Consider the following 72,089-nt stretch of genomic DNA (forward strand, 5'->3'; position numbering starts at 1 on the left):
AGCCGAGGGCAGGCGCCCAACCGCTTAGCCAGCCAGGTGTCCCAAGATGTATCCTCTCTCATCCCTTCATGCCTTCATCCTTTTATCACCTCCAATCTTCTCTTCAGCTCCCTTAGATCTTTTGATATGTCACCCTTCATACCACTAACTCCTGCATCCCTCTGCTCACAGACCTTCCCTTCCCATTCTAGCCCCTCAACTCCTTGTAATCCCTCAAACTCTATGCTCCCCCATCAGGGGTCTCAAAGACCCAGGGATCCCAAAAGCAATCACTTATTGCTGAAAAGGAAAAAAACTAATTGAAGGTAGACTGTCTATTTTACCCACTCATATGGGATTTGGATACACCCAAATGTCTAGTGTCTCCTCAGTCCCTTAGCCCAGATTAGTTCCACAGCTTCTGTAAGATTACATATTGGGGCAATGACAATCTTAAAAATCTCCTCCCACAAATACAGTGAAGAGTTTTAGCCCCCATATTGAGCCTGTAACTGTCACTTCTTCCATCTATCAGAAACACAATTTAGATAAAAATATAAAGAAGGGCAGGGGCAAGGACAAACACTTATACACAGTAAGGAGTTTTGTATTCTGTATTTATGCCTGACTCCTGGTTAAAATTTTAGAATGAAAACCACAGAATCTCTACTTATGTCTATCTGTATGTATATGTGATATTTTCCCACCTCCAGATGGTGTTACCAAATTAATTTATAAAATTCCTTAAAGAAACTCTATCTTCATTGGTTTAGATAAAAGTAAGTGCTTATATAAATTAAATATTCCTAAAATTCCTGGGAATATAGAACTATTTTTCAAATTCACTTGATTTGAGTAAATCTTTGATAAAGATTATTTTGATATTGTAGGTTTCATTAGAAAACAACCATGTCTTCCTAATTGTTAGCATTACATAAAATACAGGCATACATTCTTATTTTACTTGGACTTACTAAGCAGATAAGCAAATATTATATCTGTTAAGTGTATAAGACTATAAAATTATAAATTTGACTTTAATTAAAGTCATTCTATCAAACCTTATTTCAACAAAAACTTATGTCTACTTAAAAGTAGTTTCCAAAATCATTTTGTATCATTATTGAGATATAATTGACATACGGTGTTATATTAGTTTCAGGTGTACAATATAGTGACTTGACAATTCTATACACTGAATTTAGTGTAATAACTTCTAGGTCTATCCATGTTGTCACAAGTGGCAAGACTGCATTTTTTATGGCTGAGTAATATTCCTGTATGTGTGTATATGCCCACATGTGTGTGTTACACCTTCTTTATTCATTCATCTATTGATGGACATTTAGGTTGCCTCCATATCTTGGCTACTGTAAATAATGCTGTGATGAACATAGGGGTGCATAAATATTTTTGATTTAGTGTTTTCATTTTCTTTAGGTAAATACCCAGTAGTAAAAGTATTGGATCATATGTAGTTCTATTTTTAATTTGGGGGGGGAACTTCTATACTCTTCTCCACAGTGACTGTGCCAATTTACATTCCCATAAATGCATGAGTGTTTCCTTTTCTCCACATCCTCACCAACACTTGCTATTTCTTGTCTTTTTGATACTAATCATTCTGACTTGTGTAAGGTAATATTTCATTGTGATTATGATTTGTGTTTCCCCAGTGATGAGTGATATTGAGTGTTTTCATGTGTCTGTTCACCATCTGTACTTCCTCTTTGGAAAGATATCTATTCAGGTCCTCTGCCCATTTTAAAATCAGGTTATTATTTATTTTTTGGTGTGGAGTTGTATAAGTTCTTTATATATTTGGGGTATTACCTCTCATCAGATATATGATTTGCAAATATTTTCTCCCATTCAAGAGGTTACTTTTTTGTTTTGCCAATGGTTTCCTTCACTGTACAAAAGCTTTTTATTTTGGTGTAGTCCAATAGTCTGTTTTTGCTTTTGTTTTGTTGCTTGAAGAAACATATCTAGAAAAGTATTGCTAAGGTTTATGTCCAAGAAATTATGTCTTGTTTTAGGAGTTTTATGGCTTCAGGTCTCATATTTAGGTCTTTAATCCATTTTTAGTTTATTTTTGTGTATCATGTAAGAAAGTGACCCAGTTTTTAAAAAAAGAAAAGTGGCCTAGTTTTATCCTTTTCTATGTAGCTGTCCAGTTTTAGCAACACCATTTATTGAAGAGACTGTTGTATATTCTTGCGTCCTTTGTTATAGATTAACAAAGGAACAAAAATTCTTGCCTCCTTGGTTATAGATTAGTTGGCCATATAAGCATAGGTTTACTTTTGGGATCTCAATTCTGTTCTATGATCTATGTTCTATTTTATGCCAGTACCATAATGTTTTGACTACTATAGCTTTGTAGTATATCTTGAAATCTGGGATTGTGGTAATCTCTAGTCTTGTTCTTCTTTCTCAAGATTTCTTAGGCTATGTCTCAATAAGCATGTAGGCACTGAAATTTAAAATACAGTACCACTTACAACTGCTCAAGAAAAGAGAAATACCGTGCTATAAATCTCCCAAAATATGTACAGGACTTATCTTCTATATACAATGCACATAACTGAATTGTTTTTGTATTCTTGGAATATCAATACTATAGTGATGCATAACATTTTGGTGTTTGCAAGTTGTCAGGAATGTGGGGGTCAGGGAGGGAGGTGGTCACTTTTTTTATCATTAGTTTGGACACCATTAGTTTATTATAAAAGAGAGACATGAAAATTATTTACATGATGCAAGATTTCACAACTTCACCGGAATGGGCAGCTTCACTTCATGCCATTTTAAGAATGATTTCAGTCCACATACTTTCCGAGAATGTCACCATCTCTAAATAAGAAATAATCTTTGTCATCTAGGACTACTTTGGTGCCTCCATATTCTGGGAGAAGAACTTTATCTCCAACTTTCACACTAACTGGTTGAATCTCTCCACCCTTTCCTTTGGAACCCGATCCAACAGCCACTACTGTTGCTTGCAACACTTTCCCTTGAGATTTTTCTGGTAGCATGATACCTCCTTTGGTTACAGTTTCAGCTGCACTCCTTTCGACTACAACCCAGTCAAAGAGGGGAAGAAACTTCCTAAATGCCTGCCCTGCCATGCCTCTGGCCACCGCAGTCCCACCCGCTCTGGAGCCGCTGCCGCCAGGAGACCCGCAGTCCCTTTTTTTTTGGTTTTCAGTTCAGACACCTCACAGCCCCAGGCAGGGATAGAATAGGGTAGCCTGCATTTTCCTTCCAGCCTCTGATGCTCAGGTGTCAGCCAAGTCTAGCAGAACCAGAAGGGAAGGGGAAAGGGGATTGGGCCTGTGACAGCAGGAGCAGCGAGGCTTAGCTCTTCAGCTTCAAGTGCAGGGGAGAGATGACCCAGAAATGCCCAGCATAGATGCTAGCACAAGGTCATTGGCCATCCTGCACGATGGAGACCCCTCTGCTTCTCTCATTGTTGTCAGAGTGCTGAACCAGGGGATTCAGGACAGCTTAAACCTGTGAACTTTGAACACAATAAGTTTATTTAAACCTAGCTGTAGAATCTGAGACCATAACCATTAGGCTCATCTAGAAGTTGGCAATTATAATAGTCCCTGCCTCAGAGTTAATGTGAGGATTAAGTAACAAATACAGCTGGTCTTGAATATTTCCACATATTATAATCCTTTGTCTGCTACCCTGGGGAACTACCGATGTTTGTATGCACATAATGGCATCATCTGTACCCTGAGAAAATGACTTATTCCCAGAAACTAACCCACAGCTTATCATGCCATAGCTCTCAGGATATTCCTAAAAGTTCCTTAATGCCTACAGCTTCAGCTGTACTATACAGCTTCTCAGACTTTGCTGTTCATGCAAATCATGTGGGTATTTTGTTAAAATGCCCTCACTATTCACAGTATGGTCCATGGACCAGGAGTACTGGCATCACATGGGAATTTGTTAGAAATGTAGAATCTCAGGATCCAGCTTGACCTGTTGAAGCAGAATCCATCTCTACCTAGCTCCACAGGTGATTTGAATGCATGTTAAAGCCTGAGAAGCCCTGGCTCAGAGAGGACTGCTAGGAAACATGCTCCGGTCAGGGTTTTAGAGGCTACAGCTATGTAAGGGCAACAAGAAGAATCCTTATTAATGATATAACTGTTCTGTGTTTTGTCTGTATCAATATTAACAATCTAGTTATGATATTGTACTATAGATTTGCAAGATGTTACCATTGGGTTAAGCACATAAAGTGTATATGAGATATTGCTGTATTATTTTTATAACTACACATGAATCCACAATTACCTCAAAATAAAAAGATTGTTTAATACAAATTTTAAAAATACATACATGTGTAAACCTCATGTTCCCACCTTTAGTTCTAGCATGACCTTGAATGTCTTCAGAATGCCTGGGGATTACAGAAACATGCTGTTTCAGAAACTGGTATCAGTGCACTTCACAGAAATGGAATGGGAGCTTTTACCTAGGCTGCAAGTTTATTCTCACACTTTTTATAGGATGTTTTGATGGATTGTGCTTGGGGTATGAGAGAAAGAAAGCAGTTCATATTTGGTACCTGAGCAACTGGTTCAACAGTAGGGCTGTTTCCTGAATACTAGGGAAAAGCAAAAAGACAAATATCTAATATGATGTCAGGTGTTGATATGTGTTAAGGAGAAACTAAAGGAGAGTCCCAAGCTGGATTGTGGCAGAGTGGGATTGGGGAGGTGAATTCAGATAAGATGCCCATAGGGGTAAAGAGGTATTAATGGGTGCTCTATGTAAAAGAGGTTTCTATGAGAAAAAAATTGGAAAACACTCAAATATACATTCATCTTTCGATGGACACAATTTTTTTATAAATTTATTTTTTATTGGTGTTCAATTTGCCAACATAGAATAACACCCAGTGCTCATCCCATCAAGGGCCCCCCTCAGTGCCCGTCACCCAGTCACCCCCACCCCCGCCCTCCTCCCCTTCCACCACCCCTAGTTCGTTTCCCAGAGTTAGGAGTCTCTCATGTTCTATCTCCCTTTCTGATATTTCCCACTCATTTTTTTCTCCTTTCCCCTTTATTCCCTTTCTCTATTTTTTATATTCCCCAAATGAATGAGACCATAAAATGTTTGTCCTTCTCCGATTGACTTATTTCACTCAGCATAATACCCTCTAGTTCCATCCACGTTGAAGCAAATGGTGGGTATTTGTCACTTCTAATGGCTGAGTAATATTCCATTGTATATATAGACCACATCTTCTTAATCGATCTTTCGATGGACAGCGAGGCTCCTTCCAGTTTGGCTATTGTGGACATTGCTGCTATATACATTGGGGTACAGGTGTCCTGCCATTTCACTGCATTTGTATCTTTGGGGTAAATCCCCAGCAGTGCAATTGCTGGGTGTAGGGAAGATCTATTTTTAACTCTTTGAGGAACCTCCACACAGTTTTCCAGAGTGGCTGCACCAGTTCACAGTCCCACCAACAGTGCAAGAGGGTTCCCCTTTCTCCGCATCCTCTCCAACATTTGTTGTTTCCTGTCATATTTTTCACCATTCTCGCTAGTGTGAGGTTGTATCTCACTGTGGTTTTGATTTGTATTTCCCTGATGGCAAGTGATGCAGAGCATTTTCTCATGTGCTTGTTAGCAATAGCCAAACTGTGGAAGGGGCCTCAGTGTCCATCAAAAGATGAATGTATAAAGAAGATTCCATACACAATGGAATATTACTCAGCCATTAGAAATGACGAATACCCACCATTTGCTTCAATGTGGATGGAACTGGAGGGTATTATGCTGAGTGAAGTAAGTCAATTGGAGAAGGACAAACATTATATGGTTTCATTCATATGGAGAATATAAAAAATAGAAGGGATTAAAGGGGAAAGGAGAGAAAATGAGTGGGAAATACCAGAGAGGGTGATGGAACATGAGAGACTCCTAACTCTGAGAACAAAAGGTAATGGAGGGGGAGGTGGGCAGGGGGATGGGGTGACTGGGTGACAGGCACTGAGGAGGGCACTTGAAGAGATGAGCACTGGGTATTATATGTTGGCAAATTGAACTCCAACAAAAAAATATATACAAAAAAAAAGAGGAAAACAGTCAAATAAAATTAGTTACTGCAGGATTTTCAGATCCATGACTAGACTAATGGCATCATGAATCCAAGAGGGGGCACATAATCTGAATGAAAAGGCCATGCTCCTGTGGTTGTGTGTCCCTTCTGGGAACAGGAAGGCTGCCATAGATTGAAGAATGCTGTTGCTGTGTGGTAGGGAAACTGAAGGAACTCCATTTTTAGAAAGGCTCTCTCTCTGTCGTTTCTATGCTAGGCCCCCCTCATGTTCTATATTTCACCTTGCATCTGAATAAACCAAAGAAACTATGTTCCTACTCCAAAAGCAAAGCAAGAAAGCTAAATCATTTTCTAAGTTTCATGGAGGACCCCAAACACCTGGTAACATCTAAAAACTAGATCCCAAACATGTTCCAGGGCATTCAAAGAAATTTCAGCTGGAAAAAAAAAAAAAGAAATTTCAGCTGGAAATGTCATCAATACCCACTTCCTTCAATGATTTATAAAATAACACCTGTTGTTTACCTGTCACTTGCTCTTGATCAGAACCTACCCTTGGGCAGCCCCAGTGGCGCAGCGGTTTAGCGCCGCCTGCACCCCAGGGTGTGATTCTGGGGGCCTGGGATCGAGGCCCACATCGGGCTCCTTGCATGGAGCCTGCTTCTCCCTCTGCCTGTGTCTCTGCCTCTCTCTCTCTCTCTGTGTCTCTCATGAATAAATAAATAAAATCTTTAAAAAAAAAAAAAAGAACCTACCCTGGATTCCTGAATGAACATGTACCCCGGACCCCTTTCCAATATAAACTCCTAGCCCTAAGCAACAAAGGCTACAATTTATACTCCCTTCCTTTCCAAGTCTCCCAGACAATCACCTGCTATACTGTATCACTTACACGATTTAATAAACCCTACTTTCACTTCTTCCTGGCTCAAGTTTGATTTCTATCCTGAGTGAAGTCAAGGACCCTCTTTGCTGGTCCTGTGTGTCCCCTTTGGGTCCTTGGATCAGATCTGCCTATGTCACTTGTTCTAAGGTCTCTGAACCAGGGCACAGGAACCCCTGTATGATCCTTCATGGCCTTCACCATCTCTTTGGTCTTTTCCTTTCCTGCACAGATGTGGCACCATCTGCCAGTTGGAATCCTGAAATAAAGGAAATTATCAAGTTTTAATGTTTGTGGGCCCTGCCCCTGGGCTCCCAGGGAAGCTATACTTTTACTAAGGTCAGGATGTCTTCACCAAACTTCAAAGTATGAGCTCTTTTCTGCTCTGAGCACACATCCTACATCTCATACGTCTCTTCATTAGCCAATAACCTAAAAGAAATGTTCCAAGCTAAAGATAAGAGTAAAACTCTCCCTAAATTCTGTTCCCACACTTCCAAAGCTTGCAACCTTGCACATACTAAAAACAAAAGATAAAGTTTGTAATTGTCTGAAAGGTCCTTCATCATGATGATTTGTAACTCTTGATGTAACAACAACAAAAACAACAAAAAAACCCCACCCCCATTAATAAACGGGATTAAACATCCTTTCTCTGGAGCACTCTCTGTGAAATTTGTGTATTTCTGGCCACTGTCCTCACTTGAGCTTGTGATCTTATAAAACTCTCTTCCTTTATTTTTAGAAATCTAAATGGAGTGTTCATTTTGCATGGACAAGAGCACTCCTTGCCGTGGATTTGAAGGGGGCTGTGAGAGCAGAGGCCCAGAGGCCCACCTTGGAGGGTGAAGCTGCAGAGCCTAGGTATCCACCAAATACATACATTTCTGTTTTCCTCTTTCCAAAATGTGATTGAGAACATTCTCATTTAACACACCCTCTGATGCTCTTGAACTTAGGAAAAGCCTTCACTTTCATCATCCCCTGCTGAGAATGACCTGAACTGTGTGCTTCCCTTGACTGCTGACAGTGAGGGCAAAGGCTAGTGCCTTCCCCTAACCACACCTTCCCTCTGCTGCTTTTTAACTTTTAATTTTGAAATGTTTGAACATACAAAGTAAAATACAATGAACCCTAGAATTCCTATCCACCACTGGCTTCAAAAATCACCAATTCCTGGTCATCTGCTGTCACCTAAATTCCCATCTATTCCCCTCAACTTCCCACATAATTTTGAAGCCAATTGCAGACATCATTTCACCCACAAATATTTAAGTTTTTTTTTCTTTTAATTTTTATTTATTTATGATAGTCACGCACAGAGAGAGGGAGGCAGAGACACAGGCAGAGGGAGAAGCAGGCTCCATGCACCGGGAGCCCGACGTGGGATTTGATCCCGGGTCTCCAGGATCATGTCCTGGGCCAAAGGCAGGTGCTAAACCGCTGTGCCACCCAGGGATCCCCTATTTAAGTTTTTATCTCTAAAAGTATTATCTCTAAAGATATGATATAATGTGATAGTAACCATAAATGTCTCTTTAAAAAAATTAGTAATACCTACTTTCTAGCTTCAGATATCCAGTTATTATTCTGATTTCTACAACGGTCTTTGGTCTGTGTGCATAATCAGCATGCAAATAATTTCCAAATTTATAGTAAATTGTAATTAGTTGATTTATCTCTTAAGTATCTCTTACTCTGTTAGTTTTCTCTCCTTTTATTTTTCCTTGGCAATTTTTTTGTGAAAGAAAATGACATTTTTTCTGGCGGTTTCTCAGGCTGTATGTTGCTGGCTAAATCACTTTCAACATGTTTCTCTGTCCCTATACTTCCTGAAAATTGGTAACTTGGTCTAGAGCCTTGAAAAGATTCAGGGTTTTTTTTTTTTGTTGTTGTTGTTGTTTGTTTGGTTGTTTTTTTGTTGGTTTATTTTGTGTTTTGTTTTTGTTTGGCCTACATCCGTCCATTTATTAGCAATGGCAAAGACATCCTATTAGCTAGGAAGCAATGGAGGGTTATTCAGATCAGAAGGCTATCTGCAGAAGGGAGGAGGGAGAAGGGACAAAAGCAGGGAAAGAATGTATCTGTTTTGCAGAATAAGAAGCTCTCATCAAGGAGACATATAACCAGGTGTTCCAACTGATACACCCTTACTTGAGCCAGTTTGGAGCTGAGGACCTGGGCAGAAGGCTCCTTTAGGAACCTATCATACTAAGATCTCCTTCTATGGATAGGGTTTTCTGCTATTTTTTGAACATACAGTGTATATATTAGCATGCTGACATGCTAAGTTTGCACAGTGAATCAAAGTGCCTAAGTAACAAAATACTTAATGTATCAAGCACCATGCCCCCTCCCCAGCACATTGAATAAAAGCTCCCTGCACTAACCCCAAAGGGAAACAGTGCTTTCCGAACCATCTCCCTGTTTCCTTACTTGTGGCACGCAATAAAAGTTTTTGCTCAAACTATGATCTGTGGGCTGGTCTACTGGCTGAAGCACCCCAAGCAGCAGACACTGTTCAGTGACAATCCTAACCTCATCCTTACCCCACTGATCATTAGGAAAACATTTCTAAAAGAAACTTCTGGTTAAGTATTTGGTTATACTAATGTACAGGATAAATGCTTGATTTTTTTCTCCCTTTACTTACTGGTTTTCTAAAGAATGACGTGGCACCAAAATGAGGTGTCAGGTATTTTTTTTAGTGCCATTATAAATTGGTGGATTTAAACATATTAGATGTGTTTTAGTCCACTGCACTTATAATTCTTGCTAAAGCACAAATCAGTTGGCCCAAAGGGAGCCGCTTCCGGCAGATCCTCATTCCTCTCGCCTGTACCAGGCACTCATGTTTCTGGGAGACCCCTGGTTTCTTTGTGCACAGAATGGAATTTATATAGTCATTCTTATGTACAACCCTTTCATTTCTCCATTCCTGTTTATGATTCCCTTTTTTTACTTTTTAAAAACTTTTGAAAAGATTTAATTTATTTATTCATGAGAGACAGACAGAGAGAGAGAGAGAGAGAAGCAGAGACACAGGCAGAGGGAGAAGCAGGCTCCATGCAGGGAGCCCAATGTGGGACTCGATCCTGGGTCTCCAGGATCAGGCCCTGGGCTAAAGGTGGCAGCAGTAAACTGCTGAGCCACCCAGGCTGCCCCTCTTTTTTTATTTTTTAAAGATTTTATTTATTTGAGGGAGAGAGAGAGCATGAGTGGGGTTGGGTGGGGTGGGGGAGAAGGAAAAGCAGACTTACCACTGATCAGGGAGCCCAACTTGCCCCTGGGATCAAGACCAAGCAGAAGGCAGCCGCTGTTTAACCAAATGAGTCATTCAGGTGCCTCTAAAGAACATTTTAAACATTACTGGAATAAGTACAGGACCTTACAAGTTATCTACTTTGAAAGGAAATGTACATTTGGATAGAGGAGTTGGGTAACTTTTTTTAAAGACGATAAAAACATAACTACTATAAACCAACCATAATCAAAAGCCACAGTAAAAAGCAAAAATGACTTACAGGTATTTCATTACCCTCACACCTTGCATTATTTGCCTATGTTAAAGGACATCTAACATTATTTTAATGCCATGATCTAACATCTTAATCTCTTGGCTTAATTTCACTTTTCTAGCCGACATAGAAAAATGTACAACTCATATCAATGCCAGAAGGCATCCTATTTTCCTGGTAGCCTAAATTATTAATAAATATGTCAAGGAAAGAAAACTAGCATCAACCCTTTTCTGTAGCTTGACTACTTCTTAAGTCAATGCATGCATACTATTGACCCTAAAGTCAGTTTCCTACAGGGTGTAGTGTTTTGAAAACTAATTTGCCCCTATCTGTAGGGAAGCAGATGGTGCAGTGACTAAAAACATTGTCTGGGAGACAAGGGACAGGGTTTTCAGTCCTAATACTGCCACAAAGGCACCTTTCTTTATCTCTCCCTGACTTTGCAAGCAAAGGAATGGCTATAGTTAGGACTTGCAATATCCCTTCCATTTCAGGATTCAGTGCTAAAGTGCTCCTTTCAATGTGAGAGGCAGGGGTCCATAATTAGAAATCTAGACAAACATTTTCCACCAGGGTTTGCAGACTCTGGAGCAATCTCCTTTTCATCTGTCTTGATGGCTACACTGGACAAGTTGCTAGGAGAACACCCAGTATGAGGCCAGAGCTTCCACTGTCTCCTCAGATTCATTGTTAAACCCTCCCTGGATCATTCTTTGAGAAAGATGAAAAGAAGATACTGAGTAATGAGAGAGTCCTTGCTCAATTCAGGTGTAAGAGAACCAATCCAAAGATCAAACAGAATTTCCTTGGCATGTCCTCTGACGTCGTGATGATAAAATCCCATTTAAGGTAAGCATTGTCACTGCCCTTGCAACGGATGAGGCAAACCAGGCTTTCAAATGTTAGGGAACTTGAGTAGGGCCCTGGCGTCTCTTCAAGCATGGTGCCGTTTCTGATGTTGTGCAACTGTCTCCCATAGGTGGGGTCTTTCTTGTGGAAACATACCTCCTGCAGTCAGTTTCTTCCCAAGGTCAAGATTCTCAGAGCCTTCAGTGTCACCACAGATAGGGAGCTACTCCATTATACCAAAGAGTCAATGTCTTTTGAGTGTGTTCAAGTGTATCTAGGTCCTTATCCACATGACAGATTCCTATCCCACAGGTGTGCCCCAGCCTGCAGGACATAATCTGGTCACCATCTTCTTCATTCCAAACACTGTTCTGTGAGAATGAAGCCTGAAATCTTATGCAACTCTCTTTGTCGTCAATTCATATCTTCAATTTATTAAATGATAAGATACTTGATACTTTTTTTATCCTGTGCCGCAGATCCACAGCCTGTTTTCTTCGAAAGTTCTATCTGAGCCACCTGAAGGAAGGCTGGGCTATTCACACCATCAGCTTTCATCTCTGAAAAGTAGACTCAGTTCTGGTCTGTTGGTATCTTTTGCAGGAGTTGGTATCTTTCTGATGAGTTGATGGTAGACGAGTTCGGAAATGTTCAAGCACAGCTTTTATCAGACAGCTAAGAGTAAACATGAAATTCTCGGCAGGAAGAGAGTCCACTAAGACGTCACAGACTGATGGGTCTCCTGATGGGTCTTCCTGCAGGTGTTCAAGTGTTGGTCATCCACTGAGTCATGCAAAAAGGCTCCACAGCTCCCAGGTACTTAGTACTGTTCTAGATACTTGCTCTGTGCTTCTGACCAAAGGGTCCCACGCCAGCTTCCATGGTTTCTATTACTCTGCTTGAGCGCTCACCGACCTCCGAGACACACGTTCTTTGCTAGATCTCCGCCTTACTACTAAAGGATAGAACTCAGGAACAGCCAGCTGGACAAGACCCGCAGGACCAAGTGTGGGGGAAAGGGCAGGAGCTTCCACGGTCTCTCCAGGTGCTCCTCTCTCCCCACGTGGTCACCATCTACGTCACCATTCCTAACAGTATTACCGCCGCCCTCCGTTTTAGGTTTAGCTGTAAGACATCTTCAGCTAGAGCTCGCCCAGGAACCTAAGCTCTCGGGGTCAAAGGGCAGCGGGGCGGCCAGAACCAGTGAGACAGGGTCCGCCTGGCCTCCTAGAGCGGGATGGAACGGCGCTGGGGGCCCTCACGAGCGCTGCTCCGCCGCAGCCCCTCTGCCTCAGTTCCGCGTGCGCCAAACCCGGGCCGGGGACCACCGGGAACATGCCTCTGGGTTGGGCGAGCCAGACTCGGGGCGGTGGAGGGCCGCGGGGGCGTGGCCGGAAGCGTGCTCCGCCCCGCCCTCTCCGCGCCTCTGCTCAGACTCCTGAAGGTCACAGCGGTGGTGCCCGCTCCTCGGCGCCCCAGTCGGAGGAAACTTCACACGTGGCGCGGTGGAATGTTGGTTTATTTTACCCTCTGGAAAGTGGAAGAGTCGTTTAAAGGGGGGCTGGGGAGGGGGCTCCTGGGTGGCTTAGTGGTTGAGCGTCTGCCTTCCCTCAGGTCCCTATCCAGGGATCCTGGGATCCTGGGATCAAGTCCCCCATCGGGCTCCCCACAGGAGGATCAAGTCCCCCTCTGCCTCTCTTTGTGTGTCTATCATGAATAAATAAAATCCTTAAAAATAGACAAATAAGGGAGGGAGGTACAAGGTAGGGTGGCCCTTGCAGCCCCCGACCCCCTACATTTGCGGTGCAGAGTGTTCAAGCTGCTGTCTGCTGAGATCACCTCCACTGTGCACCTCAGACTAGGGCATAAATCTCCTCCCCTGAAGGTGTGCTTCTATATGACGGAAGCTGACTTAGTCTCCCTCATACGAAGTTCCGGAGTCTAATTTGATGCGATTTCGCTTTTCTGTGTATTCCATTGTGTGTATGATTTGAATATAATTTCATCCCGTTTTCTCCTATGAGTCTGTCTTTTCTGAGTTAACTTCACATGCTCCCAGGCGCTGAATCTTAAGAGCACAAAGGGAAAGGTTTTTCCTCCTTGTCACGTGCGGTTCATAGTTACCAAGTCAAAGTGAGTCCTAAATTCCTTTTAAGCTCACAGGCCAAATCCATATCCCATCAGAATGCTAGAGCGCTCCCTAGTCTCTGCAAAGTCTGGGGTTGTGTTTCCATGGAAAACTTTGGTCTGTTCTCCCAAACTTATTTCTGTGGCTTTCACATTTCCACCTATATTTTTATATTTGCGTCAATGGGGAATCAGGCTTACCTGATCTATTAGACTTCTCCAGAGAAACAGAACCAATAGGGGGAGGAAGAGTTAAGAAACTGGCTCATGCTTTCCCCTAAGATCAGGAACAAGACAGGGATGTCCACTCTCACCACTGCTATTCAACATAGTATTGGAAGTCCCAGCCTCAGCAATCAGACAACAAAAAGACATTAAAGGCATTCAAATTGGCAAAGAAGAAGTCAAACTCGCCCTCTTCGCCAATGACATGATACTCTACATAGAAAACCCAAAAGCCTCCACCCCAAGATTGCTAGAACTCATACAGCAATTTGGCAGCGTGGCAGGATACAAAATCAATGCCCAGAAATCAGTGGCATTCCTATACACTAACAATGAGACTGAAGAAAGAGAAATGAAGGAGTCAATCCCATTTACAATTGCACCCAAAAGCATAAGATACCTAGGAATAAACCTAACCAAAGAGGTAAAGGATCTATACCCTAAAAACTATAGAACACTTCTGAAAGAAATTGAGGAAGACACAAAGAGATGGAAAAATATTCCATGCTCATGGATTGGCAGAATTAATATTGTGAAAATGTCAATGTTACCCAGGGCAATTTACACGTTTAATGCAATCCCTATCAAAATACCATGGACTTTCTTCAGAGACTTAGAACAAATTATTTTAAGATTTGTGTGGAATCAGAAAAGACCCCGAATAGCGAGGGGAATTTTTAAAAAGAAAACCATATCTGGAGGCATCACAATGCCAGATTTCAGGTTGTACTACAAAGCTGTGGTCATCAAGACAGTGTGGTACTGGCACAAAAACAGACACATAGATCAATGGAACAGAATAGAGAACCCAGAAGTGGACCCTGAACTTTATGGTCAACTAATATTCAATAAAGGAGGAAAGACTATCCACTGGAAGAAAGACAGTCTGTTCAATAGATGGTGCTGGGAAAATTGGACATCCACATGCAGAAGAATGAAACTAGACCACTCTCTTGCACCAGACACAAAGATAAACTCAAAATGGATGAAAGATCTAAATGTGAGACGAGATTCCATCAAAATCCTAGAGAAGAACACAGGCAACACCCTTTTTGAACTCAGCCACAGTAACTTCTTGCAAGATACATCCACGAAGGCAAAAGAAACAAAAGCAAAAATGAACTATTGGGACTTCATCAAGATAAGAAGCTTTTGCACAGCAAAGGATACAGTCCACAAAACTCAAAGACAACCTACAGAATGGGAGAAGATATTTGCAAATAACATATCAGATAAAGGGCTAGTTTCCAAGATCTATAAAGAACTTATTAAACTCAACAACAAAGAAACAAACAATCCAAGCATGAAATGGGCAAAAGACATGAAGAGAAATCTCACAGAGGAAGACATAGACATGGCCAACATGCACATGAGAAAATTCTCTGCATCACTTGCCACCAGGGAAATACAAATCAAAACCACAGTGAGATACCACCTCACACCAGTGAGAATGGGGAACATTAACAAGGCGGGAAACCACAAATGTTGGAGAGGATGCGGAGAAAAGGGAACCCTCTTGCACTGTTGGTGGGAATGTGAACTGGTGCAGCCACTCTGGAAAACTGTGTGGAGGTTCCTCAAAGAGTTAAAAATAGACCTGCCCTATGACCCAGCAATTGCACTGTTGGGGATTTACCCCAAAGATTCAGATGCAATGAATCACCGGGACACCTGCACCCCGATGTTTATAGCAGCTATGTCCACAATAGCCAAACTGTGGAAGGAGCCTCGGTGTCCATCAAAAGATGAATGGATAAAGAAGATGTGGTTTATGTATACAATGGAATATTCCTCAGCCATTAGAAACGACAAATACCCACCATTTGCTTCGACGTGGATGGAACTGGAGGGTATTATGCTGAGTGAAGTGAGTCAATTGGAGAAGGACAAACAGTGTATGTTCTCATTCATTTGGGGAATATAAATAATAGTGAAAGGGAATATAAGGGAAGGGAGAAGAAATGTGTGGGAAATATCAGAAAGGGAGACAGAACATAGAGACTCCTAACTCTGGGAAACGAACTAGGGGTGGTGGAAGGGGAGGAGGGCGAGGGTTGCGGGTGAATGGGTGACGGGCACTGAGGGGGGCACTTGATGGGATGAGCACTGGGTGTTATTCTGTATGTTGGCAAATTGAACACCAATAAAAAATAAATTTACTATTATTAAAAAAAAAAAAGAAAGAAACTGACTCATGCAACTATGGAAGCCAGGAAGTCCAAGACCTGTAGCACAAATCACCCGTGAGACCCAGAAAAAGCTACACTTTCCGTTCAATCCAAAATAGGGGAAAAGGCTAATTTATTAATTTGAAGGCCATCAGGCATGAAGAATTCTCTTATTTACAGAAGGGTCCACCTTTTTGTTCGATTCAGACCTCAACTAATTGGATGAGTCCCACCCAAATCAGGAAGGGTACGATACTCTGCTTTACTCAGTCTACTAATTCAAATGTGAATCTCATCAATAAACACACGTTCATGTGATTAATGTTTGACCAAATATCTGGGCACACTGTGGCCTAGACAAATTTGATACAAAATTAACCATTACACCACACCCATCACCAGCAAGTTGTCTTTAGATCCTCCTGTTCAATGCTTTATGGTACAGGAAGACAGGAGGAGCTTTAGGCATCAAATGGATCTTGAGACAGGAAAAAGAGACAACAGGCAATATTAGCCAGCTCTCTTCTGTGCTGGTTTTCTTTTTTTCTTTTTTTTTAAATTTAAGAAAAACCATTCCTCACTACATCTGAAACGAATGATGGACTATAGGTTGGCTAATTCAATTAAAAAAGCAAGCAAGCAAGAAGGAAAAACCATTCCTGAAGTCCACAGAAGACTTCCTCACACACCTCAATGGCCCAAAATAGTCACCTGGCCTTTGGCTGCAAGAAGGGGCAGGGGGGAGTTGGGAAATTGGATATCAGGAAAAGGCAAGTAAGAACCATTATGTTTGGCCATCTTATAGTAATCGTCATTGGATTGGGTGTATTGCTACCCCTTATAATCTGGGGGCTCTATTAGCCAAGAAAGGAGATGGAATGACTAAGGGAGGGAGTGGGGCATACAACAGTATCAGACATAGTTCACAAATAGGAATCCCAATGTAGCCCTGCCTCTCTGAGACTGTATTCTTGGCATCTTTAGGGTTTGGGACGTCTATAAATTCAATCACATTTTATAGATAATTTCTTGGCCTATTTCTAAAACTTGATTCTCTTTATAATGCTTGAACTTTAATATTTTAATTCCCAGATAGCAGCCTTCTTTCTCCTGTTTCTGTGTCTCTTGGGGTTGGGTGAGGGTGTCTTGCTGTGGACCCTTTGCATGGTTGAATCAAAACTTCTCAAAGTGGAATATGGGGGTCCTGGCACTGACCATCTGTCTTGGTGGCTCTGTGGATCCTCCCAGATCCCAGGGGAAATCACTCATTTCCAGAGCAGGTCCCTGCTTTGTTGCAGTCAGAAGACTCTGACCTCACCTCCCATCTGGTTCTGGCAAATGGCCTGGATGTGCTTGCAGGTGATGACTTTGCCACCTCTCTCCCCCTACCAGCCCATCTTTGGACCCAGTGCCCTGTCTTAGACTGGACCAGGGGCCATTTCTGTGGGATACAGATGAGACATTGCTGCTTTCATGATTCGGATATTTTATGGTGCTCCACACCTGCAGAATGAAATCCCAGGACCTGAAGTTTAGGACTTCTAACGAAAGATGGAGTCCAGCTGCAGTTCTTCCCACCACCTTCCGCACAGTCTGTCTGACCTATCAGCAAGGACTGTATGTGGAGCTCTTCCTTCAAAACACAGACACACACAAACACACACATACACACGTCTAGTTCACCCCACCCTAGGCATGATCACTGCGTGGGCTGCTTTAGTTGTTGCTCCATCAAGGATAGTTGGTGTTAACTTTCTCCCTTGGGGAGGCTTTACTATTCACTTCTCTCAATTCCCCATGCTACCACTTCATTGTTGCACTTAGTAGTGTATATTGCAATCACTTATATGTCTAAAGCCTAGAATACTTGGAATTTTTGGTCTGGGTTAGTTTTAGGACTGCTGCAATAATTAATACTACTTAAACATGAAAATGGCAGACAGGTCAATGTCCATAACAGAATCTTTTCTAAATAATAATTTTTTAAAAGATTTATTTATTTATTATAGGAGGGGAGGGGCAGAGGAAGAGACAGAATCTCTAGCAGACTCTTCACTGAGTATGAGGCCTAATACAGGGCTCAATCTCATGACCCTGAGATCATGACTGAGCTGAAACCAAGAGTCAGATGCTTAACCAACTAGACCACCCAGGTGCCCCTCATAATAATAATTTATATGATAAAGAAAAGTATTTCAAATCAATAGGAGATATAAACAATATGGCAATCAGCTCTTTGAAAGGGAGAGAAATTCATATTGTAAAATGAATTCTATGAAGACTATTGGTTTTGAAATATGCTCATTAATTCTTTTATATTCTTCCTTTCAAGAGATTGAGCTTAAATTCCCTTTTCTTCAGGGTGGGCTGGACTTAGTGATTTGGTTCTAACAAATAACATAGTGCAACTTCCACGACTAGAGCATAAAAAGCACCATGGCATCTGCCTGTTCTCTCTCTGATCACTTGCTGCCATGCCAGGAGGACACTGAAGAAGGTCCGTGGTGAGGAACTGAGGCTGCCTGCAAACAGCCATGTGAGGAGCCATCTTGGTAGCAGATTCTCCATCCACAGCAGATCTCCATCCACACCTTCAAATGGATGCAGCCCCAGCCAACATCTTGACTGCAGTCTCATGAGAGAACTTGAGTCAGAACCACTCAGTTAAGACGCTTTCAAATCCTGACTCAAAGAAACTGTGAGATAATAAATGTTTGTGGTTTTAAGCCATCAAGTTTTGAGAAGTAGTATGTTAGACACCAACACAACTAATACAAAGATTAAACAGCAAAGTATTAAAAAAAATAAAATACAACATAAGTGGGCCTTGGGGGGGGAAAGAACCCTCTAAAGACTAATGAAAGATTCCTGAGTACCTGAATGTAAGTGTCACCAGCCTGCGTAATAGATGGCGCCTCACTGACCACCTTGTTAGATGATGCCAGCTCAGGGTGCAAGAGTTCAGTGTGGCGATAGGGCCTCTCTCTTTCTTCCTTGTTGATATTTCCTGACTGTGGCATGATTACTAGTGACCACCAAATATCCACAAGTTCCTCCACTTTCCAAACACCTTTGTAGTTAGAATGGAGCTTTGTGACTTGGTTCTGGACCAAGAGACATGGGCCTTAGTGATATAAGGCACTTCTAGGCCTTCCCCTTGAAAATATCCCATAGGATCTTCTAGCTTTCTGTCCCCCTACAGTAACAACACTGAAGTCCACATGTTCCAGATGTTATAGCTGCAAGGTGGAGGAGGACAGTCTGGTCTGTGTAGAACTTTATGTGAGCAAGGAAAATAGACCTTGCATTCAGCCCCTGAGATAAAGGGTTTGTTTGTTACTGCCACCTAGTCTAGCCCATCCTGATGAAACCATTGCCTCTTTCTAGTATCTGTAGTAGTACTTAGAGTGCCTCTAGTTCTGTGCCTTTTTAGTATCTGTTTCTGGGTCATGGAGATATATTCCATATACTCCCCAGGGCCAGTCCAGGTTGTGTGTGTGTCTACACTGCTGTCTCCTCCAGCTTAGTTACAGTTCTTTGTATATATAGATTATCACCAGAGTTGTAGGGACTATAGTGCTCACCACACAGGTACAGATATGGACCTGAGGCTTGCCCATGATTTTCTATAGCCAAGACCAGGCTACCATGTTTCATAAGACTTCAGTATTGGGAGAACAACCTGGCTATACTCAACACCCACAGACCCTGGGCAGTCCTAAGGGGTCCCAACAGGGTACCCCCTGATAGCTCCCGGCCTCCTCCCCTAAGTGCTTCTCTGGACTCCAAGAAAACTAGATCCAGGGAGAAGAAGTCAACCTATGTCCCAGTATTAAGTCTCTCTTCCAAGTCTTTAGGTCTTGTCTCTTCCCCAGTGGATATAGGGGGATGATCCACTCTCCTCAGGACCCAATGTCTGCAGGAGTGTGACCACAGTAACAATGGTAGTTAATACTGAGATAGTGTTTATTGTATGACAGGCCTTGTTCTTTATATATAATACTTTATAGTATATATATATATATAATATTATATTATATATATTATAGTATAGTATATATATATACTATATATATATAGTATTTATATATACTGCTTTATATATACTACTCTGATTTTCACAATAACCCTATAAAGTAGGTACTGTTATTACCTGTTTTCCTCAAAAGGAAGCTGACACCCAGGGAAGTTAAGTACCAATTTTAAGGTTTACACAGCTACCTAGCCACATGAGAAACCCAGAGACCTACATTGATTTAAGATAAATATCTTAGAGCAGATACCATTTTCCAAGAATTCACTCTCCAAATTAGGGAAATGAAGTACAGTTCCCTTGATTTTCAGCTTCCCCAAGGTCTTATATAACTGTGAATTAGTCCATGTATACTACAGGGAGTTCCTCTTTTTAAAAAACACTTCCGGGATCCCTGGGTGGCGCAGCGGTTTAGCGCCTGCCTTTGGCCCAGGGCGCGATCCTGGAGACCCAGGATCGAATCCCACGTCGGGCTCCCAGTGCATGGAGCCTGCTTCTCGCTCTGCCTGTGTCTCTGCCTCTCTCTCTCTCTCTCTCTCTCTCTCTCTCTCTGTGTGTGTGTGACTATCATAAATAAATAAAAATTTAAAAAAAAATTAAAAAAAATAAAAAACACTTCCCTCCCCCTGCAAAGTTGTCAGAGGCCTGCATGGCAATCTCAGTGGCCTCCTCCTTGGTCTTGGTGCCCTGTGGACTGTCAATGAAAACCAGAGGAGAATGGCATCTCCAAGAGACCAGGCAGCTGGGCTTGGACCAGCAGTTGCCAAAGATGTTAAAGATTTATTTATTTATTTACTTACTTACTTATTTACTTGCTTGTTTATTTGTCTGTTTGTTTTAGAGAGACAGAGGAGGGGTGTTGGAGGGGCAGAGGGAGAAGGAGAGAATCTCAAGCAGACTCCGAGCTGAGTGGAGCCTGATACAGGACTCCATCTTTCCACACTGAGATCATTACTGAACTGATATCAAGAGTCAGCCACTTAACTGACTGAGCCACCCAGGCACCTTGAAAGATGTTTAAGATTCCAACTTAAGAACTTCCCGACTGTGTGTCCTTGGGCAATTGCCTACCTTCTCTTGTTTCCTCACTTGCAGAATGGGGTTATATATACAGTGCCTTCATCATAGGGTTGTTATGAAGCAATGTATCAATATATGGCAACCACTTCAAATAGAATCTGGCAGAAAATAAGCACCATAACAATGCTCAGTATGGGTGGTTCAGTTGGTTAAGCATCTGTCTTCAGCTCAGGTCATGATTCCAGGGTCCTGGGATCAAGCCCCATGTTGGGCTTCCTGCTGAGTGGAGAGCCTGTTTCTCCCTCTCCCTTTATTGCTCTCCCTGCTTGTGTGCTGTCAAATAAATAAATAAAATATTTTTTTAAAAAAATTGCTCACTATTGTTAAGTATCATCATAGATGCCAGTTTCAGTCAGGACTTCAGGGAAAAAGATACATCCCCTTTTGCACAGGACCCAAAAATTAGAATGGTAGTTGGGCTGCTATTCCCTCTAGATCTTTTTCCAGGGATTGTGAGTGATCCTTATGAACCACTGATAATTCAAATATCTCCCAGTGCATTCCTGTCTTCTGGCAGCTCAACAGTGTACCGGTCACACACAGATTTTACATATCCCTTTAAATCTTTCATGTGTGGGGGCACCTGGGTGGCTCAAGGGTTGAACATCTGCCTTTGGCTCAGGGTGTGACCCCGGGGTCCTGGGATTGAGTCCTGCTTCCGGCTCCCTACAGGGACCCCGCTTCTCCCTCTGCCTGTGTTTCTGCCTCTGTGTCTCTCATGAATAAATAAATAACACCTTAAAAAATCTTTCATGTGTGAAAGGAACTCACTGACATTAAAAACATGAGCAACATTTAATGCAAATTCAAAAGATGAATTTCTTTGATACAGAATGTGTTCCTATGACAGACAAAAATTCCACAAAAGATGTTAAGACTGTGCTTGATCTAAGAAGGGAAGGTGGCTCCTGGGGATATCACTGTAATGGTAAGCAAATTAAACAATCAAATATGATTTTTTTCTTTTGTCTGCAAATTCAGGAAAAAATAAACCTGCTAAAACCCAATCCTGGGGAGATGAACAGGTAAAGCACTGTGTACTCACGGTTGGGGGCCTCATAAATTGGTATAATTCTTGTTGAGAGTAGTTAGCAGTCTGATTCGATTTGTTTTATTATGCTTAAATATATTTTTTGAATAAATAGTACATTCTCATGGTTCAAAATGCAAGGAGTATAGAAAAAGGTAAGCACTAAAAATTCTCCTTCCCAACCTCCTCCAGCAACTCAGGTACCTCCCCACAGACACCCATGTTAGTGATTTCTGGTGTAAACTTGCAGGGATATTTTTATGAATGTATACAAATTGTATATGTCCTTTTCATCCTTTCTTACACAAAGTATAGCATATTATATTTTGGAATACTGATTTCTTTGCATCTTAGAGATTTCCCCACACCATTTCATAGAGACTCCTCCTTCTTTTTATGGCCAAATATTAGTCTATTGCATGGTGTTACAGGTTGCATCATTCCCCTCAAAATTTCATATTTGACCTTAGTGGGAAATAGTGTCACTGCAGTCACCATTATTTAAGATGAGGTCATTTTGGAGTGGGTTGGAATCCTAATCCAATATGACTGGTTTCCTTATAAAGGGGGAAAATTTGGACACAGACATGCAAACAGGGAGAATGCTCTATGGAGACGAAGGTGGAGATGGGACATTACATACCCAAGCCAAGGAACACCAAAGATTGCCAGCAAACCACTGCGAGCTGGGTGAGAAGCGTGGAAGAGATTCTTCCTTGCAGCCCTGGGAGAAACCAGACCTCTTGACTCTGATATTAGTCTTCTAGCCTCCAAAACTTTGAGACAATACATTTCCATTGGTTAAGCCACCAGTCTGTGGTGCTTTGTTATGGCAGCCCTGGAAAACTGATACACATGGAATTATAATCATTTCTTTTTATCACTTCTTTAGTTCAGACTTTTAGAGATTTTTTCAATTGTTACTTCAAAAAATGTTGCAGTAAATAACATTTTCATACACCATATCATGGGTGTGTAAATACACCAGTGTGGTGAATTTCTAGAAAAGAATTAATGCAGCAAAGGCTGTGTGTGTGGTGATCCATATGGCCAAGTACCTCCTTGGAGGTTGAGAAAGTCTGCAGTCCCACCAAGGGCAAGGAGAGAGTCTTCCCCCTGCTCTTATGATGCAATTTGTTATCAAACTTTTGGATATTTGCCATCCTGATAAGAGAAAAATGGTATCTCTGTGCTTTGAGGTTTGCATTTTTTTTATTATAAGTCATTTGAATATCTTTCTGTGAGCCTATTTTTCTATTGTGTTGTGGGTCTTCCTCATCAGTTTTGGAAGAGTTTTTTTGTGTATCAGGGGCATTCACTCTTTTTAAAAAGTTTATATTTTAATTCCAATTAGTTAACTTATAGTGTTATATTATTTTCAGGTGTATAATTTAGTGACAACAATTCCATACACAGCTGGTGCTCATCATGAGACATGCACTCTTTAATCTCCATCATCCTCCCACCTCCATCCCTCTCCCCTCTGGTAACGATCAGTTTGTTTTCTTTAATTAATAGTCTGTTTCTTGATTTCTCTCTCTCTCTTTAATGTTTCCCACTTTGCTTGTTTGCTTTGTGCCTTAAATTCCACATATGAGTGAAATTATATGGTATTTGTCTTTCTCTGACTGACTTATTTTGCTTAGCATAATACTCTAGCTCCATCTGTGTCATTGCAAATGGCAAGCTTTCATTCTCTTTTTTTATGGCTGCATTCCATATAAATGTATACACACACACACACACACACACACACACACCATATCTTCTTTATGTACTCCTCAATTGATGGACACTTGAGCTGCTTCCATCCCATGGCTACCATAAATAATGCTGCTATAAACTCAGGAGTGCATGTATCCCTTTGAATTAGTGTTCTCATATTCTTTGGGTAGTCAGTAGTACAATTGTTGGATCATAAGGTAGTTCTTTTTTTTTAAGATAGGGAGGGAGAGAATGAAAAGGGGAGGGGGAGAAGGAGAGGGAGAATCCCAAGCAGGCTCCATGCTTGCATCAGCAAGGAGCCCAATGCGGGATTTGATCTCATGACCCTAAGACCATGACCTAGGCTGAAAATAAGAGTCAGACACCTAACTGACTGAGCCATCCAGGTGCCCCAAGATCACTCTATTTTTAATTTTTTGAGGAACCTCCATCCTGTTTTCCACAATGGCTGCACCAGTTTCCTTTCCACCAACAGTGCAAGAGTGTTCCTTTTTCTTGACATGCTCACCAACACCTGTTGTTTCTTGTGTTGTTAATTTTTGCTATTTTGACAAGTGTAAGGTGATATCTCATTGTAGTTTTTTTAATTTAAATTCAATTAGCCAACATATAGTACATAATTAGTTTCCAAGGTAGTGTTCAATAATTTATCAGTTGTGTATAATACCTAGTGCTCATCACATCACCTGCCCTACTTACTCATAATTTTGATTTACATTTACCTGATAAGGAGTGATGTTGAGCATCTTTTCATGTGGGTGTTGGTCATTTGTAGGTCTTCTCTGGAAAAATACATATTTATGCTTTCTGCCCATTAAAAAAATATATTTACTTAGAGAGAGCAGGGAGGGGCAGAGGAAGAGAGAGAATCCCCGCTGAGCATAAAGCCTGATGTAGGGCTCAATCTCATGACCCTAAGATCATGACCGGATGCTTAACAGACTTAGCCACCCAGGACCTCTCTTTCTTCTTTTTCTGGGACTCCCATAATATATGTTATAGCACTGATGCAGTCACTGAGGTCCCTAAGTCTATTCTCATATTGCATAATTCTTTTTTCTCACTTTTGTTCAACTTCATTTCTTTTCATTTCTTTTCATTATTCTTTTCTACATCATTAATTCATTCTTCTGCTTCTTCCTGCCTGCTGTTCCTTCCAACAAGTGTTTTCACTTTGTTTATTGTGCCCTTTTATCTCTGCTTTGTTATTACTTATCTCTCTGTCTTGCACTTTCTTCTCAAGTCCAGTGAGTTCCTTATAATCATTGTTTTAAATTCTCCATCAGGCAAGTTACTTATATTTGTTTCATTTAGATTTCTAGCTGTGGCCTTGTTCTGTTCTTTCATTTGGAAAAAATTTCTCTGTCTCCTCATTTTTGTTACCTTGTCTGTCTGTTTATGTAGGCTAAGAAAGTCAGTTTGTCTTCTGCTCTTGAAAGTAATAACATTATGAAGAAGAGGTCCTGGAGTGCAATGTCCTCTGTTCACCAGAACTTGGCACTTCAGCAGAGTATCCTATGTGTGTTACTTACACCCTGTTGTTATGTGTGAATCACTTTTTCTTTCAGTGCTATTGTCTGTGCTGTCTTCCTCTTGTGGGATGCGCTTGCTTTCTATGGTATTAGTAGGACCAGGGTAGACTAGCTCTGAGGAGGCCAGAGTTTTAGGGAGTATTTGGAGTGGGGCCAGAGTTTTAGCAAAATTTGAGTTGGGGGATCCCCAAGTTCCACTGTTTTTACAAACTCATGGAATTCAGCCCCTCTGGTTTTTGCAGCCAGACATCATAGGGATTAGTTTAACCCATGTGAGCTCCCTGGTGACAGGAGCCATTTCTCTGTCTCCTCCACGCACACAGTTCCATCTCTCGTGTAGGCAGCCTCCCTCTACGTCACTGAACTTCCTAACCTTGCAGCTTCTCCTTTATATTTAGTTGTGGAGTTTGTTCTACTAGTCAGATTGCTTTCTGGTTTATTGACTTGGATGTGGATAATATCTAGTTGTAAATGTGGGATGGGGTGAGCTCAGGGTCCTCCTAGCCTGACATCTTCCCAAGCCCCTTCAATTTACCCTTTTTGATATAAGATCTAAATATTTTTTCCCAGTTTTTTTTTTTGCTTATGGTGATTTTGCCATACAAAAATTTTATTTTTATGTATATGAATTACTTTTATGATTTCTGTATTTTGTGTTATAGTGGAGAAGACAAAACAGAAACTTCCCCACTCCAAAATGATCAAAGATACCTCCTGTGTATGTGTGTGGGGTATTTTTTCCCCCTAATACTTTTATGGAGGTAGTAGAAACAGTAGTATTTTTTTTATGTTTATGGATCATTAATGTGGGTACATTTTATGTCTTTGATACATCTGGAATTTATCCTGATAAAGACTCAGGTTTAGGGATCCCTGGGTGGCGCAGCGGTTTAGCGCCTGCCTTTGACCCAGGGCGCGATCCTGGAGGCCCGGGATCAAGTCCCACGTCGGGCTCCCGGTGTATGGAGCCTCCTTCTCCCTCTGCCTGTGTCTCTGCCTCTCTCTCTCTCTCACTGTGTGCCTATCATAAATAAATAAAACAAAAAAAAAATTCAAGACTCAGGTTTAAATTCAACCTTATTTTTCCTTAATACTTCATAGTTCCTCTTACACCATCTATTCTCCCCAATTTGTAATGCTACCTTTATCAAATACAAAATATCTGACTAGGTTTATTTTTAGACTTTGTGTCTCAGAATTACACTAGCTGGTTAATATGCTATAATAGTGCCCCCTCATCACTTGTATTTCTTTATTTTTAGACATTTTCTAGCTAGAAACAAATGATCTTTATTTTTCCATGAGAACTTTGGAATCAATTGTGTGTTGTTGAAGATTTTGTTGCTATTGTTTATTGGGATCATTACAGTTATAGATTAGTTTTGAAAGATATAACATTGTTCTTCATACCAAGTCTTTCCATTGATGCAAATAGTGCATCCAAGAATCTTTCCATAAGTTTAGTCCATCTTTTTTTTTTAATTTATTTATGATAGGCACACAGTGAGAGAGAGAGAGGCAGAGACACACGCAGAGGGAGAAGCAGGCTCCATGCACCGGGAGCCCGATGTGGGATTCGATCCCAGGTCTCCAGAATCGCGCCCCGGGCCAAAGGCAGGCGCCAAACCGCTGCGCCACCCAGGGATCCCTAGTCCATCTTTTGTGACTCCTAGAGCATTAACTTTTCTTCACATAGGTCGTGGATGTTTCTTCTTCATTCCTGGCATTTGGTCTTTTGCTTCTATTCTAAGTGTATTCTTTCCTTTCATTATTTTAATTATAGTTTGTACAAAAGGAAAATATTGAATATTGATTTATGATAATTTTGTTTTTATTTTATTTTTTTATTTATTTATGATAGTTACACACACACACAGAGAGAGAGAGAGAGGCAGAGACACAGGCAGAGGGAGAAGCAGGCTCCATGCACCGGGAGCCCGATGTGGAATTCGATTCTGGGTCTCCAGGATCGCGCCCTGGGCCAAAGGCAGGCGCCAAACCGCTGCGCCACCCAGGGATCCCTGATTTATGATAATTTTGAAACCAACACCTCTTACGAATTTTTTTTATTGTTTAGAGTTTTTTTTTTTTTCATGAGTGTCACGGGCTTTCCATAAATAAAATCCTTTTACCTACAAATAGGTTATATTCTTGCTTTTCATTATTTATAGTCTGCTTTTTTTTCCCTTTATCCAGCTGCAGTAGGAAATAATGATAGTGATGGGTTACATCCTTGTCTGATTCTCTATTCTTCTTGCCAACTGTTCCAAGGAAAGCAAGGAAAAAGTCTTTATACACTATTTATTATAGTATTTATTTATACAGCATATAAAAATTGCAGATATAGTGCTATTACAACCATCTGAAAAGCATCTGCAAATTGGTAATAGAAAAGGAAGTTTATTTAGATGTTAACAGTAGCTGTCACTAGGTAACAGGATTAAAAGTGGTTAGTTTTCTTAATTTTTTCTTTCTTTTCCAAATTTTACATATTGAGCTTGATATATATGCTATAGTGGGAGGGAGACTTTTATTTTAATAATTCATGACCAAATTCAAAGACTAAAAGTGGAGTTGCAGTTAAGCCTTTTTGGGGCTTTACATTATTCTGTATTTGAACTAATTTAGAGGAAGTAGATGAACTCCAAAGCAAGAGCAAATTCAGGACAATGTTATTGCTGTACCTGTGGACTCTTACAGCTGCACTAATAGAATGTAATGTGAACCCTATAAATGATTTCTGATTTTTTGGTAAATGAAATAAAAAGAAACAGGTGAAATTCATTTTAATGATATTTTATTTCGGGATCCCTGGGTGGCTCAGCTGTTTGGCGCCTGCCTTCGGCCCAGGGCATGATCCTGGAGACCCAGGATCCAGTCCCACATCAGGCTCCCAGCATGGAGCCTGCTTCTCCCTCTGCCTGTGTCCCTGCCCCCCCCCCCCATGTCTCATGAATAAATAAATAAAATCTTTTAAAAATTATATTTAACCCTATAAAACCAAAATATTATTCGACATGTAATCAACATTTTAAAATATTATTTTACATTCTCTTTTCCTACCAAGTCTTAGATATCAGATGTGGATTTTATATTCACAGCACATCTCAATTTAGACCAGGCACATTTCACGTGCTTAACACCCATATATAAATAATGGCTTTCATACTGATCAGTGGCAGGCTAGATGCTCTGCTCTGATTTGTAGATATCCAGAAAAGACAGGTATTGGAAAACCTAGCATGTGTATGTAGACACAGGCCAAACAAAAGGTGCCTGAAGTATGACCAACCTCATGGAGGAAAAACTACCACCTAAAATAAAAATCATTTTAGTTATTTTATGTGGCTTCCTAATGATTTCTCCTACATGCATACAACCTTTCACTGAGTGAAAAACCATCTTCCCTGCCCCCCATGGCCAACCCACAACTTTTAATCACGTGAATTTTTCTGGCAGCATGGCGAGGACTACCTGAAGCAACATGTGCTATCCAATATGGAGGGCAGTAGCTACATGTGCTCATTTATTTATTTAAGATTTATTTATTGAGAGAGAGAGAGAGAGAGAGAGGATGCACCAGTGTCAGGGAGGAACACAGGTGAGAGGGAGAGTGGAAGCATCACTCAGGGCTCCAGCTCAGAACCCTGAGATCATGACCCCAGCACTGACCAAGAGTCCCATGCTTTAGGGACACTCAAGCGCTCTTACATGTGCCTCTTTAAATAAAATGTAATTAAAAACTTAGATCCTCAGCTGCACTAGTCACATCTCAAGTGCTCCATACAACTACATGTTGGCCAAGGTACCTGTTGGGGTAGCTCTACAGGGATCCACTCCCAGCCTCCAATCCCTGCATGTGCTTTTGCCTAAAACGGCAGGGCTTGAGAAGGGCTTGGGTCTCTGCTCCTTTCTGGTGTCTCCCAATTGTCCCGGGTCTCCTCCAACACAGAACACACACACACACACACACACACGTCCCAAGGGCTCAGACTCACACTGAGACGCATGCAGTTCTGACATGGAGCTGAATGTAATCAATAATCCATTGCTGCAAGGAAAGCCCTTCTATTCCCTGTATTTACCTTGCATCTATACATATAAAAAATGAAAATTAGACATAGAATTGACGAACATGGGTCCACTCCAGCCAGAAGTGAAATTCATCCAAACACTTTGATAACTTGAACTGTTTTTAAAAAATTCATCTCATTAAAAGTTTACTTCCAAACATTTCACCTCTTAAAAACTGATATGAAAATTTAGCAATATACATAATTCTATTAATAATTGAGAAAAGAACATTTGAGGGAGGAAAAAACGTAAACTTTGAATTCCACTAGAGATGTATGCTACAGTAAACAACAAAACTTACAGAACTATTTTCCGTTAAACATTCAGTGAGAATGAAAACATTTCAGGTTAAGATACAAATCCTGTGAGAGATATAAAATAAAAAGATTCAAGGAAAAAGCCGAAATGATGTAAAATTAGTTAAAAGTCAACGATAATATTAAATTATCGTGGGTTTGGAGTCCGTTGTAGACATCTGAAATAAGCGATTTTGTTCTTTAAGTGCCGGCATTCACAATGTGCCAAATTATGTTCTTTGCAATTACTTAAACTTAAGAGGAAACACATTTAGATGTTACTTCAAAAAGAGGGGCCGGGGATCCCTGGGTGGCGCCGCGGTTTGGCGCCTGCCTTTGGCCCAGGGCGCGATCCTGGAGACCCGGGCTCGAATCCCACGTCGGGCTCCCGGTGCATGGAGCCTGCTTCTCCCTCTGCCTGTGTCTCTGCCTCTCTCTCTCTGTGTGTGTGTGTGTGTGTGACTATCATAAATAAATAAAAAAATAAAAAAAACAAAAACAATAACAAAAAGAGGGGCCACTGTTTCAAGTCCTTTCAGGCCAGGGCTCGGGGCCGCGTCCGGGGGATGCCGCCCGGCCCCCGCGGCGCCCCCGCCCCGCCCCGCGCTCCCGCCGCCCCCGCGGGCTGGGGCTCCCCGGCCGCCGCGCTCGCCCAGGGCGGGGGCGGACCAGGCCTGCAGGCCCCAGCTCCGCTTCGCCTCCGCCCGCGGGCTTCCCCGCAGGCTCAGGCCGAAAAGTGCTCCGGGTTTAGGTTTTAGGTACAGAGGTCGTCCGGGGTTCATTCTTCCTCGCGGCTCATTTGCCTCACTGAACGCCCCACTCAGGAGCTTCGCCCGCACCCTCCCGCCCGAAGTCCCCCGCGCGCTCGCCGGCCGGCGCTCGGTAATCAGCCCGCACGCCAGCCTCCCCGCCTCCCAAGCCCTCCGAGCGCACCTCGGGTCACGTGCCTGGACGGGAAAACATCATCGAGTCCGTCCTCCCGCCTCCCAGAGAGGACTCGGAAGTACCCGGGAGTTGGCGCGGGAGTTGGCGCGGGCCCTTCCGGCCGGGCCGTCCGCGCTTTTGTCCCGCCGGCGGCCGGGCTTCCGCGCCAGCGCCACAGCCAGTACGTGAGTCCGCGGCTGCCCGCGCTCCCGCCCCCGCCCGGCCCCGGCCCTCGCCTGCCACGCCCTTCCCTGAGCGGCCAGGTCTTGGCTGCCCCTCGGGTCTCGGGCGGGATCTGCGGGGAAGCGTCCCCCTCCCCCTCCGCGCTTCGGGAGGCAGGTTCCGGGGGAGCGGAGCGGGTGTGGGGCGTGCCCTGGAACCGGCCGGTGTGTCTGTGGGCCCCGGCTCTGGAGGCGCGAGCGGCTGGGCCGGGTAGGAGCTGCCCAGCGTCCGGACGAAGGCCGAGGCCTGGCTTTTGGCGCTCTGCTCTGCACTGTTCGCTGCTGTCTCGGGCCGACGGGGAACCGAGCCCCGAGGGCTTTCGAGTCCTCGCCCGAGCGTGCCCCTCGTAGTGAAGCTTGGCCCCGGGACCCGAGAGTGCGGAGCGTTAGAGGGACCCTGGGGGTGACGTGACAGGCTCCTGCCCGGGTGCCGATGGAGCCCTGGAGCGCCCTCCGGGCCGCGTGCGCACCTGCGGGGGGGGCGCCGAGGAGGACGGGCGGATGTCCTCGGGTGCGGACGGTGGGCGCCAGTGCCCTGAGGTGTGCGGGCTGGGGGCCGCGGGCCGCTTCCTTTTTGAGAACACGAAGGTTTGGTTTTGTTGGTTTTAAGGAAACGGTTAATATTCACGTGGTTCAGGTGCTTAAAATATAAGCAGGCGTCAGTGACAGAGTTCGCTGCCGCTGAGCCCCTTCCCATGCCCAAGCCCCTAGATAATCACCTTCGTGAGAATGTAGCCATCCAGTTTTTTCTTTTGTTTTTTGTTTTTTTAAGGTTTTATTTATTAATTCATGAGAGAGAGGGATAGAGGGAGAGGGAGAGGCCGGCTCCGTGAGGAGCAGAGAGCCTTATGTGCAGCTTGATCCCAGGACCCTGGACCCCAGGACCCAGGGATCATGACCGGAGCCAAAGACTGACTTAACTCTGAACACCCTGAATCATCCAGGCTCCCCGTCTAGTTTTTTATGCGAATACTGGTCTATTGAATACAGTCAGTTCCCCTATTTTCACACAGGTGGCAGAATACTCTCCAGAAGTCTATCTCCTCTGGTCCTTCTTCCCCTGTATTGTAAAGGATCATCACCACACAAGGAGCTTAAAAAACAAGAAGCAGGGATCCCTGGGTGGCGCAGCGGTTTGGCGCCTGCCTTTGGCCCAGGGCGCGATCCTGGAGACCCGGGATCGAATCCCACGTCGGGCTCCCGGTGCATGGAGCCTGCTTCTCCCTCTGCCTGTGTCTCTGCCTCTCTCTCTCTCTCTCTGTGTGTGACTATCATAAATAAATAAAAATTTTAAAAAATTAAAAAAAAATAAAAAAAAAACAAGAAGCAGCACTGTGGTAGTGCACCGCATATCGTTTGCATGTTTTTAATGTTCCTTAATTTTTTCGATCTATTCAGAGCCATTCAGGTTGTTTCCAGTTTGTTGTTACTTCAGCAGTGGTGCACTCAATGATGTCCTCCTAGGACATATTTTAGCAAGAGTTTTTTTTTTTTTTTTTTTTTTTGGTTTTGTTTTGTTTTAAAGATTTTATTTATTCATTCATGAGAGACACACAGAGGCAGAGACACAGGCAGAGGGAAAAGCGGGCTCCATGCAGGGAGCCTGATGTGGGACTGGATCCCAAGATCCCAGGATCACACCCTGGGCCACCCAAGCGTCCCATCAAGAGTTTTTAAAGAAGGCATCAGCCAAAATAATTTTTGTCTTACCTTAGCCACTTATTGGCAAATTGTTAAACATGCCAATCATTATTGTAACAGCTCCTATAGAGTGTTTAAAGAACAAATAAAACTAAATAGATTTTCTCTTCTGGATCTTGTGTTTATGATGCTTGGCCAGACTAGTCTAATAAACTAATTCTATTAATGACTCCCTTCCAGCCATTGTCTGTCCCTTTAGCTTCAGAAAATCTCTCAGCCTCCCTTTCAGAATGTCCTTTACTACCTATTCCCCAAGATGACTCTTCACTGCTACCAGGTATGAGAATGTTCTGTTTCATTTTTTACTTTAAGGGAAAACAATCACCTTTAATCCTTACTTTCTACTTTTAAGCAATAGAACCAACTCATGTTAATCATTTATACTTCTGGGTATAAAGAAACCAAATGCCAGTAATCACTAACGCACACACCATATTCTCTCCTTTCATCTGTATATCATTCTCACTTCACCTTGGTTCTATATTTCATCAATCCTATCTGCAACTTCCTATGTATGCTTTATTCTGAATTGGTAAGCATTTTGTGGTCACATGTGTTGTTTTCTTTTTCTTTCTTTGGTCTTTTAAGTTTGTTTGTTTGTTTTTGTTTTTTTTACATTTGTTTCTATAGGTTCGACTTACCAACACATAGTATAACACCCAGTGCTCAGCCCATCAAGTGCCCCCCTCAGTGCCCCTCACCCAGTCATCCCATCCACCTGCCCGCCTGCCCTTCCACTACCTCTTGTTCGTTTCCCAGAGATAGCAGTCTCATGTTGTGTCACTTTTCTAAATTTTCCCACTCATTTTCCCTCCTTTCCTTTATAATCCCTTTCACTAATTCATGTATTCCCCGCATGACTGAAACCATATGTTTGTCCTTCTCCAATTGACTTACTTCACTTAGGATAATACCCTCCAGTTCCATCCACATTGAAGCAGATGGTGGGTATTCATCCTTTCTGATGGCTGAATAATATTCCATTCTGTATATAGACCACATCTTCTGTATCCATCTTTCAATGGACATCGAGGCTCCTTCCAGAGTTTTGCTATTGTGGGAAGTGCTGCTGTGAACATTGGGGTGCAGGAGTCCCAGCGATTCACTGCATCTGTATCTTTGGGGTAAACACCCAGTAGTGCAATTGCTGGGTCATAGAGTAACTCCTTTTTTAACTCTTTGAGGAACCTCCACATGGTTTTCCAGAGTGGTGACAACACTTCACAACCCACCAACAAGGCAACAGGTCTCCCCTTTCTCCGCATCCTCTCCAACATTTGTTGTTTCCTGTCTTGTTAATTTTAGCCATTCTCACTGGTGTGAGGGTGGTTACCTCATTGTGGTTTTAATGTGTATTTCCCTGATGGCAAGGGATGTGGAGCATTTTCTCATGTGCTTGTTGGTCATGTCTATGTCTTTAGTGAAATTTCTGTTCATGTCTTCTGCCCATTTTGTGATTGGATTGTTTGTTTCATGGGTGTTGAGTTTAATAAGTTCTTTATAGATCTTGATACTAGCCCTTTATCATTTGCAAATAATCTTCTCCCATTCTGTAGGTTGTCTTTGAGTTTTGTTGACTGTTTCTTTTGCTGTGCAGAAGCTTTTTATCTTGATCAAGTCCCAATAATTCACTTTTGCTTTTGTTTCCTTTGCCTTCATAAATGTGTATTAAAAGAAGTTGCTGTAGCCAAGTTTAAAAAGGATGTTGCCTTTGTTCTCCCCTAGGATTTTGATGGATTCTTGTCTCACATTAGAGCTTTCATCCTTTTCAGTTTATCTTTGTGTATGGTGTAAGAGAATGGTCTAGTTTCATTCTTCTGCATGTGGATGTCCAATTTTCCCAGCACCATTTATTGAAGAGACTGTCCTTTTTCCAGTGGATAGTCTTTCCTGCTTTGTCAAATATTAGTTGACCATAGAGTTGAGGATCCACTTCTGGATTCTCTATTCTGTTCCATTGATCTATGTGTCTGTTTTTGTGCCAGTACCACACTGTCTTGATGATCACAGCTTTGTAGAACAACCTGAAATCTGGCATTGTGATGCCCCCAGATATGGTTTTCTTTTTTTATATTCCCCTGGCGATTTGGGGTCTTTTCTGATTCCACACAAATCTTAAAATAATTTGTTCTCACTCTCTGAAGAAAGTCCAAGGTATTTTGATAGGGATTGCATTAAATGTGTAAATTGCCCTGGGTAACATTGACATTTTCACAATATTATTTCTTCCAATCCATGAGCATGGAATTTTTTCCCATCTCTTTGTGTCTTCCTCAATTTCTTTCAGAAGTGTTCTGTAGTTTCTAGGGTATAGATCCTTTACCTTTTTGGTTAGGTTTACTCCTAGGTATCTTATGCTTTTGGGTGCAATTGTAAATGGGATTGACTCCTTAATTTCTCTTTCTTCAGTCTCATTGTTAGTGTATAGAAATGCCACTGACTTCTGGGCATTGATTTTGTATCCTGCCACATTGCTGAATTGCTGTATGAGTTCTAACAGTCTTGGGGTGGAATCTTTTGGGTTTTCTATGTAGAGTAACATATCTAAGAAGAGGGAGAATTTGACTTCCTCTTTGCCAATTTGAATGCCTTTTATTTCTTTTTGTTGCCTGATTGCTGAGGCTAGGACTTCCCAGTCATATGTTGAATAGCAGTGGTGAGAGTGGACATCCCTGTCTTGTTCCTGATCTTAGGGGAAAGGCTCCCAGTGTTTCCCCATTGAGAATATATTTGCTGTGGGCTTTTCGTAGATGGCTTTTAAGATGCTAAGGAATGTTAGCATCCTCTATCCCTACACCCTGAAGAGTTTTGATCAGGAACGGATGCCGTATTTTGTCAAATGCTTTCTCTGTATCTATTGAGAGGATCATATGGTTCTTGTTTTTTTCTCTTGTTGATGTGATCTGTCATGTTGATTGTTTTAGGAGTGTTGAACCACTTTTGTATCCCAGGGGTAAATCCCACTTGGTCATGGTGAATAATCTTCTTAATGTATTGTTGGATCCTATTGGCTAGTATCTTGCTGAGAATTTTTGGATCTGTGTTCATCAGGGATATTGGTCTATAATTCTCCTTTTTGGTGGGGTCTTTGGTTTTGGAGATGCTGGCCTCATGAGTTTGAAAGTATCGTGTCCCTTTGTATCCTTCAGAACATCATCAGTAGAATAGGTATTGTTTCTTCTTTAAAAGTTTGATAGAATTCCCTGGGAGGCCATCTGACTCTGGACCTTTGTATCTTGGGAGATTTTTGATGACTGCTTCAATTCCTCCCTGGTTATTGTTCTGTTCAGGTTTTCTATTTCATCCTGTTCCAATTTTGGTAATTTCTGGTTTTCCATAAATGGATCCATTTCTTCTAGATTGCCCAATTTGTTGGCATGTACCTGCTAATAATGTTTTTAAAATCGTTTTTATTTCCTTGGTATTGGTTGTGATCTCTCCTCTTTTGTTTGTGATTTTATTAATTTGAATTTTTCTGTGTTCTTTTTAATAAGGCTGGCTAATGGTTTATCTATCTTATTAATTCTTTCAAAGAACCAACTCCTGGTTTTGTTGGGGTTTTTTGTTTTTTTGTAAGATTTTACTTATTTATTCATGAGAGACACTGAGAGAGAGGCAGAGATACAGAGGGAGAAGCAGGCTCCATGCAAGGAGACCGATGTGGGGCTCAATCCCAGGACCCCGGGATCTCGACCTGAGCCAAAGGCAGATGCACAACCACTGAGCCACCCAGGCCTCCCTGTTGATGTATTCTACAGTTCTTCTGGTCTGTATTTCATTGAATTCTGCTCGAATCTTTATTATATCTCTTTTGCGTGGTGTATGTTTTACTTGCTGTTCTTTCTACAATTCATTTAGGTCCAAGGTTAGCTTGTGTATTTGTGGTTTTTCCAGTTTTTCGAAGGAGGCTTGTATTGTGATATATTTCCCTCTTAGGACCGTTTTTGCTGTATCCCAAAGATTTTGAATGGTTGTATCTTCATTTTCATTAATTTCCATGAATCTTTTTTGTTCTTCCTAATTTCCTGGTTGACCCATTCATCTTTCTGCGGGATGCTCTTTAACCTCCATGTGTTTGCGGTTCTTCCAAATTTCCTCTTGTGGTTGAGTTCTAGTTTCAAAACATTGTACTCTGAATATATGTAGGGGACAGTCCCAATATTTTGGTATTGGTTGAGACCTGATTTGTGACCCAGTATGTGGTCTATTCTGGAGAAAGTGCCATATGCACTTGAAAAGAATGTGATTTTAGTTGCATTCGGATGGAAAGTTCTGTAGATATGTGAAGTCTGTTTGGTCCAGTGTATCATTCAAGGCCCTTGTTTCTTTGGTGATCTTCTGCGTAGAAGATCTGTCTTTAGCTGAGACCACTCTGTTGAAGTTTCCTACTATTAATATATTATTATCAAAGTGTCTCTTTACTTTGGTTATTAATTCATATACTTGTCAGCTGTCACATTAGGGGCATAAATATTCACTATTGTTAAGTCTTGTTGGATACAGTCTTTAAGTATGATACAGTGTCTCTCTTCATCTCTTACTGCTGTCTTTGGTATAAACTCTAATTTATCTGATATGAGGATTGCTATGCCAGCTTTCTTTTGAGGACTCTTTAAATGGGAAATAGTTCTCCACCCCTTCATTTTCAGGCTGGAGGTGTCCTTAGGTCTCAGATGAGTCTCTTGTAGACAGCAAATAGATGGGTCTTGCTTTTTTATCCATTCCAAAACCCTGTATCTTTTGATGGGATCATTTAGCCCATTCACATTCAGCGTAACTATTGAAAGATAGGAATTAGTGTCATTGTATATCCTGGAAGATCTTATTCCTCCTTCCATTCTGAATGACAGCCTTGTTGGATAAAGTATTCTTGGCTGTATGTTCTTCTCATTTAGTACCCTGAATATATCATGCCAACCCTTTCTGGCCTTCCAGGTCTCTGTGGAGAAGTCTGCTGTTAATCTCATGTTTCTCTCCATATAAGTTAAGAATCTCTTGTCTCTTGCTGCTTTGCACATTTTGTCTTTATCTCCAAAATGTGCAAGTTTCACTATTAAATGTCAAGTTGTTGAATGGTTTTATTGATTTTTGGGCGGTCGTCTCTATCTCCTAGATCTGAATGCCTCTTTCCTCCTCCAGATTTGGGAAGTTCTAAGGTATGATTTGTTCAAATATACCTTGTGGTTCTCTGTCTCTCTCTCAGCCTCTTCTGGAATCCCAATTAGATGTATATTCTTCCTTCTCAAGCTCTCATTTATTTCCCTAAGCCTTTCCTCGTGGGCTCTTGTTTTTCTCTTTTTTTTTCTCAGCTTCCTTCCTTACCATCAACTTGTCTTCTATGTCACTCACTCTCTCTTCTACCTCATTAACCTTAGCAGTTTGAGCATCCAGCTTGGATTGCATCTCAATAAAGTATTTGTAATTTTGGCCTGTTTAGATCTCAGTTCTGTAGTAATGAAGTCTCTAGAGTCTTTTATGCTTTTTTCCAGAGCCCCCAGTAACTTTATAATTGTACATCTGAACTGAATTTCTGACATCGTATTTAAATCCAAATTCTTGGGATCCCTGGGTGGCGCAGCGGTTTGGCGCCTGCCTTTGGCACAGGGCGCGATCCTGGAGACCCGGGATCGAATCCCACGTCGGGCTCCCGGTGCATGGAGCCTGCTTCTCCCTCTGTCTGTGTCTCTGCTTCTCTCTCTCTCATTCTATGTGACTATCATAAATAAATAAAAATTTAAAAAAAAAATAAAAAAAAAATAAATCCAAATTCTTTTTTTTAAAGTGATCAAAAAGATTTTTAATTAATTAATTAATTAATTTATTTATTTTAATAAATTAATTTTTTATTGGTGTTCAATTTACCAACATACAGTATAACACCCAGTGCTCATCCCCTCAGTGTGTCAAGTGTCCCCCTCAGTGCCTGTCACCCATTCACCCCCACCCCCCGCCCTCCTCCCCTTCCACCACCCCTAGTCCATTTCCCAGAGTTAGGAGTCTTTATGTTCTGTCTCCCTTTCTGATATTTCCCACACATTTCTTCTCCCTTCCCTTATATTCCCTTTCACTATTATTAAATCCAAATTCTGTTGCTCTGTGGCAGAGAGTATTGCTTCTGGTTCTTTCTTTTTGGTGAGTTTTCCTTCTAGTCATTTTGTTCTGCAGAGTAGCTGTATGAAGGGGCTGAGTCAAAAATATCAACCATAACGTAAATAAAATGCACCCTAGATGATTCCAAAGAGGTCAGAGACCAGAAAATAAAAGAAAAAGAAGAACGGAACAAAGTAAAACAAAGGGACCACTAAAGTGATAAACAAATTTTAAAACAAAGTAGTAAAAATAACAAGCCAAGAACCAAAAAGAAAGAAGACGGAAAAAAAAAAAAAAAGGTAAAGAAAAGAGAAAAAGGAAGAGAGGAGAATGGTGGTGGTGAGGAAGTGGTAGTGAAAAGAGAATGTAGTCTACCTGAGGGGTCCTAGAGGGTGATCCTCTTGGTTCTGAGTGCATTTTGTTATATATGTTAGAAGATGCTCAATTCCAAATTTATATAAACCAGTAATACTTGTGTAAAGCCCCAACATTGACCACAAAAACATAAACAAGATAAAAGAAGGGGACAGAATGGGAAGGAAGAGACTATAATCTCACAGAATGAAGCAGCACTGTATTCCACTTGGTTCTAGCTGTATTTGGTCGTGTGTTAGAAGGTTCTACCATTGTAGAACAAAACAAGGCAGAAAAAACAAATCTCCATTCTCGTGTATCTATCAAAATTAGATACTAGAAGTGAAGGGAATCTAGAAGTGAAACATATCTAAAATGTATTTGTAGAAATATGAAAGTCAAAAAGGAAAAAACTTAAAAATGAAGAGCTAGTAAAATACTGTAGTTAATAAGGTAGGAAAAGAGAAAATATTGGAAATTTTTAGTCTGATATAAAAACGAGTCTTAATGGAATAAGAAAAAAAAGGACCCTCTAGTTCTATATACTATTTTCCCTCAGTCCTGGAGTTTGTCAGTGCTGCTTGTTAGGAAACTTGCTTTTCCCTTGTACTTCCAGCAATTCTTCTGGGAGTGGGGTGTGCTGTGCTGATTCTCAGGTGTCTGTGCCTGGGCAGAGATGCCCTACACCCCTGGCCAGGTTCCTGGCCCAGTATGACCTGTTTATCCTGTGAGGCCTTTGTTCCCTTGAGGCTCCGCCTCTCCCAGGCACAAGGTGAAACAAAGAGGAAAAAAAATGGTGGCAGCCAGATTTCCAGCTCTGGAGTGGAGCTCCCTAGGAGTAACTAACCGCAGTCTCCCAGTCCACACTGGCCTAGATGCTCCTGGGGTCAGGGGCAGGTGCACTGATCTGTACAGCTGTGGGGTGCACAGTGGCAGGAGAGTTCTCCCTTTCTTGTGCCCTCTCTGCTTCTGTCTGTCCTAGGGGGAACAGAGGATTGCTGCTTTATCTGCTTTGGCACCCTGAGATCTTGTGGCACTGGACCCACACTCCCAGGGACCACCTCTCCCGAAGGGAACAGAGTACAGCCACCTCCGTTGCCGGTCTCTACTGTAAAGGCCACTCTGGAGCCGTCCCACCTAACCGACTGGCTTCTCCCAAATGCCCTAGAAGGTTGTGGCGCTCTAGCCCTTTACTGAGATTGGGCCGCAGTTTGTTGTGAGCTTTCCCTCAGGTGCCCCCTGCTCTAATAGTGACTCCAGAAATCTTAAGGCTTCACTGCCCTTCCTGCGATTTTTCCCAATTTCCCTGCACACTTTTCAGTCAGGGAAAACTCTGGCGTGGATTTTTAAAGTTGCCGCTTCTCCCGGCCTTGGCTTTCCTGCCCCAGAGGCTTTTGCCCCTCCACTTTAGCCCTGCTAGTTGCAGTTCTCCTCCCCCACTTTATTCTTTTTTTATTTTTATTTTTCGCCTTCCTACCTTGTTAGAAGCAAAAACTTTTCTCTTTGTAGCATTCCAGCTGTTCTTTCTTTAAATCTCAGGTCGAATTCATAGGTGTTCAGGATGTTTTGAAGGTTATCTAAGTAAGTTTGTGGAACCACATGAGTTGAGGGCCCCACTCTTCTGCCATTTTGCCCCTCCCTCTGTAGTCATTTCCAATTCAAATATAATATCCAGGAACTTAAGGTACCAAATCCAGGTATCGTATTTGTTGACTATGTTTGGTAATCTGGACATACAGAGTAGCTGCTGATGTGTTGCTTGTTGCAGCCTGTTCATAGGCAGGACTTTTTTGCTGGAGTGAGCCATAATTCTTTTGTGAGTTATCCAGGCTCTTGAGAAGTGGCCCCTGACTCCTGGGGCAGGGACAGTGAGAACTAGGGGCAGGGTCTTACTATCTACCCAGGCTTTTTTGGGCATTGACAGTAAAACATGAACAGCAAGTACAGAGATGTCCAGATGTGGGACATGTGTAATTTGAAAGGAGTGGATGGCATTCTAAAGTTGGCACTTTTGACTGATGTAACCAGGCTGTTGGATCATGCTTCCTGCTGACAACTAGAGAGTTAGAGATCAGTTTCACATCTAGCTTATAGAACTTTTAAGAAATTAAACCTTTCTAGACTGCTCTGTGCAGGAGTTGTGCTTTTGGAATGATTATTTTCTTGTGTCGTAGGGGATATATGACTTAGCTAACATCAGTCATCAGTCTTTTTTTGGTAAGTTATTTAAATTCCAGTTAGTTAACACAGAGTGTAATACTAGTTTCAGGAGCACAGTATAGTGATTCATCACATCATACAATGCCCAGTGTTCATCACAACCAGTGCCCTCCTTAATCCCCATCACCTGTTTCCTCCATTCCCCCACCCACCTCTCCTCTGGTGACCATCAGTTTGTTCTCTATAGTTAAGAGGTTAGGAGTCTGTTTCTTGGTTTGCCTCTCTCTCATTTTCCCCTTTGCTCATTTGTTTTGTTTCTTAAATACCACTTATGCGTGAAATCATATGGCAGTTTGTCTTTCTCTGACTTATTTCACTTTGCATAATACTCTAGCTCCATATATGTCATTGCAAATGGCAAGGTTTCATTCTTTTTTGTGGCTGAGTAATATTCTGTTTGTGTGTGTGTGTGTGTACACCACCTCTTGTTCATCAGTTGATGGACACTTAGGCTGTTTCTATATCTTAGCTATTGTAAATGATGCTACTATAAACATCAGGGTGTATGTGCCCCTTCGAATCACTATTTTTATATTCTTTGGTTAAATACCTAGTAATGCAGTTGCTGGGTCATAGGGAAGCTCTATTTTTAACATTTTCAGGACCCTCCACACTAGTTTTCATTCCCACCAACAGTGTAGGAGGGTTCCCCTTTTGCCACATCCTCACCAACACCTGTTGTTTTTTGTATGGCTAATTTTAGCCATTCTGACAGGTGTGAGGTGGTGTCTCATTATACTGTTGATTTGTATTTCCCTGATGATGAGTGATGTTGAGCATTTTTTATGTGTCTGTTGGCCATGTGTATGTCTTCTTTGGGAAAATGTTCATGCCTTCTGCCCATTTTTCAATTGGACTATTTGTTTTTTGGGTGTTGAGTTTCATAAATTCTTTGTAGATTTTGGACACTTAACCCTTTATCAGGTATGTCAAATATCTTCTCTCATTCTGTAGTTTGCCTGTTAGTTTTGTTGATTATTTCTGTCCCTGTGCAGAAGCTCTTTATTTTGATGAAGTCCCAATGGTTTCTTTCTTTTTTTTTTTTTTAATTTATGATAGTCACACAGAGTGAGAGAGAGAGAGAGAGAGAGGCAGAGGGAAAAGCAGGCTCCATGCATCGGGAGCCTGATGTGGGATTCAATCCTGGGTCTCCAGGATCATGCCCTGGGGTGAAGGCAGGCACCAAACCGCTGCGCCACCCAGGGATCCCCCAATGGTTTCTTTTTGCTTGTGTCTCCTTTGCCTCAGGAGACATACCTAGAAAGAAGTTGCTCTGGCGGATGTCAAAAGAAATTACTACATGTGTTCTAGGATTTTTATGGTCTCAAGTCTCATATTTAGGTCTTTCATCCATTTATTAAAAATATTTATTTATTGATTGTAGAGAGAGCATGCGCAAGTGCGGGGAGGGGCAGAGGGAGAGAAAATCTCATGCAGATTGTCCACTGAGCAGACTTAAAGGTATATTAAAAAGCTCCGGTGAACAAAACAGTATGGTACTGGAACAAAAAGACACATAGGTCAGGGGAACAGAATATATAACCCAGGAATGAACCCATAGTTATATGCTCAATTAATCTTTGACAAAGCTGGAAGGAATATTCAATGGGAAAAAGACAGTCTAGTCTCTTCAACAAATGGTATTGGGAAAGCTGGCCAGCAACATGCAAAAGAATGAAACTGGACCGCTTTCTTACACCATACATAAAACTAAATTCAAAATGGATGGAGAGCCTGGGTGGCTCAGGTGGTTAAGCATCAGACTCTTGATTTTTGTCTCAAGTCATGCTCTCAGGGTCATGAGATGGAGCCCCATGTCAGACTCTGCTCAGTGGGGAGGGCAGGGAACTAGTTCCTTTGCACCTCTTCTTCCCTCTGCTGGAAGTATTCTGTTTCTGAAGTTTTTCTAACCCTTCAAAGCAGAGTCAGTCCTCTCCCTCTCTTCTCTCATCTGTGTCCTGTGTCTGTTATTTTTATCATGTGTTGTTTTTTTTTTTTGTTTTGTTTTGTTTTTTTGCCAGATTTTTATTTCCTGCAGATCTACTAGCTGCAGTTCGCCAGCTCCTTGATGACAAGATCTTACCTATCTCTCGATCCCCAGGACCAGCCCAATGCCTGGGGAAAAAAAGCAGGATATGGATCATAATCCAAATTCTTTGGGCAACATTAAACCTCAGAGGTAATAGATACTAGAATACATTTTGTTTCTTGTAAAGATAACTTAATATTTTGTTAGAAACTCTTTTTTTAATTATTTTTTTAAATTTATTTATGATAGTCACACACAGAGAGAGAGAGAGAGAGGCAGAGACATAGGCAGAGGAAGAAGCAGGCTCCATGCACCGGGAGCCCGACAGGATCGCGCCCTGGGCCAAAGGCAGGCGCTAAACTGCTGCGCCACCCAGGGATCCCCTTGTAATAAACTCTTGATTGTCTTTATATTTTAGCAGATGTCTTGGTCTATCTGGGCGTCTATAACAAAATATACACTGGATGATGTATAAACAGCAGAAATATATTTCTTATAGTTCCAAAGGCTATGAAGTCCAATATTAAGGCACTGAAGAGATCAAGGCACCAAAGAAGGTCATCACAGAGGTGATGACTTTTTTTTTTTAAATAAGAACACTAATTCCATTCGTGAAGATTCTGCTCTCCTGACCTAAGCATGTCTAATAGCCCCACCTCCCTCACCTCTGCCTCTCAGTACTGTAATCTTTGAGGACTAGGATTATAACATGAATTTGGGAGGAGGGGACACAAACATTCAGACCATAGCAGCAGCATTTATCCTATTGCTGGCTTTTTATGTCTTGGCACTTTTCTGCCTGTGTTTTGACTGATCTTTTCTTAGACTGGTGTTGATTCATACGAATCTCATTGCAAACCATCAATTTTTAGTAAAGAGGCACATTTATATTAATCTGCTTTGATTTCAGTCATTTCACCAAGAGGTATCACGTGGGGTGATAATACACTGTGCCTCCATCCAAACAAGAGGTTAATTTAAGTAAGGCTGAAATAGGGATACTCCTACCCCAGGAGTTAGACATGAAATATTTGTGATTTCATGCAGACCAGACCAGTCAGCAGCCACACAGGGAATCCCAGAGAGTATGAAGTAGATGAATAATTGGCTTATCAGAGAAAGTCAGGAAAAAGGGTCCAGCTGGGCCAAGGATCAGTGAATATAGTAGCAGTGACAGGTAGGTTAGCATGGTGCATTGGTGTCCAGCAAGTCACTTGAGGTGGCCAGATGCAGAAGGCTTCAAGTGTCATACCAAAAGCCTGATAAGACTTAATATTGGGAAATGACCAGGTGTACATCTTTCAAAACTTAAGGTAAGGAGACCATGGCAGAAGTTCAAAGTATAATTTAAGAAGGCTTAAACTAAGGCCTTTAGCAGTAGGAATAAAATTAGGAGTAGGGACTGGAGAACTATTGAGGTAATAGAATCAGCTAGTCTTAGGGGCTCTTTTGGATGTGAAAGGATGAGAAGACAAGTGCTCACTTCTGATTTAGGTAAAGGGGAGGACAGGGATGGGCATGAGAGCCTATAATTGAAGAGAGCAGTCTGGGCCAGAGATGATCCGAGAGGTGGCTTGTAAGAGTGGTAGGAGCCACATATATAGAAATGACTGCCCAGGGAGAATATGTAGAGTCAGAAGAAGAAAGGTTTAACATGGAACAGAATGGCCAGGAACATCTAAGAGACAGCAGGTGGGGAATTTGTGCCTGGCCCCAAAGAAGCTAATGCAGGGTAGTGTGGGTGAAAGAACTAAGATTTAGTAGAGGAGGCATGAGGGAAAATGAGATGTGAAGATGACTTTTTCAAGAAATAACTGAGCAGGAGGCAGGATGGCAAAAGCAGTATCTGGAGGGGAAGGTATAGTTGAGGGATTTTTTTTTTTTTAAGATTTTATTTATTTATGAGAGACGGAGAGAGAGGCAGAGACAAAGACAGAGGGAGAAGCGGGCACAGGCAGGGAGCCAGATGCAGGACTCGATCCTGGAACCCCAGGATCACACCATGAGCCAAAGACACACTGAACTACTGAGCCACCCAAGCATCCCAGTTGAGAGAATTTTTAATTTACATTTTGACCTTTTTAAAACTTTTTATTTGAAAATCATTTTAAATATATAGGAAAATGTCAAGAATAAGAATGGTAAAAGGATAGCCTTTAGCCATATTTACCTATAGTTAACATTTTACTTCATTTTGTCTTCTCTTTTGCTCTTTCATAATACATACTTTTTTTTTTTTTTCTGAACCATTTGAAAATAATGCATGCATCATGGCCTCCTACCCCTAAATACTGTAGTATGTATTTACTAAGGATAGGGATGTTCTCTTGCATGAGTAGAGTACAACTGTCAACTTCAGTACATTTAAAGTTGATACTATGTGATCTATATTCCAGTTTTGTCAGTTGACACAATTATTTTTTTTATAATTTTCCTTCCAGTACAGACCCCCTACAGGTCAGGTATTCAGTATAGTGTTCAAGTCTCTTTAGCCCTTTTTAATCTGGAACATTTCTATATCCTCTCTTGTTTTTCATGAAAATGCTATTTTTGAAGAATACAAATAGTACTTGGAGTAGAACAGTCTTCATTTTGGATTTACCTGATGTTTGCTTGTGATTCTGAAGCTCAGGTGATGAATTTTCACAGGATGTCACTTCTGGAAGCATATGATGTCCCACTGCCACCATTGATGATATTAATTTAGAACACTAAAATGAGGCACTAATTTCTCCACTGTGTAGTTATTGTTTTTTCCCTTTCATTCTGGGGGGAATATTTTAAGATCATGCATATATACTGCCCCTTCTCAAAATTTTCCCCACATTTAGAATTCAGTGATAATTCTCCCCTAATCCAGTCTGCTCAGATAGTAACAAAATGCTGATTTTTTTTTTTTCAACTCTACTACTTTCCCCACATTTACCAACTGGCCCTGGCATTCTGCTGTAAGTAAGCAGCCTCTCTTTCTCCCATTTATATATGTATGGACTCGCGAAATCCTATTTGCAATGCTTTATAATTCATATTATAAATAATTATTATGGAACCTAAATTGAGTGGTCAAGCTGGCTCATGATGTTGTGGTCTTGTGACATGCCCCTGTTGTTTTTACTTGTTGGTGTAACAAGATGCCCCAGCTCATCTTGTGTGTATTCTGCCCCTGCCTAGAGTCTGCCATTTCTCTGAGGAGCTCTGGTTCCTTTTAGTAGGCGTGGGGGTAGAGACCAAGACCAGGGTGCTGGATGTGCTTATTACCACTAAGTTTTTTTTCCTTCTTAGCTTTTCAGGAAAGAGGTTGGAAATATTTATACATACACAAACACAAATATGTGCACACACACAATTTAGAAATCATGAATTCACACCAATGCTTCTGATTCCTCACAGGGTTTTTCTTGCCTTCCTCACAGGGTTTTTTTTGCCTTCCCCTTATTCCATATTTTTGTTTCTTCCTTCAGGAGAGCCCTGGCTTGCAACTAAATGAACACATTTACATATAAAATTGTTTCAAAATCACCTTGCCCATACCTCTGCAAAAAACAAACCTGCTTAAAAAGAGTACAGTTGTTTTTAGGACTTCACCATCCTCTTCCAGCCTCCCCAAGACTGAGAGTATATAGTATATGATTCTGTGATACATGCCTAAATTATGGGTTGTACTTTTTTAATTTTTGTTTATAGAATTATAAAATAGAATACATGTGAAACACAAATGAACTCTTTTTTGCCATTTTTTTTCTGGCTTAGCTCCTTTTCCTTTTTCCAATTCCCATTTATCTTTGAATATGTAGAAAATTAGCATGCTTGCATAAGTAAAAAACTGTGCAAAAAGCTGTACTTAGAGTGTCTCTCTTCCCTATCCCTTTGCTCTGTTCTCCCCACTTCACCACTTAGAGATAATGGGACTTTACTGATTTCTGATTTCTCTCATTACTGTAAAGATAAGCAGTTACATGCTTGTTTTCTTATATGTGCCTTTTTTATATAAAGATATATATATGTATATTTACCTATATCTATATATACTCTATATAGAGTATATACATATTTTTTAAGATATATCTTACATATATGTACTCTATATAAGGCATATCATGTATCTTATGATATGTGTGTATGTATAGTGTGTGTATATATATACATACATATATACACACATATATACATATATACACACACACATACATACACACACACACACACACAATTTTTTCATGTATCCTGGAAATTGTTTCTTCTCAATCAATAGAGTTGTTCCTCATTCTTGCTTAGTACTCCATTGTATATATGTGTCATAGTTTATTTAACCAGTCTTCTATGCTTAGACACTCAGTTTTCCAGATTCTCTACTTACAAATAATGCCCCTGTGAATAGCTTTGTGTACATAACTTTTTTGTATCTTTGGAATTTCTATAGGAATTTTAGTCTTTTTATTCTCAACTCCTGAAAAATTTTTATATGAGGGATTATTAGCCCTTATACATTATGCATGTTGCAAATATTTTCTTTCATTGTCATTTCTCAATTTTGCTTATAGCATTTTTGCCATGTAATTTATACAGTCAAATTTATCCATCTGCTCTTATTGCCTGTGAATCATAGTTTGAAAACTTTTTCTTTTCTTTTTTTTTAAAAGAATTTATTTATTCATGAGAGAGGCAGACAGAGGGAAAAGCAGGCTTCCTGCAAGGAGCCTGCTCTGGGACTCAATCTCAGACCCCAGTGTCATGTGCTGAGCCAAAGGCAGACGCTAAACTGCTGAGCCATCCAAGCATCCCTGAAAACTTTTTCTATACTTAGGTTATGGAAGTATTCACTTGTATTTTCTTCTAATATTTGTATAGTGTCACATTTTTTATATTTAAAACTCTGCACCATTTGGAGTTTATTCTTGAATATGGTATAAAGACTGATCTATTTTTATATTTTTCCAAATGGCTTTATAGTTGTTCCAACACTATTCTCAAGACCATCTTTGCACCAATAATTTGATATGTCATCTTTATCATATGCTTGATTTCTGTGTGTAATCAGGACTATTTCTGGGCTTCCTATTCTATTCCATTTGTCTGTCTATACATTGGTGCCATCCTGCTTTAGTTATCAGAGGCTTTGTGGTATATTTTAATACCTAATGTGACTAGTCTCCGCATTCCTTTTCTGTTTCTCTCTAGCAATTTTTGTGTGTTTATTTTTTAAATTTTAATTAGGCTCCATGCCCAGCATGGGGCTTGAACTCATGACCCCAAGACCGAGAGTTGCATGCTGTACTGGCTAAACCAGCCAGGTCGTATGTTTACTTTAGAAGATTTGCTGTTATGTCTGTAGGAATATGAACATCTTTCTCTCCTGAGGGCTGAGGATGAATAGATGTGGAGGGATCGAGGTGAAAGAGAATGAATAGAGCATGGTCCCTGATGTGTATGGGAGCAGGATTCAGAGCACAGATAAAAGCCATGTTACTCTTGATGGTTATGGAATTCCACTGCCTGTCCAGTAGCCCTCACATTTAAGCAACATGGACTGCTCTGCCTAAAGTAGTAGAGACCAGAGGAGTGCTTTCAGAGGAAACAAAGAATCCCTGCCTGAGCCCTAAAATCTGTTTTAGGAAGAAGGTTACCTTTCCTGAGTCCTGTGCTTTATACCCAGGTTCCAACTTTGATCAAATAACCAGACCTCAAATAATAAATAGTAATAATTATGCATATAGCACTCACCAAGTAGTAGGCAACCCTTATATTATCTCATTTTATATTCATGTCAACCCTATTGACCTCATTTCAGATGAGAAAACTGGCACAAAGAAGTTGAATAATTTTCTCAAGGTCATGCAGCTAGGTATTTGAACCCAAGTAGTATTTCCTTTGCTTGTGGTTTCTAATCTTTGATATGCTCTGATTGCAGTTAGCCTATTTATAAAGTGGGAATAGAAAGTCTTTTTGCCTGGCATGCTGGAGCATGCTCTTCCATATAGAATTCCTCCCTCACTACTCACTTTCCAGGATCTGGTTTTCTTTGGAGGGGAGGTCCAGGAAGCCAAACCAACTCCAGGAAGCAGCAGTTTGCTTTATTGCTCATGTCTGTCGTGACTGTCTTTATGCTTTCATTACCATCACCCCAATAGTACAACTTGGGTATTGACTTCTTCCCTTTTTTAGTTTTGCCTATTTAGTTCTGCTGACTCTCTCTTAATTTTTGCCTTACTTATTAATTTTTCTGTTTCTTTTATTCAGAGATTTCTTCTACTCTTTTTTCATGACTAAATGATTGTTTCCAAAAACTGATCAGTGTTGTCCTTGATTCTGTGCATCTTTTCAACCCATTTCAACTTGCCCTCATGCTAAATTGTTATGTAAGAATAGAAAAACTCTTTGTTCTATTGGAAATCCAGGGCTCTAACATTTTAACTTTAGCTCCACAGGGGCAGAAATTTTGGCATGCCCCCTGTTGTGTCCCCTGCAGTTAAAAATGGTACTTAACCACACACCATGCAGTCAATAAACACTTGTCAAGTGTATGAGTAAATTTGGATGTAATTCTTCCAGTTTCCTCTAAATAAAGTGAACAGGTATCATTTTCATTTTCTTGGTTTAGTGTCACATTTGAAGACGAGGGGCACTGAGGATGAGAAATCAACTGAAAAGTATGAAAATGTTGGAAATGCAGAATCTATGTGGCCAAAAGTGGAAGGTCTTCACAAGGACAATATATTGGAATCTAAGGTTGGTGAAACTTGTGATTGGAATAGCAAGGCAGAGAATCAACTGGAAAATCCTGAGGGAAAAAGAATGAAGGAAGACCAAAGTGGCATGAGGGAAAAGATTGGCAAAGCCAAGAACACAGCAAATATAAAGACAGAACAGGAAGACGAGGCATCTGAGGAAAGCCTACATCCAAGCTCAAAACATGTTATACACCAAACTGTCTCTATAGAACAGATAAGTAGTGAACAAGACAAATGTATGGAGAACATTAATGGAACCTCTCACCCTGGTCTACAGCAGAAAACCAGTATTGTTAAGAAGTCACACAAATGTGATGAGTGTGGGAAATCATTTAAATATAATTCCCGGCTTGTTCAACATAAAATTATGCACACTGGGGAAAAACGCTACGAGTGTGAGGACTGTGGAGGGACTTTCCGGAGCAGCTCGAGCCTTCGAGTCCACAAACGGATCCATACTGGGGAGAAGCCGTATAAGTGTGAAGAATGTGGGAAAGCCTACATGTCCTACTCCAGCCTTATAAACCACAAAAGCACCCATTCTGGGGAGAAGAACTGTAAATGTGATGAGTGTGGGAAATCCTTCAATTATAGCTCTGTTTTGGACCAGCATAAGAGGATCCACACAGGAGAGAAGCCCTATGAATGTGGTGAGTGTGGGAAGGCCTTCAGGAACAGCTCTGGTCTCAGAGTCCACAAAAGGATTCACACAGGGGAGAAGCCCTACGAATGTGACATCTGTGGGAAAACTTTCAGTAATAGCTCTGGCCTTAGGGTGCACAAGAGGATCCATACAGGCGAGAAACCTTATGAATGCGATGAATGTGGGAAGGCCTTCATTACTTGCAGAACACTTCTAAACCATAAAAGCATCCACTTTGGAGATAAACCTTATAAGTGTGATGAGTGTGAGAAATCGTTTAATTATAGCTCTCTCCTCACTCAGCATAAAGTGATCCACACTGGAGAGAAACCTTATGAATGTGATGAATGTGGGAAGGCCTTCAGGAACAGCTCAGGCCTTATAGTACACAAAAGGATCCACACAGGAGAGAAGCCTTACAAGTGTGATGTATGTGGCAAAGCATTCAGCTATAGCTCAGGCCTCGCAGTTCATAAAAGCATTCACCCTGGGAAGAAAGCTCATGAATGTAAGGAGTGTGGAAAATCCTTCAGCTATAACTCCCTTCTTCTTCAACATAAAACCATTCATACTGGAGAGAGACCTTATGTATGTGATTTGTGTGGGAAAACTTTCAGGAACAATTCAGGCCTCAAAGTCCACAGGAGGCTCCATACTGGGGAAAAACCATATAAGTGTGATGTGTGTGGGAAAGCCTATATCTCACGCTCTAGCCTTAAAAACCACAAAGGGATCCATCTTGGGGAGAAGCCCTATAAATGTACCTATTGTGAGAAATCTTTCAATTACAGCTCTGCCCTTGAACAACATAAAAGGATTCATACAAGGGAGAAACCTTTTGGGTGTGATGAGTGTGGAAAAGCCTTCAGAAATAATTCAGGCCTTAAAGTACATAAACGGATCCACACTGGGGAGAGACCTTACAAATGTGAAGAATGTGGGAAAGCCTACATCTCACTCTCAAGCCTTATAAATCATAAAAGTGTACACCCTGGGGAAAAGCCCTATAAGTGTGATGAGTGTGAAAAAGCCTTCATCACTTATCGAACCCTTATAAACCACAAAAAAATTCATCTTGGGGAGAAGCCCTATAAATGTGATGTATGTGAGAAATCTTTTAATTACACCTCACTCCTTTCTCAACACAAAAGGGTCCACACTAGAGAGAAACCTTATGAATGCGACAGGTGTGAGAAGGTCTTCAGAAACAACTCAAGCCTTAAAGTGCATAAAAGAATCCATACTGGGGAGAAGCCCTATGAATGTGATGTGTGTGGAAAAGCCTACATCTCACACTCAAGCCTTATTAACCATAAAAGTACCCATCCTGGCAAGACACCCTACACCTGTGATGAATGTGGAAAAGCTTTTTTCTCAAGCAGAACTCTTATAAGCCACAAAAGAGTCCATCTTGGGGAGAAACCCTTCAAATGTGTTGAGTGTGGGAAATCTTTCAATTACAGTTCACTTCTTTCTCAACACAAGAGGATCCACACAGGGGAAAAACCTTACATATGTGATAGATGTGGAAAGGCATTCAGGAACAGTTCAGGTCTCACAGTACATAAAAGGATTCACACAGGCGAGAAACCCTATGAATGTGATGAGTGTGGGAAGGCCTACATCTCACACTCAAGTCTTATTAACCATAAAAGCATCCACCGTGGACAGCAGCCCTATAATTGTGAGTGTGGGAAATCCTTCAATTATAGATCAGTTCTTGACCAACACAAAAGGATCCACACTGGAAAGAAGCCATACCGGTGTAATGAGTGTGGGAAGGCTTTTAATATCAGATCAAATCTCACCAAGCATAAAAGAACCCATACTGGAGAGGAATCTTTAAATGTGGGAAGTCACAGTGACACATCACAGAACAGAACTCATGAGGGAGGCAATGCTCTGGTTGGGACCAAGATGAGCATATCTGTACAAGGCAGAGCTTATGAAGTCTCGACTCAAATGGAAGAAAAACCTTATGAGTGTATGAATATCTGAGCTCTTTGTTCATGGCTTGTAATTTACATATGTAACTATGAGTACTCTTTGGTGTGAACTTCATCATAGCCAGCAAGGAAGCCTCCAGTGTCAAGGTAGTTGAATCTTTATGAAACACAAAATAGTTTATACTGGGGTTAAAACCTATGAAAGTGACAGAGTGATTTAAAAACCTTCAAAATAAGCAGACATTTCTGGACGTAAAACACATGGATGAGGAAAGGACTTAGAAGTCATATAGTTACCATCAGAAAATTCATATTTGAGTAAATTCTGTGAATAGAAATGGGGGAAATTCAGGCATAGCTTTGAATCCTAATTGTACATTGGTTAGTGGAGAAAATACAAGAAGGGCTTCCCAACAGGCAAATTCAGGGAGAGATAGGCTTCAGGGAATATAAATTTAATAGTAGTGATCATGGAGTATAAATTTGATATAATTGAATTATTTGTGAGGGGTGATGATAAAATTTGAAACAATTGGATTTTGTTGTAGGAAGAGTAAAAAGTATAGACATGAATCTAGCAGGAAATAGTCATTTAAAAAACATAAGTTGATTGGACTATGGTTGTAATGTGATACACTGGTTGAATGGGCAAAACTTTTAAAAAATTTCAAGTGAACCCCTTCAGTGAATGATGAAGTGTGATGAGTGAAAACCCTACCTATGCTACAATTATGAGGTTCTACAGAAATTCAGCACATTAAATAACTAATGGAACATGTCTTCAATGTGAATTTGCACTTATACAAAAATAATTGATTCAGGGATTCCTATGAATAGGAATGCTGAGAAGGTCATTTTACTAGAAGAGCTAGAAAGCTAAGTAGCTATTGACAATTGAGGGATTGGAAGAAATTCATGCTCCTTAATAATCCTGTTAAATGTTTGATTGTTTTGGAATGTGTTATTGTAAAGATTCCATGTACTACATGTGTGTATTGTCTGTTATAAAATGTTATGAATACTTTGTTCAGGGCTCACTCTGTCTTGGCCATGAAAAGGAAGATAGTTGTGGTGAGGTAAGGTGCAACTCCAATAAAAAAAATTACTTAAAAGTAAACAGGCTCTGACTGACTTTAGATGGAGCAGTATGCATAGAAAACAGTTTGTGTGTCCCATCTTTTGTAGAGTAAGTGAGACCAGATGCAAAACAGGAAGGGGGCTTATCCCACAGGGCTAGTAGCTCAGGTTTCACAAGAAATTAGGTGGTGTCTACACCAGAAGAAGTGAAGAATGGATTGATGCTCATACTGGACCTAGATCATAGTTCCTGGGAGTGGGCATGCTCTGGGACTGATCTGTCACCTCACAGAAATAGTTCTCTTGGGAACAGAATTTAACAAATGTTTATGTGTAAAGCTGTTAACTAGGTGGCTCAAAGGGTAAAAGGAGAGTCTTCTGAGAGTTAAGTAAGCTGTCCAAGAATACTCCGGATGAGCTTGTCTTTAGAGGCTGAATTCTAGTCCCGTCTTTTGGCTCCAAAATCCACTCTCTTTACCAGAGAGAGCTAGATAGCTTCCTGGCCTTCTAGGGTTTGTCTCTTGCCTTGCTATGGCCCTACATAGTTTCCATGACTCCTCTTTAGGGGTATAATTCTTTTTTTAAAAAAAATAAGTTTATTTTTTATTGGTGTTCAATTTTCCAACATATAGAATAACACCCAGTGCTCATCCTATCAAGTGCCCCCCTCAGTGCCCATCACCCAGTCACCCCTGCCCCCTGCCCACCTCCTCTTCCCCACCCCTAGATTGTTTCCCAGAGTTAGGAGTCTCTCATGTTCTGTCTCCCTTTCTGATATTTCCCACTCATCTTTTCTCCTTTCTAGGGGTATAATTCTTTCACTTTGTCTTCCACCAGTAAGTTTTGATGGAAGGAGAGGGACAGAAATAGGAAAGGGAGAGGGAAAGAGTACTTTTGCCATTCAGCTCTACTTAAGAACACCACAACAGCACTTCCTTCTCTACATGGAACACTGACCCTCTCCACAGACTTGGATTAATGGATTCAGCAAATACTCTGTTGATGATCTGCCAGGCACAATCCCCTGTCCTAGCAACTAGGCAGCAGGAGTAAATAAAGAATAGGTAACGGAGAAAGTCCACAAGCAAAACCACACTAATGGAGGCTGAAGTGAGTGTAGAGAGGAAGGTGACCACCATCAATGGGGAAGGAGGAGGCAGTGATGGGACAGTTGCTTTTTAAAAAGGGAGGAGTGGGGGATCCCTGGGTGGCGCAGCGGTTTGGCGCCTGCCTTTGGCCCAGGGCGCGATCCTGGAGACCCGGGATCAAATCCCACATCGGGCTCCCGGTGCATGGAGCTTGCTTCTCCCTCTGCCTGTGTCTCTGCCTCTCTCTCTCTCTCTCTCTCTCTGTGACTATCATAAATAAATAAAAATTAAAAAAAAAAAAGGGACGAGTGGGAAGTAGGATGGTCTGATTAAAGGCATTCAAAAAGCTCACATATCCTCAAAAGGGGCTGATTGTTTCAGGGTTGGTGCATCACAAGCAGAAAGGAAGACTGTAGAATATCAATTTCAAGGAGTAGCCAGGTATCCATCTTTCATTTACTTCAGGGCACCATTGGCTTGAACACCCCTCCATGCACACATCTCCATGTACTTGAGCTCCACCTGGACCTAATGTACCACCTGCAATTGGGAGAGAAATGGGAAATAACAAGGGAGAAGATGGCAACCACTCAAATGGGGATTCTGAGTGCCCCAGTCTGCTGAGTACTGGGACATGCTCCCACTGAGACCTCCACTGACTGACCCACAGGAAATGGGCCTCCGGCCCACCTAGGGCTAAATAGCATATGGCTCAAGCAGATCTCAGATAAAATTCCACTTGTGCCAGGTGGACTTTGTGGTACAGATCCAATGAGCTGATGCAGCTGCACCTGTTCAGGTTCACTTGTGCTTGTTTAGTGAACACCATCCCCCACCACTATAGAGAAAATGCCTGATGTGCAAGAAGAGAATTAAACTTGCAACATCTAGGTAAATCAAAACACTATTATTTTATTTTTTAGACACTTTTTTTTTATTTTTTTAAATTTTTATTTATTTATGATAGTCACACAGAATGAGAGAGAGAGAGGCAGAGACACAGGCAGAGGGAGAAGCAGGCTCCATGCACCGGGAGCCCGACGTGGGATTCAATCCCGGGTCTCCAGGATCGCGCCCTGGGCCAAAGGCAGGCGCTAAACCGCTGCACCACCCAGGGATCCCCTAAACACTTTTTTTAAAGCAGTGTCTAATACAGAGGATTTAAAGATAGAATTGAAATATTAGATAATAGTAGGTAAATTGGAAGCTGGAAGATCTGCATGAAAGTGGCCTAAAGTGCTTGTATTATTTCTGAGGAGGTCAGGATGCTCTTAGCTCTTTATTTTGTTAACTATGTATGGTAAGTGGCATGAGCAAACCAGAAGGATGGAAGTCAAGTATCTAAAGATCTGGACTGGAAAACCTCAGTCTGGAAAAGAGAAAAACCAATATTGAAAAGACAGGACAGTATCTTCTGGTAAAGGCTCAATTTCATACCAACAACAATGAAAAGCTGCATTTAAAAAAATCTAGATGGCATGCTGCCCCTTCCCCTCAAGAAAGCATTGAGGATAAAAAAAAAAATTGCTTAAACAAGACAGTTTAAAAATGAGATCCTGTCATCAGAGAAGGGAACACTAAAGCAACTTATGTCCTACACTGTTAGCTGATTTTGCACAGCTGGGTCCCACTTAACCAGCCATAGGTAATGAGGACTACAAGGTCAGGGCCAGGCCCACCTGAGGTGAATCTTACATGAGAACTTTCCGAAGTTAAGCTGGCTTCCCAAAGTGCTACATCCTCAAGATAAACCATCCTTCAGACCCAAGGGAATGTAGAGACAGTGGCCTTGTAACCTAGCAGAGCAATAGAAAGGGGAAAGAGAGATGCCTGGGTAGCTCAGCAGATAATTGGCTGCCTTTGGCTCAGGGTGTGATCCTGGGGTCCTAGGGATTGGTCTGCATCAGACCCTGCGGGGAGCCTGCTTCTCCCTCTGCCTGTGTCTGCCTCTGTGTGTGTGTCTCTCAAGAATAAATAAAATCTTTTTAAAAATGGGGGAAAGAAAATACCCCTAACACCTTGTAGGTTACTGACCAACCCTTATGATCCAGGTAAACACAACCTGAGCCCTGGCTAAAGCAAACACAAGGCATCTTTGGAAGAGGACTTCTTCAATCTAGACCTCAGGAAAACTTTAAAGGTAATTTTTCAGGAGCAGTTAATAAGCAAGCAAAGATAATCAGGCACGAGGGGAAAAGGCAATATGACACAATCAGCAGAAAATAACAGATTCACATAGGCTTTGCATATTATCAGATACATGTTTTTGTATTGGGTTTTTGTAAAAATATCTTGGTAAAATATTTAAAGATGTATTTGGCTACAGATTGTGACAAAGTTAGAAGTAGAATTGGTGAGCTGTTAGATGAAGGTGAAGAAATTATCCAGAACACAGACAACATGGGGTTAGAAAAATGACTGGGTGATGGACACTGAGGGGGGCACTTGATGGGATGAGCACTGGGTGTTATATGTCGGCAAATCGAACTTCAATAAAATATACTTAAAAATATGGTAAAATAGAGAAGGTAGGATTTCACTGGGAAGTTTTACATATATGTAAAGTCACAGTCTCAGAAGGCAAGGACAGAGAAAAGGGCCAAAGGAACTGGGGCTGTGAATTTTCCAGAGCTGATGAAAAGTCTACAGATTCAAAAGCCTAAAGAGTGCATTTACAGAAATCACATCTAGACACATCATAGTGTAACTGTAGAAAAAGGGGGAAAAAATTAACAGCTAAGGACAAATTACTTCAAAGAACAACAGACTTCCCAGCAACAATAGAAGACGAAAGAGTGGAATGAAAACCTTAGTATAAAGACAGAAAATAACTGTCAGCCTAGATGTTTACACCCAGTGGAAATATCCTTCAAGAGTGAGGACAAAGGGAACCCTGGGTGGTGCAGCGGTTTGGCCCCTGCATTTGGCCCAGGGCGCGATCCTAGAGACCAGGGATCGAATCCCACGTTGGGCTCCTGGTGCATGGAGCCTGCTTCTCCCTCTGCCTATGTCTCTGCCTCTCTCTCTCTCTGTGTGACTATCATAAATAATTTTTAAAAAATTTAAAAAAAAAGAGTGAGGACAAAATAAACACATTTTAGGACAGAACTTGTTTCTTTTTCCCCTGCTGACCCTCACTAAAGGCAATTCTAAGGAATGCATTTTAATACTGAAAGAAAGTGATCCTAGATGATGTTCTGTGATGCAAAAAGGAAGAGCAAAGAGTAAGAGATATGTAGGCAAATGTAAATGAACATTTTTATACAAAACAATAAAGATTTAGAGTTGTTAAGATAGACTCAATATACCAGACAACAATAATATCTGTCGGGAGAGAGTCAAAAGAATTTATTATATAAAGTGAGATTTTGGTTAATCTACATATTGTAAAATCTAGGGTAATCATAAAATACAATGTATATTTTTAATAGTAGAGGAAAAAAAGAATTTTTAAAAAAGTAAAAGAAGGAGTGGCAGAAGGAAAAAAGTGTTAGATCTTAATCCAAAAATAATATTTCCATTTAATTTAAATGACAAAGATTGTCAAACAATGACTTCGTTTATTCAAGCCACTATAATAAATACCGCAGACTGGGTGGCTTATTAACAGCTGAACTATTTCTCATAGTTCTGGAGGCTGGAAGTTTAAGATCAGAGTGGTTGGAGATCAGCATGGTTGGGTGAAGGCTCTCTTTTCTAGATTGCAGATTTCTAATTGTACCCTAATGTGGTGGAAAGGGCTGGGAAGTTCTTTGGGGTCTCATTTTTTTTAAGATTTTATTTATTTATTCATAATAGACATAGAGAGAGAGAGGCAGAGACACAGGAGGAGGGAGAAGCAGGCTCCATGCCGGAGCCCGACGGGGACTCGATCCCGGGTCTCCAGGATCATGCCCTGGGCCAAAGGCAGACGCTGAACCACTGAGCCACCCAGGGATCCCCTGGGGTCTCATTTAATAGCATTGATTTCATTCATCAGAGCTCCACTCTCATGACTTCACTTCCCAAAGCCCAACCCCCTAATACTACCACACTGGGCATTCAGATTCCAACATGTGAATTTAGGGGAAATATAAACATTCACACTGTAGGAGACGGAACAGAAGTATAAAACTCCACTGTATACTGTATACAGGAGACTCACCTCAAATATGAGGATACTCAACATTTGAAAGTGAAAAAATGTGAAAGTTATTTGAAGCAAACAGTAACCAATAGAAACTATTGTAGTTCTAATATTAGATGAAATAGATACTTTAAGTCATAAAGAGATGTACTCCTACAGATAAAGGGAATCATTCATTACATTAAGACAAAAGGTCAGGAAAGAAAATACGAGGAAGACATAACAGTTTTAAGTTAGTATGTACCTAATAACATAGCTCGAGTTGGCAAATATATGCAGAACTCAAAGGAGAAATATAAAATCCACAATCATGATGGGAGATTTTTGGTACATCCCTCAGTAATTAAAAGGACAAAAATATTAAAAAGTAGTACAGTTACAAATTTGAGCATTATGACTTAACAAGTAACCTAATACATGGAACCCTGCACCAGTGTATTAAGTATACAATTTTTTTCCTCAACACACGTGAAACATTTTCAAATATTGATCTACACAATGTTACATGTCAGTTATATCTCAGTGAAGTTGGGAGGACAAAATTGACCAAATGCTGGATCATAAAGCAACCTTCAACAAATTTTAAAGAATTGAAATCATACAGAGTATGTCCTCTTGACTATGCAATTAAATTAGAAATTAATAATAAGATATTAAGCCATCCTCATATTCAGAAATTTACAAATATTTTTCTTAGTCATGGTTCAAGGAAGAAGATATTTTGAACTGAATACTGTAATCAAGACCAGTGGGATATTGATTAAGCAGTGCTTAGACATTTATGGCCTAAAAAGATATTTTTAAAGATCAGAAAACCTAGTAATTTATCACGTAAGAACCATGTCAGAGTTAGAACAATCAAATAAATCCCCAAAAAGCTAAAACAAGAAAGTAATAAGAGGTAGACATTTATGAAATAGGAAAACAGAGGATCAACAAAACCAAATTTTGTGTGTGTGTGTGTGTGTGTGTGTGTGTGTGTGTGTGTGTGTGTGTTTTGGAAAAGACTAATAAAACTGACAAACCTCTGGTGAGATCAAAGAAAAAAATAACCAATGTCAGGAATAAAAAGGGGGAATAAGAACTGTAAAATCTTCTATTCTCTGAGAGTAGAAACCTCTTCACTCCCTGATACTCAGAGAATAACCTACTCCCTCTAAATTCCTTGAGTCAACAATTCTGAGAACAGGACGTAACATAAGATGAGCCAAATGACAAAGAAACACAACCCATAAAAAAAAAAAAAAGGAAACACAACCCATTTATGAAAGATTGTGATACCTACATGATCAAAGCCCACCCAAACTGCAATGAACACTGTTGATTTGTTTATTTCCCTATAAAACTCATCTCCTACCTCCTTTTGCAGAAACAGTTCTTTGAGAACTTTTTCTGTTGCAACCATTTGAACAAAGCACCCAGTACCTTGAAGTCTCAGTGAATTTCTGAAGTTTGGTATTACAAATGCTACAAGTATTAAAAGAATATGATTATATTCCAATTTTATTATAATAAATGAGAAATGTTACATGAAAAAAACATCCTAGAAAACTGTAACTTACCAAAACTTTCTAAAGGTCTCACATCTTATGATATGGACTGGTAAAGACTATGAGGGGAGTTCAATCCCTAGGGGATGGAGGAGGACAGGGGAGGGAGGGAAAAGAGCAGAAAGGGGAAACAACAGTGAATATGGAAAACCCTTCCCTAGGCATACACTCTATTTTGGTGAAAGCCTGAAAATTTTCATCAGTGTTTATGTATGGAGACTCTAGGGGTGAAGTGGTACTGAATACCAGTCATGCAATGCAAGGGAAGTTTTCCATCATGGGATTCAAAAATGAGAGAGGATCACAAAGATACAGATGCAATGAAACACCGGGATACCTGCACCCCGATGTTTCTAGCAGCCATGTCCACAATAGCCAAACTGTGGAAGGAGCCTCGGTGTCCATCGAAAGATGAATGGATAAAGAAGATGTGGTCTAGGTATACAATGGAATATTACTCAGCCATTAGAAATGACAAATACCCACCATTTGCTTCAACGTGGATGGAACTGAAGGGTATTATGCTGAGTGAAATAAGTCAATTGGAGAAGGACAAACATTATATGGTCTCATTCATTTGGCGAATATAAAAAATAGTGACAGCGAATAAAGGAGAAAGGAGAAAAAAATGTGTGGGAAATATCAGAAAGGGAGACAGAACATGAGAGACTCCTAACTCTGGGAAACGAACTAGAGGTGGTGGAAGGGAAGGTGGGCGGGGGGTGGGGGCGACTGGGTGACGGGCACTGAGGGGGGCACTTGATGGGATGAGCGCTGGGTGTTAGTCTATATGTTGGCAAATTGAACACCAATAAAAAATAAATTTACAAAAAAAAACCGAGAGAGGGTCAGCTGAGGACCAGTTAGCTGAAGATGACAGTGGGGACCTGAAGTCTGTCTTCATCAAGACCTTGAAAAATTGGTAACAACCACTTCCAGGGTATTACTTGGGCTGGGAGGTTTCTCCATACCTCAGCTGCATGCCTCAGCCTGGAGACATGAAGAAAGACGTTTTAATGCAATTATTTCTATAGAATGTTCCCATTTAGACCTGGCAGTTCTTCTCAGGCTATGGAGGGTATCAGTTATGCTCAGGAAGGAGTTTATGTGAATCTTATGTAGAGAAACTACAAAGTAGAACAGCCAAACATGTTCTTTCCACCAAGAACCCGAGATGCAAATTAGGGCTCTTTCACTTAATGTCCCGACGACTTTAGGTAAGTAATTAAGTCTTGTTTTATGCTGTGTGTCCTCAGCTGTCCCTTATTGGAATAATAATAGTAGGGATCTCATATGTTGTAATGAGGGTTGGAGAAGTTAGTGTTATTAGAGTCCTCAGAAGTGTGCCTAGAATGAGAAATTTTAGCATAAAAGTGCATGAAGGAAGTCTTGCCATGTGATGGCCTCTGTCCCAGGACTCTAGCAACAGGATAGTCAGGTAGTGGAAGGCAGCCCCATCTGAAGCCAAGAAAATATCTCAAAGACCACCCCATACACAGGTACAACCTAAGATGAGATTCGAGAAAAATGATTGGATCTGGTTACCCAGCAGTATCTTGCTTCTAAGCAAGCAATCCATTATTTCTAAGCAAACATGCTTTGCTATTTCAGGCTGGAAAAGGAGTCAGCAGAAGTCTCCAGCTCTACTCCAGTGACCAAGAGTGTTGGGTGCAACAGGATTGCTTCACACTTGCTTCTCCAGCGTAGGCAGCCTGCCCACTCATAGTATATACATTTTGCTTCTCCCCACTCTTCCCTTTGTTTTCTTGGCAATAGATGGGCTGGAGATTAATACAGAAAGGATTGGTGGGAACCAAGCCTCTACCATCTTAACTAGGGCTGTTTGGAGGTGAGTGTCCCTTAAGATCTCAAAGTATAAGAGGAGGTCCTGGGGTTGGCAGGGCAAAGCCCTGGAGGACAGAAGTTCCTTTGGTCTTGGATGCAAACGTTAGGGCCAGCATCCCAGTGAATGCAATAACCATGAATTTATTTGTTTGCCTGTCTATAATTTCACGGGGAATGGTCCAACTCACAAGGTTGCTGTAAGGATTCATGAAAAAGCATTTTATCTTTTGCAAGTCTTAATACGAAGATCATTGTTAAATTGACTAGTGATCTGTCTTGTTTTTTAAAGTTAAAAGAAGGAGATAAAAGTAAGAGCAAAACGTAATGAAAGAAAATGACAATGGAAAGGATCAAAAGTCAAGGTTAATATTAATACACTTTAGAAAGGGGCAGCCCGGGTGGCTCAGCAGTTTAGCACCGTCTGCAACCCAGGGCATGACCCCAGGTTCCTGGGATCGAGTTCCGCATCGGGGGCTCCTTACATGGAGCCTGCTGCTCCCTCTGCCTGTGTCTCTGCCTCTCTTTCTCTGTGTCTCTCATGAATAAATAAATCTTAAAAAAAAAAAGTTAAATACTCTGGAAAGAGTATTAAAATTGATAAACCTTTGGTGTAATAAAGAAAGAACAAAAGTCACAAATAATCACAATAGATCCCATAAATTATTTAGATGTGTACTTTTAAATATTTAAATGTACAGGGACTTCCTAGTTATATTTTATTATCACATTGTGGTCAGAAAACATGCTCTTCTTGATTGCAACCCTTTGACATTTGTTTGGATCTGCTTATGGCCCAGCATGTGTTTGATCTCAGTGAAGTTTCCATGGGCACTAGAAAATAATGTGTTGGGTTTTTTTTTTTTAAGATTTTACTTATTTATTTGAGAGAGAGCACAAGTGAAGGTGGGGGGAGAGGCAGAGGAAGAGGGAAAAGCAGGCTCCCCACTGAGCAGGGAGCCTGATTTGGGGCTCAATCCCAGGACTCTGGGATCATGATCTGACCCTTAGGCAGATGCTTAACTGATTGAGCCACTCAGCCACCCCAAGATTATGTGTTTTGCAGATGCGGGTGCACTCATCTAGTTGAAGCTTTACATCAAGGTTGTAGTGTATTGTTCAGATCTTCTCTGCTCTTAATGGATTTTTGTCTGCTTGTTCTGCCGGTTAATGAGATAATTGTAGTTACCCATTTCTTTTTTTTAATAATTTTTTTATTTTATTTACGATAGTCATACAGAGAGAGAGAGAGAGAGGCAGAGACACAGGCAGAGGGAGAAGCAGGCTCCAGGCACCGGGAGCCCGACATGGGATTCGATCCCGGGTCTCCAGGATCGCGCCCTGGGCCAAAGGCAGGCGCCAAACCGCTGCGCCACCCAGGGATCCCTACTTACCCATTTCTACTTACAGATCTATAAAGTGTGCTTTATATATCTGAGGCCATTTTATTAAACGCATGCAAACGTAGAATTATTATATCTTCCTGGTGAATTGAGATTGTAAGAAGGAAGCCTCTATCTGTAGGAATGCTTTTTGCTTATTTTTTTCTGAAACTAATAACATCAGCTTCCTTTTTTTAAGATTTATTTATTTATTCATGAAAGACACAGAGAGAGACAGATAGAGGCAGAGACATAGGCAGAGGGAGAAGCAGGCTCCAGGCAGAAAGCCCAATGTGGGACTCGATCCTGGAGACTCCAGGATCATGCCCTGGGCCAAAGGCAGATGCTCAACCACTGAGCCACCCAGGCATCCCCATCAGCTTCTTTTTAATTACTGTTATGTGGCATATCTATTTCCATTCTTTGGCTCAATTTAAAGACCCAAAGATGTGCTTAGTATGTGTTTCTTGGAGGTGTCTTTTGGAAATAGCATGTTGTGGTTTTAATATATATATTTTTTATTGGAGTTTGATTAGCCAACATATAGTATAACACCCAGCATTCATCCTGTCAAGTGCCCCCCTCAGTGCCCGTCACCCAGTCACCCCATCCCCCCCGCCCACCTCCCCTTCCACTACCCCTTGTTCATTTCCCAGAGTTAGGAGTCTCTCATTTGTCATCCTCTCTGATTTTTCCCACTCATTTTCTCTCCTTTCCCCTATAATCCCTTTCACTATTTTTTCTATTCCCCATATGAGTGAAACCATATAATGATTGTCCTTCTCCAATTGACTTATTTCACTCAGCATAATACCCTCCAGTTCCATCCACGTTAAGGCAAATGGTGGGTATTCATCATTTCAATGGCTGAATACTGTTGTAGTTTTAATCTAATCTGATAACTTCTTTTGATGGAAACATTAGACCTTCCATATATACTTTTCAGTACATGTGAGCTTAAATCTTCTTCACTGCTTTCTATTTACCCACCTCACCTAGAGTTATGTAATCTTTTCTTGACTTCTTTCATATTGGGTTAGAATTCTTCTGTTACGATTCTATTACAATTAGTCTATTATTCTACTTTTCCCTCTATTGGTTTGGAAGTTATACACTTTTTCTCTTCTTTTACTGGCCAAGGACTTAAAAGATCCATTCTTGATTCATCAAAGCCTAATGTTAATTGGCACTTTTATCTTCATACTAGACAATGAAAGGATCTCAGAATACTTTAACTTCATTTACCTGTCATTTTATATGCCGTTGTTTTTGTGAAATTTAATTATGTATATATAAAGGTATTTGGATATGTATTGTAATATAGTATTATTGTTTTCTATGCCAAATGTTTATTGAGATTTATCTTCATATTAACTATTTACTTCTCTACCTCCTCAACTTTCCATGTGAGGTCATTTTCCTTCTGTATGAAAAACATCCAGTAGGACATTCTATCCTGTTAGAGGTAACGCCTTCCAATTTTTGTTTACCTAAAAGTAGCTCTGTTCCACCTAATTCTTTTTTTTTTTTTTTTATAAATTAATTTTTATTGGTGTTCAATTTACCAACATACAGAATAACACCCAGTGCTCATCCCGTCAAGTGTCCCCCTCCGTGCCCGTCTCCCATTCACCCCCACCCCCCGCCCTCCTCCCCTTCCACCACCCCTAGTTCATTTCCCAGAGTTAGAAGTCTTTATGTTCTGTGTCCCTTTCTGATATCTCCCACACATTTCTTCTCCCTTCCCTTATATTCCCCTTCACTATTATTCATATTCCCCAAATGAGTGAGAACATACACTGTTTGTCCTTCTCCGATTGACTTACTTCACTCAGCATAATACCCTCCAGTTCCATCCACGTTGAAGCAAATGGTGGGTATTTGTTGTTTCTAATGGCTGAGTAATATTCCATTGTATACATAAACCACATCTTCTTTATCCATTCATCTTTCGATGGGCACCGAGGCTCCTTCCACAGTTTGGCTATTGTGGACATTGCTGCTAGAAACATCGGGGTGCAGGTGCCCCGGCGTTTCATTGCATCTGAATCTTCGGGGTAAATCCCTAACAGTGCAATTGCTGGGTCGTAGGGCAGGTCTATTTTTAATTCTTTGAGGAACCTCCACACAGTTTTCCAGAGTGGCTGCACCAGTTCACATTCCCACCAACAGTGTAAGAGGGTTCCCTTTTCTCCGCATCCTCTCCAACATTTGTTGTTTCCTGCCTTGTTAATTTTCCCCATTCTCACTGGTGTGAGGTGGTATCTCATTGTGGTTTTGATTTGTATTTCCCTGATGGCAAGTGATGAAGAGCATTTTCTCATGTGCATGTTGGCCATGTCTATGTCTTCCTCTGTGAGATTTCTCTTCATGTCTTTTGCCCATTTCATGATTGGATTGTTTGTTTCTTTGTTCCACCTAATTCTTAAAAGATATTTTCCCTAGGAATAGAATTCTAGGTTTAGCATCTTTTGTCACAGTGGAAGCATCAAGCTAACAAGTTCTGACTTCCACACTGGCTGGTGAGCTGTTCATCTTCTTGTTTAATACATTCTTTGAAGTTTTTTTCTGTGTCATTGGGTTATTCCAGTTTTACTATGATATGTATAGGTGTGGATTTTTTTAAATAGTAATGCTGCTTCAGATTCTTTGCGCTTTTAAGTTTGTGGATTCATATCTTCAGTTTTGGTAAATTCTTAGCTGTTAGGTACCCTCATTCTGTGACTCCAATAAAGGTATATTAGACCTTATCACCATAACCCCTATACCTTTTAATATCTCATTTTCATCCCTTTGTCCCCGCTACTCCCTCCTCAGGCTTCATTCTGGATATACCTTATATTTCAGTTCACTGAGTCAGTTCATTAGCTGTGTAATCTGCCATTAAATTGATATTCTGTTTTTCAGTTAGAGACTTTCCATTTGTTCCTTTTTTATAGTATGTCAAATATTCAAATTTGACTTTATCTTGCTTAAACATTATTTTTTTTAATTTTTATTTTATTTATGATAGGCACACAGTGAGAGAGAGAGAGGCAGAGACAGAGGCAGAGGGAGAAGCAGGCTCCATGCACCAGGAGCCCGACGTGGGACTCGATCCTGGGTCCCCAGGATAACGCCCTGGGCCAAAGGCAGGCGCTAAACCGCTGCGCCACCCAGGGATCCCCTTAAACATTATTTTAAAAGCTGTATGTGTTGACATCTGGCAGGGGCTTTCTCTGATGCTGATCTCTGAGTCTGTCACAGACTTCCTGCATTAGATTCCCTCTGCCCAAATACTTAGAGTACTTTCTGTTTTCCTAGTTGGAACCTGATACACTGCAATCTGCCAAGTTCTCAACCTTGGGCCTTAAAACTTTCCACACATTTTTTTTTTCACTGCTCTCCTTTATATTTTGTTAACTTTCAGCGAAAGGGAACTTGGTTCAGGAGCCATATAATTTGTGGTTTAAAGCCAGGAGTCTAATACACACTAGAAGAAAGAATCCCTTCTCAAAGAGTCCTAACCTTTGTAAATAATTTTTGGATAATATTTTTTTTGGGGGGGGCACCCTGCCATCCTCTCAATTTGTTTCAGTTGGCCTGTCATCAAGCAAATTCATCCTCTCCTTCCACAAAACAATATCTGAGATTCAGATGTTAGTTATTAACTAAAAGTTAAATCATCATGAAGCTATTTCAATTACATATTTAAAATTTATCATTCAGAAGTTACTTATTCCAAAAAAAAGGTTGTTTTTTAGACCTTGTCCTCTGAAGATACAATTAAAACAAAACAACACACTTCAATTAGCACAAACCTTGAACTCCTAGGTCCCAGCTTCTTTATCAGAAGGCTTTTTTTTCCTCTAAAAATAAAGATAAAAGCATGTTACAAAAAATACTAGAATAGCAATACTCTATAATTTTTTTCTTCCTGTGATCTTACTACCCTCTCTCTCATAAAAAAAAAATTTTTTTTTTTGCTACTTTTATAGGAAGTTACATCATTTCCCAGTTCTGCTCTCACTTCCCCCCACATCTAGAATCTTTGATGTTACCTAGTTCATCTGAGGATATGCTGACTAGTGGGGCTTGGAGCAACCTCAGAACCTTCCTCCTCCCTTGGCTCCTTAGCTCTCTCTGAAGTTGACTGGCCCTGTCATGGCCTGTGTGGGGATCTGCCCTTCTACAAAGTAGTCCTTGACTTAGACTACTCTCTAAGTAGTGTGCCTAATCAGTCAGGGGGGAAGACAGCAGACAAACACCATAGTAGAACTTCTGCACAAACATAGTCTTGATGACTCAGTGACCCCATGCTAATTGCTGTGGGGCTTACACCTGCGGATCCCCACTTACTTCTTCCACCATCCTGACACCCTTTTTCAGCCAGTCCCAAACTGCAGTATTTCTGGTGGGCTGCCAACTAGTGTAAAGGTACCACAGACATACATCCCTTGTAGGGTTAGAATAAGCTCCTCATTTAAAATTAACAAACTTCAGGGATCCCTGGGTGGCGCAGCGGTTTGGCGCCTGCCTTTGGCCCGGGGCGCGATCCTGGAGACCCGGGATCGAATCCCACGTCGGGCTCCCGGTGCATGGAGCCTGCTTCTCTCTCTGCCTCTCTCTCTCTCTCTCTCTGTGACTATCATAAAAAAATTAAAAAAAATAAAATTAACAAGCTTCAAAATCTTATGAGAAGCAAGATGGCATCTGGGCAGAGAAGAAGCAGATTCAGCACATCACAGTCATGTTCACCTCAGTGCTCAGGGTCCCTAAGTGGCTAGGATCTGACCAGATCTGGAACATATTTTTCATGTCAGGACACAAACATTTTAAACTTAAGGATAACATAACTGTTTTTGGAATCTAAGCCAATAATCTGTGCATTTACACTATTTTTTTATTTTTTTTATTTATTTATGATAGTCACAGAGGGAGAGAGAGAGGCAGAGACACAGGCAGAGGGAGAAGCAGGCTCCAGGCACCGGGAGCCCGACGTGGGATTCGATCCCGGGTCTCCAGGATCGCGCCCTGGGCCAAAGGCAGGCGCCAAACCGCTGCGCCACCCAGGGATCCCGCATTTACACTTTTAAGAATTTATACAGATAAGAGGTTCTCACTGATCCTGAACCAGATCCAGCAACACCAGGGAGCAGATGAAGGGAAGTATATTTGAGGTAGCACCATGCCCTGTTCAAAGAGACACTTTTGCTTCCAAACATTTGCTTTCGATTTTTCACAGAAACGAACCTTACTAAACATGCATTTATGTGGTTGTTCTCCTTTCTTCATAAGGACATAGCCATCTTTTGCATTCTCTCGAAGCATTTCCTAATAACTTATGGCATAGTTATACCATAACTTAACCAGTCCTCAGTGATAAACATTTGGGTTGTTCCCAGTTTTATTTTGCTAGTATAAGCAGTTTTGCAATAAAATATATTTTCTCACCCTTACAGATATTTATCTGAAAGATACATTCCTTTTTTTTCTTTTTTTTTAGAATCATAAAAATTAATCTCTTTTTTTGGTTTAAGAAATTCTTTTATCTGAGTATAGCTGACAAACAATGTTACATTAGTTTGAGGAGTACAACATAATGATTTGATAAGTTTATACTTATGATATGCAAGTGTCACTGTACAACACTATATAATATCATTGGCTATATTTGAAGGTTACATTTCTTTTTTTTTCTTTCAAAGATTTTTATTTATTTATTCATGAGAGAGAGAGAGAGATGCAGAGACATAGGGAGAGAGAGAAGCTGTCTCCCTGCAGGGAGCCCAATGCAGCACTCCATCCCCATACCTGGGATCACGTCCTGAGCCAAAGGCAGGCTCAATGGCTCAGCCACCCAGGCATCCCTGAAGGTTACATTTCTAAAGGCAGAATTGTTGAGTCAAAATTTGCCTTATATTTTTGATTGTGTGAACTTGCTATCCAAAAATATTGTAACAACTTACACTTCCAACAGTAGTGTATAGAACTTACAATTTCCCCATACCTTCACCAACACTAGGTATTATCAACATTTTTTATCTTTGACAAGCTAATATTTGAAAAATGGAATCTACTGGGTTTTTTTAAATCTTGAAACTTGGGCAGCCCCGGTGGCTCAGTGGTTTAGTGCCGCCTTCAGCCCAGGGTGTGATCCTGGAGACCCTGGATTGAGTCCCATGTCGGGCTCCCTGAATGGAACCTGCTTCTCTCTTTGCCTGTGTCTCTGCCTCTCTTTCTCTGTGTCTCTCATGAATAAATAAATAAAATCTTTAAAAAAAGAAGTAAATCTTGAAACTGTCTCAAAGAAAAATGGGAAGTACAATATAAAACATCATTTCTTCCTGAACCATTTGAAAACTAAATTGCTGACAAGACATCCTATAACCTTTGAATACTTTTAGTATATATTTTCTACAAGCAAGTATCTTCTACATAACAACCATAAAATCATAAAATCGTCAAAATCAGATTAATGTTGACTCAGTACTACCACCCAATGTTCTGAACCCTTCCAAGTTTCTTTAATTGTCCCAGTAATGTCCTTTGTAATAAAAATATTCAGTTCATAATCATGCGTTGCTAATTTAGTTTCTGCATCTTTTTGGTCTTCTTCAATCTAGAATAATGCTCCCATCTTAGAACAAGTGGCTCTCAAGCCTGTACAAGTATCAGAATCATGTGGTGAGCTTATTAAAACACAGACTACTGGGCCCCAGGGCTCTTGACTTAGGGATTGATTGGCTAAGAATTTGCAGAAATTCTCAGGTGATGTAGATTCTGTTGGTCCAGGGACAGAGCCTCTCCACATTAAGTCCACCAGCATGACTGGTCCCTGATTACTCATTACTCATGAGGCTTGTGCACAGAATGGAAGGTGAAGATGTAGTTGTATCTTCTTAGAATTTAAAATAATGCTTCATACTACCAATAAGTAATGTTTTTAAAAAAGAATTATTAAATGTGGTTATATTAGTTTTTCCATTGCCACAATTTGGTGGCTTAGAACAACATAAACTTGTTATGTTAGAGTTCTGGAGACCAGAAGTCCCAAATAGATGTCTTTGGCCTAAAATCAGGGTGTCAGCTGAAGTTGCATTCTTTCAGGAGGTTATAGAGGAGAATCCATTCCTTGTCTTTTCCAGATTCTACAGGCTCTCTGTATCCTGCTCCTATGGCCTACTTCCATCTTTTTTTTTTTTAAGATTTTATTTATTTATTCATTCCTGAGAGAGAGGGTGGGGGGAGAGGGAGAGGCAGAGACACAGAGGGAGAAGCAGGCTCCATGTAGGGAACCTGATGTGGGACTTGACCCCGGGTCTCCAGGATTACACCCTGGGCCCAAGGCAGGCGCTAAACCGCTGAGCCACCTAGGGATCCCCTCTACTTCCATCTTCTAAGCCAACAATGGCCAGACAAGAATTTCCCATGCTGTATCAATTCTGACTCCCTCTTACAAGTATAAGAACTTCTCCTTTTGCCTATGTCTCTGCCTTTTCTCTGTGTCTAAATAAATATTTATTTATTTATTCATGAGAGACACAGACTGAGAGAGAGAGGCAGAGACAGGCAGAGGGAGAAGCAGGCTCCTCGCAGGGAGCCCAATGTGGGACTCGATCCCGGATCCTTGGATCACGCCCTGAGCCGAAGACATGTGCGCCCAACCGCTGAGCCACACAGGCATCCCTAAATAGATAAAATCTTTTTTTAAAAAAAAGAACATTGAGCCACCAGGATAATATAGAATAACATCTTTATTTCAAGATCCTAAACATCTGCAAAGTCTGTTTCGCCGTGTGAGGCAATGTATTCACAGATTTTGAGGATTAGGACATCTTTGGGGTCCATTACTCTATATCAGAGAAGACCACTAGCTGTTTACCAAACTGTTATTCCCTTCTATGGGCACACAGCTAGACTACATTTTCCATACTTATTTGCAGATGGGTGAGGTCCCTCAAAAGGAATGTGAGAGGCACCTGGGGGGCTCAGTGGTTAAGCATCTGCCTTTGGCTCAGGTCGTGATCCCGGGGTCCTGGATAGAATCCCTCATCAAACTCCCCAACGGGGGGGCCTGCTTCTCCCTCTGCCTGTCTCTGCCTCTCTCTGTGTCTCTCATGAATAGCTAAATAAAATCTAAAAAAAAAAAAAAAAAGGAATGTGAGTGGAACTGTGTGTTCTTTCCACATTAGGCCTACAAGAACCTCTTTTGCAGGTTCTTCTGTTCTTTCTGCTTTCTCAGGACCTTAGAGGATGTGCCATCAAAGTACTTCCCTACTTCTCTGCCACTTTCCACTATCAGATTTCATGAGCTGGGGCCTCACTTTGGTAGAAATCTGGAGATGGAAGGGAGTGGGGACTGACCTGGCCTGGGAGGTCAGGGAAAGACACAGTGAAGAGGTAGTGTTCTAGCTGAGGGCTGAGCACTGAGGCTGAGGAGGCATTAGCCAAGAAAAGAAGGAAGAAGAAAGTCAACAGGCAGACACACTGCTAGAAAGAGGCTGAACTTAAAAGGCACCAGCAAATACATGTAGTAACTGGATAGGATGTATGTGAAAGAGAGAGGGA

The 72,089-nt window shown here is 41.2% G+C and overlaps 2 protein-coding genes across 3 annotated transcripts; one reads left to right on the forward strand and one right to left on the reverse strand.

Annotated features, from left to right (window-relative positions):
* Positions 1-2,706: 2,706 nt before the first annotated feature.
* LOC129495134 (10 kDa heat shock protein, mitochondrial) lies at positions 2,707-3,149 on the reverse strand. Its single transcript, XM_055302519.1, has one exon. It carries the CDS (start codon positions 3,108-3,110, stop codon positions 2,802-2,804), a length of 309 nt encoding a protein of 102 aa, XP_055158494.1. The 5' UTR covers positions 3,111-3,149; the 3' UTR covers positions 2,707-2,801.
* Positions 3,150-30,643: 27,494 nt separating this feature from the next.
* On the forward strand, positions 30,644-53,591 carry ZFP62 (ZFP62 zinc finger protein). Of its 2 annotated transcripts, none has more exons than XM_055301566.1 (2): positions 30,644-30,723; positions 49,756-53,591. In XM_055301566.1, coding segments are annotated over exons 1-2 (2,772 nt in total). In that variant the 5' UTR covers positions 30,644-30,722; the 3' UTR covers positions 52,527-53,591. The 2 variants fall into 2 exon arrangements, with proteins under 2 accessions (XP_055157541.1, XP_055157540.1); XM_055301565.1 differs by lacking the exon at positions 30,644-30,723 and adding an exon at positions 32,004-32,741.
* The last annotated feature ends 18,498 nt before the right edge of the window (positions 53,592-72,089 follow it).

This window comes from Nyctereutes procyonoides, unplaced genomic scaffold, assembly GCF_905146905.1.
Source record: "Nyctereutes procyonoides isolate TBG_1078 unplaced genomic scaffold, NYPRO_anot_genome, whole genome shotgun sequence".
NCBI classification, from domain to species: domain Eukaryota; kingdom Metazoa; phylum Chordata; class Mammalia; order Carnivora; family Canidae; genus Nyctereutes; species Nyctereutes procyonoides.

Bases quoted from the DNA above. Each gene is read 5' to 3' on its own strand.
- ZFP62 (XM_055301565.1), top strand. From the start codon at position 32,630: ATGACTCCCTTCCAGCCATTGTCTGTCCCTTTAGCTTCAGAAAATCTC. The intron at 32,742-49,755 runs GTATGAGAATGT...TTCTTGGTTTAG, and splicing joins TGACTCTTCACTGCTACCAG to TGTCACATTTGAAGACGAGG.
- LOC129495134 (XM_055302519.1), bottom strand. From the start codon at position 3,110: ATGGCAGGGCAGGCATTTAGGAAGTTTCTTCCCCTCTTTGACTGGGTT.